Raw genomic sequence first — 71843 nt, forward strand, 5'->3', positions numbered from 1 at the left:
TTGTTCCTTTTGGTAGGTGAACTCTTCTATTCACGCCTTAGCGGCCCAGGTGGAGAGGAGCTCGAGGCAGGCGCAAGCTGCCGAAGAGGCCCTTCGAGCTGCTGAGGTGACTACCCGAGCTACTGAGGCGGCTGCTCGTGCTGCCATGGCCAGGCAGGCGAGGTCTCAGAGGGATGTCGAGGCCATGGGGGTGATTGTGAAGCATATGGCGGACCTGAGGCTGGATCTATAGTATCAGGTCAAATACCTTCAGGAGGACATAAGGGAGAAAACGCAGATCTTTTCCCAAGGCATCAAAGATGGCCAATGTTGCTGATGGCGGGCCGGATTCTGAGGGCGAGGCAGGGCCTTCGGGTGTCGTTGAAGTGCCTTCAAATGAGGAAGAAGTAGTTCCGGGCTTGTGAATTTTTTTTTCAAATGTACTCTTCCTTATCTTGCAATGGAATGGACTTTCTTTTGGTGAAGTGTTGGTTGTTCTTTTTCCCGAACTGGCATATTTTCCGAACTGACAATATGCCCGATCCATTTCTTGCCCGGGTTTTTGCACTCGCGTGACCTGTTTCAGAGTTTGATACTTAGTCTTCGCTTTGCCTGAGTCTTTTGGCTGACTTTTCTTTGCTTGCCTATGTCGAGGTTCCTCCGTTAGCTCGGCATCCTGGCCCTTACGCTCTTGTAGCGATTTCGTTCACTTTGCTTGGCGGACTATAGGTAGTATCGCCTTAAGTTGGCGATGTTCCACGCTCGGGGTACTTGTTTGCCCTCTAAGGTTTCGAGCTCGTATGCCCCATCGAGCACTCTTTTTACTCTGTAGGGCCCTTCCCAATTTGGTCCAAGTTTGCCCACACCGGGTTCGGGCACCATAATCTTACGGAGAACCAGGTCGCCGACTCGGAAGCTTCGCTTCTTTACTCTAGCGTTGTAGTACCGAGCTACTTGCTGCTGGTAGGCCACTATCCGGATGTGCGCGAGGTCTCTTACCTTGTCCAGTAGGTCGAGGTTGGTACGCAACTCGTCTCCGTTTGTCTGATCGTCATATGCTTATAGTCACAGTGTAGGTATTTCGATTTCCGCTGGGATTACCGCTTCAGTGCCGTAGGTGAGGTTAAAGAGGGTCTCTCCTGTGGCGGTTTTTTCTGTAGTCCGGTGAGCCCATAAAACACTTGGTAGCTCATCCGCCCACAACCCTTTAGCTCGGTCTAGTCGTGCTTTCAGTCCGCGCAGGATGGCTTTGTAAGTTACTTCTGTCTGACTGTTTGCCTGCGGGTGTGCGACTGATGTGAAGTTCTGACGAATTCCCATATTCTGACACCATTCTTGGAACTTGATATCCTTGAACTGTTTGCCGTTGTCGGAGATCAGTACCCGAAGTAGCCCGAAGCGACATACTATGCTCTTCCAAAAGAAGTTTTGTATGTTTTGGGCTGTAACTGTTGCCAGAGTTTCAGCTTCTATCCATTTTATGAAGTAATCTACTGCCACCACTAGGAACTTTCTCCCACCGGTTACTGGCAGGAATGGCCCCAGGAGGTCGATGCCCCATTGCGCGAAGGGCCATGGGCTGGTGAGGTATTTAAGGTCGAAAGCAGGTTGATGGTGGATGTTGGCATGCTTCTAACACTTGTCACATTTTCTGACGAACTCGATAGCTTCTGTCTTCATCGTTGGCCAGTAGTATCCTTGTCGAAGTGCTTTTTGGGCAAGGGCTCTGCCCCCCAGGTGTCCGCCGCACAGACCTTCATGAGTGTCGTGGAGTACAAGCTCGACTTCGGCAGGTCGCAATCAACGCAAGTAGGGGAGCGTGTAGGACCGTCGGTACAACCGTTCGTCTATTATGATGTATTTGGCAGCCTAGCGCTGCACCCTCTTGGCTGCATTGTGGTCCGCAGGGAGGGTTCCATCTAGCAAGAAGCTCACGAGTGGGTCGATCCAGCTTGGCTTTGCTTCAAGGACGGGAGCGACCTCCTCTGCCCCCCCGAGAATGCTAGGCCGAGGTAAGTCCTCTATGTACATGGTTCTCATAGTGTTGTGACTTGTGCTGGTTAACCGGGACAGGACGTCGGCCTCAGTGTTCTCTGACCTCGGGATTTGCATGATGAAGTGTGACTGGAAGCTAAGCAGAGCCTCTTTTACTTTCACCAAGTATGTGATCATAGAGAGCTCGCGTGCTTCGTACTCGCCCGTAACCTGGTAGACCACGAGTTGGGAATCATTGCAGATGACACGTACTCTACCTGGCTATCAGTGCCTCGTACTCTGTCTCGTTGTTGGATGCCGCGAACTCAAAGCGTAGTGCGTATTCCAATTTTGTGCCACCCGGGCCGCGTAGGACTATTCCAGCCATGCTACCCTGCTGGTTCGAGGAGCCATCTACGTGAAGGATCCATGGCTCTTCATCCCAGTTCACGCTTGGCCTAACCCGGAGAGATACCACACTGGCTATTACTTCACGGGGTTCAAACTCTATTAGTTTGGAAGCTTCGAGTTCACCCGAATTGGGGATCTCGAGCTCAACCGGACTAGGGGTTTCGAGATTGAATGTGCACTCGGCGATAAAATCTGACAAGGCTTGGGCCTTAATGGCAGTCCATGGCTTATACTATACTCGCTGAGCTCGATGACCCACTTTGTCAGCCGACCGAAAACCTCAGGCTTGAGTAAGATTTGTCTCAGAGGTTTGTCAGTCAAGACGATGACGGTGTGAGCCTAGAAATATGGGCGGAGTTTCCGAGCTGCAATTACCACTGCGTACACTAGCTTTTCTATCTACGGGTATCTCGCCTCTGCTCCCTATAGAATTTTACTAACATAATAGACGGGTCGTTGGACCCGATCTACTTCTTTTATTATTACCAAACTGACCACCTCGTCTCTCGCTGAGAGGTATGGTTCTAAGACCTCGCCCTCCTCGGGCATGACTAAGGTTGGCACAGTGGCGAAGTAGGTCTTTAGCTCATTGAACGTGATTTGGCAATCTCGGGTCCATTCGAACCCTTTGCCTTTGATTGCCTTAAAGAAAGGCAGACAGCGGTCTGCCGATTTGGACATGAAGCGGGTAAGGACGGCTATGCGGCTGTTTAGCCTTTGAACCTCTTTTACTTTTTGGGGTGGTCTCATATCTAGGATGGCCTTTATCTTGTCCGGGTTGGCCTCGATATCGCGCCGGTTGACAATGTACCCTAGGAACTTACCTGAGATGACACCGAAGACACACTTGCTTGGGTTCAGTTTCATGCTATATTGGCGCAGAATTTGGAAGACAGAATCTAAGTCTTTTATTAATTCCTGTGAAAACTGCATCTTGACGACCATGTCATCTACATAACATTCTATTTTCGTGCCAATTAAGGGCCGAAAAAGCTTATTTACAAGTCTTTGGAAGGTCGCCCCAACATTCTTTAGTCCGAAGGGCATGACCTTGTAATAGTACAGGCCGAACTCGGTTATGAAGCTGGTTTTTTCCTCATCAAACTGGTCCATCTTGATTTGGTTGTAGCCTGAGTAGGCGTCCAAGATGCTTAGCAGCTCATGTCCCGAGGTCACGTCCACTAGACAGTCAATTTGGGGGAGGGGGAAGCAATCTTTTGGGCAAGCTCGGTTCAGGTCGGTGTAGTCGACGCACATGCGCCACTTGCTGTTTGCTTTTTTCACCAGCACTGGGTTGGCTACCCAGCTCGAGTAATGAACTTCCTTTATGAAGCCCGCTACGAGGAGCTTTTCGACCTCCTCATCGACTGCCCTCCAGTGCTCCGAGGCTAAGTTGCGTTTCTTCTGTCTAATGGGTCTGACTACAAGGTCAGTGTTAAGTTTGTGAGTTATAAGGCCAGGGTCAATACCAGGCATATCGGCCGCGGACCATGCAAAAATATCTAAATTTTGAAGAAAGAAACTCACAAGTTCGGTTCGTAGAGGCTCTTTGACGGAGGTACTGATCTGTAACATTCGAGCCGGATCTGTAGTCGAGGTCGGGATCACGACCGTTTCCTCCGTGGGCGAAGCTCGTTCCTCGCCCTGCTCCGTAGGCCGCTACAGTTTGAGTTCATCGGCTGCCTTGGTTTTTCCCTTCAGGGCGACAACATAACATTTGGGGACTCAAGCTGGTCGCTCCGCGCTACCCCCACACCGAAGTCCGTGGGGAACTTCATTGCCAAATAGTAGGTGGAGACCACTGCCCGCAGAATATGCGTAATTGGCCGCCCTATTATGGCATTGTATGGGGAGGGGGTCGCGATCACCAAGAAATCGTGGTTGAGTCTGACCGTGCAAGGCCATGTGCCGACTTCCACAGGTACTGTAATCTTCCCCAGGGCCTGACTTCCTCTCCGTTGAAGCCCACCAGAGGAGTGTTTGCGGGCTTCAACTTGCTTCTCTGCAACTGTAGTTGGACAAACGCCGATTTGAAGAGGATGTCTGCCGAACTGCCTGAGTCCACAAGTATGCGCCGGACTTCGAAATCGTTGATCCTTAGTTTTATGACGAGCACGTCATCGTGGGGATAGTGGACACCTCGCACGTCGTCTTCCGTGAAAAAGACAGGTTCTTTCGTCTTCAGCCTCTTTGGAGGGTTCTGTTCTTCTCGGGCTGCCTCGTGAACTGACGTCCGTGCTGCTGCCGAAGTGCACCCTGCTACCACCGAACCACCCACTATCACATGGATGGTTCCCTGAACTGGCCTTTCTTCTGGAGGAGGTCACTACAAGGCTTCTGCCGGTTTGCTGCTGGATTCAGGGACATCCTTTCTGTGCTCCCCTTGCCGACTTGCCTTATTATTATTGTCATTATGTTGTACAAAATTTCTCAAGTATCCGCGACGGATGAGTCCCTCTATCTCGTCCCGGAGATTATTACATTGTTCGGTACTATGACCGTGATCTCTATGAAAACTACATTATAGATTTTTATTTCTCTCGTTTGGATTACTCTTTAGGCGAGGTGGCCACTTCACGTAGGGGGCGTTCTTGATCGTCATCAAGATCTCAGTCCGCCTTGTGTTCAACAGTGTGTAATTCGTCCGAACTGCTAAGGGAGCTCGGGACGGTTGGCTTGGCTTCGCCTCTCGGGCCTGGTTTCTTCTGTCGCCTGGATTGGAGGCTCACATTCCATTTTTCTTTTCTCGACCCCGCCTTCGGTTCTTTGGTTGATTTCTTTCTCTGTTCTCATGAACTTGTCCACGAGCTTGAGGAAATCGGCCACGGTCTCAGGCTGGTTAGCCACCATGTGCCATTTGAACTCCTTGTGCGTTACCCCTCTCTTGGCCGCCGCGAGCTGTACTACGGGGTCTAAACGCGGTATCTACAAGCATGCTTCATTGAACCACTTGATGTAGCCCCGGATGGATTCTCCTTCCCTCTAGACTACCCCGAAGATGCTTTCCTCAGTTCTAGGGCACCACTTGCTGGTAACGAAGTGTGCGGTGAAGATTTATACGAACTGGGCCCAACTTCTTATTGACTTGGGGGCTAGGTTCTGGTACCAGGTGAAGGCCACCCCCCTGAAGGTGGTGGTGAAGGCCACGCACATGCATGACTCGCTGGCCCTAGCGAGGTGCATTTGTGACTGGAAAGCATCGGCGTGGTCGTTGGGGTCAAAGGACCCATCATACTTGTCCAAAGATGGAAGCTTGAAGTCCCTGGGCATGGGGACTGCCAGGAGTTCTGATGCGAGGGGGAAAGGAACTGAGAGGATCGGGACAACTTTTACCTCGTCCGAGCTCGTCTCTTCCTTTCCTCTGAGCTCGGGCAGGACACGGGTGGTAGTTCGGCGACTTCGTCGGCGCCTTCATTGAGCGGGCCTGGTGCTGGCGCTGTTGGCCTCCGTGTTGCCGAGCTCGATGGGCCCGGAATGTTGGTCTACTGCTAGGGCACTGAACCGGTTCTCCGTGAGTGGGAACTCAACCTTGGAGCGCCGAGGTGCTGACTTTGTGGGTGAGGTTCCCGACCCACCTGCAAGTTGTGAGGCGGGGGTAATTTTTCTTTGCTTTCGGCTCGGGGATGAGGCTTGACTATTAGGGGGGTTCTGGAGTTGGGAAGCTTCTCCTCGGTGAGGGCATCCACCTTGAGGGGAGGCCTTAACCGGCTTTAGAACATGGTGCCGGGGGGGAAGCAGTGACTGATTTAGGGGTAGCTGAGGGAACTGTTGTTGATAATGGTGTTGGGAGAGGTGGTGTAGTACCTGGTGCTGCTAGAGTTGATGTTGCTGGAATTGTTGCATTTGGGCTTGCATTGCCCGCATGCATTGCATTAGGTCGTCCAGCTGGTTCTAGCGGGTCGCCATTGGGACAACAGTTGGTTCAGTGAAGGTTGTTTCGATAGGGAGTGGAAGAGGGGCGTTCAAGGCAGGAAGGTTCAGGGGCGCCACTGCTTGTGGCACATTCAAGCTAGGGATCCCATCCACTGAAAGAGGGATGGTAAACTACCCGATGCACACCACGGGAACTTGGAGTTGTTACTCGGTGGTGGTCGTTTCTGTGCCACGTCCGGCATTGTTGGAGGAAGCCATGGGTGTTGGAGTTTTTTGGAAGAAGAGTAGGTAAGAGAGGTAAGAGAGATTTAGAGGGAGGCTTTTAGAAGCGATCCCACAGACGGCGCCAATTGATGGTGCGCAATCCGGCCGGTCCTAGCTGTCAATGATCTTGCCTCTAACTGGAGCAACGAGGAGCCTGAAACGGAGAAGATGAGGGAACTCTGGGGGGAACCCGGTGAGATAACTCCGAAGCTCAAGTTAGTATTCTCTTAAAGGCAAGGTAAAGACCAGATGGCGCAAAGTTCACCTACCTTGTTGTTGGGGGTAGGGAGCCTTTTATAACCACTTCACGCACTCACTCCGAGGCCTCTGTCAAGTCGGGTATGATTCCTTCTGTGTTTCTGCCAATTCAGGTGTCATCCTTTCTGCTGGGATAGAACCGCCACTACTCCTTGTTGGAGCCGTCTCTGTAACTGGAGATGGCGGTGTCAGGTGGCGGTGGTAGGTGGCCGTTTGAAGTGCGGCTGTCAAGCGTAAGATCCCAAGTCAGTTAGGCGCGCCGCCCCTGGATACGAACTTCCTCGGTGTCAGGCATGGTACGGTTTGTTCAGTTTGGCGTCCTGGAGGCGAAGTGCTGGAGTGGCGAGCGAGGTGAAGTCTTGAGTTTGGAGGTATGTCCTGAACTGCCATAGGGCAGGCCAGTTCGGAGCGGCATGTCCCGAACTGCCATAGGGCAGACCAGTTCGGTGAGGTGCGTCTCGAATTACTATAAGGCAAGCCAGTTCGGAGGTGTGCTCCGAACTGCCATAGGGCAGGCCAGTTTGGGTTTGGCTCTGGGCCCAAGGGAGAGTTCGGGTTCCCAGTGGTGAATTTGGACTACTGGTAGGTAGTTCAGATCGATGGTTCCTTCGTGTCTTTGGCGCATTGTTGTGCCGAACTATTGCCTTTTCCACATATTGCGTAATTACAAGATCGGGCCAAATCTTCCTTCAAGCATACCCAAAGGTTCCTAAGCCCAACTCAGAACACAAAAAGCCTAAATTTTTAAACCCAATCTTAACGCAAATATAAAAATCCAAATGCAACCCACAACGATTCGCCAATTGCATTTTATAAGTAAAAGTGAATGAAATTTACATTATTCTCGTGCATATACGAGTGCAAATGGAATTGTATGCAAACAAACAACGGGGCCTTAATAAATGGACCTCTCACTGGGCCAATCACAGCCCAGATCCAAATGTTCTCAATTCCTCTGTTTTCATGGCTTCAATGACAACTGCATTTTGGATTCATTGCATTACTGGAATCCATTTGCAATAAATTTGCAGGTCCAGGTCCGTCAACAACCAACCAAACTGTCAGAAGGGCCAATAACACAGTGGTAATTCGACCCGTATCAGCCAGGATCCGACCCAGGCATGAGAACCCGAGGTACCCTAAACCCAAAGTACTAAATTGTGACCTTGCGTAACGCAAATTCCTATCATGCGAAAAAGATATGATACGAGAAGAGTTTTAACCAATCAAAACCCACCCATAAATTTTGATAAATAACACCCGCTTGCCTATTACGTTTAAGATTTGGTCGGGTATTTTTGACTCTTTCGGTACAGTGGATCCGGACATTTGCTTACAAATGAAGCGTTATCCAGACCGAATCCATATCCAAACTCATCTGCCTTTCGGTTTAAAGCTTTATCTTATTGCGGTGGTGGATCCGAACTTAAAAGTACACGTGGCATCTTGAGAATCGCCGGATTGCCGTTTCGATGAGGATGCCTCATCGTACTATCTCCCGGAGATAATCTGCATGAGGGAGTCGCGTGGAGTCTCCATCGATCTCAGGTGGGGGTCCAATCAGTCGCCCTCAACTGTATCGTGCCGACGTATCTATTTTCTCGGATTGTGGGTCCCACCTCAACATCATTACATCCCTTCTATCCGTAATCTCCCGCCACGTCGCACCATCCTCCCCACTTTCCCCACCCACTCTCTCTCTATAAAGCGCGAAGCAGAAAGCAACCGCTCCCACATTCCTCTGATCCTCTCTCTCTCTGGCGAGAAGACGCTGTGTTGACTCTCATGGACGCCAGATACTGACGAAATTCTTCGTCTCAGTAAACCCTATACAACATGGAAACTAACGGCGGCTCCGCTTTCCGTCACCGTAAGTCTCCCTCGTCGGAGCGGTTCCTCGGTATCTTCTCGCAGCCTCCGTCTACAGAAGCGAATGGCGGTAGTGGCGTAACCGGCGCGGGTGACGAGCTTAACGAAGATGAAGTGTTTTGGACCGGAGATTTCTCCGAATCGAAACGTCAGCCGAAGAGTTCACCCTCTACGGTTCGCCGGAATCACCAGTCGATGGGTTTCCCGCGACCGGATAGTTTTGGCATTCTCGCGGCATTGCCTGAAGACGAGACGAAGCCACCAGTAGGGGACCGGCCTGTCTTGTATCGGAAGGCTTCATTTTCTTCTTCATCTTCTTCGACTCCGTCGCCGTCCTCCTCGTCTTCGCGGATGATTCCGGCGATTCCGAAGCCTCCTCAAATTCCTCAGGAGAGAGAGTACTCTCAGTCGGTGCCTAACGGGAAGTACCACCAGTCGGCTCCAGTTAACGTGCCAGTGCTGCCGAAGGGGGCGGGGGGCTCAAGAATCCGGACTTTGTTCGAAGTTGAAGATGACGAGGGAGAGGATGAAATGCTGCCGCCGCATGAGATTGTCGCTAGGGGTTCTGCTCGTTCGCCGATGACTACATTTTCGGTTCTTGAAGGAGCTGGAAGAACATTGAAGGGAAGAGATCTGCGTCAGGTTCGAAATGCCGTGTGGCGGAAAACAGGTTTTCTTGATTGAAGATCCTGTTAGTTTCTTATTCTTTTACCTTGTTTCTAATTGAGAATTTTGTTTCTTCTTTCTCAATCTTGATTTTGGGGAACGAATATGCTTTCATCAGAGTTTATCCAGGTTCATTTTCCCTTTGTTACATATGAGCGAGCAGTGATATAGACATGCCATACAGATTTACAATCTTTTAATTTTTCTTAAGATTGATAAAATTCTTTTATTGGGTTGGATTGCAATCAAGTCTATGCAAGTTCCTTCATTTCTATTGTAAAAATCATTTCGCATTAGTTGAAGTAGTGAGGTCATTTATATAATTAAATTCGAGATTATATTTAATATGTCATGTTGTCTTTCTTCACTAATTCAATTTGTTCTAAGCTCCTCTTTTCGTTTACAAGTGTTGTTTAAATTAACAACAGACGTTTTAACAAGAAAGCATTTGGTGTCATGTTAAGCATGGAGGAGAGAATGGATACCTGCAGCCACCAAGGTAAAACCCAAAGTTTTGAATTGGGTAAAACATGCGGTGATAAAGATAAAGTGAAGCTCATATCTAATTCCCTAGCTTATTGCTTGATCAGGGAGGGTCATCATACTTTCTCTCTCGAATAAGCTGACAAGCATATGATTATATCCACATTGAGGTGCAAGAGATGGGCTCTCTTGTTACAACTTACAGCTGTTTTTCCCCCTTTTTTGAAGTAATTTCCTTTTCTTTCGGACCTGCTTTTTTGTCTTTCACATAATGGTTGGACAGTAAACGCAATATTGGTGGTATGATGCAATATACTTTCTCTGTGACATGAAATTGATATTATGCTTTTATTTTGTTTTTTGGTTTTTTTTTTGGGGGGGGGGTACATAATGGTGAAATATTGGTATCCATGCAATTTACCATTTCTCTTACCTTTTTATTGTGGATGATTTTATCTTGGTTTATTCTAGCACAGCTGCTGTGACTTAGAAATCAATTACCTGGAATTTGTAATGTGGATTAACCAAGATCATGTTACTGACCTCATCTCAAAAATGCCAACTTGTCATCGTGGAAAAATTTGGGGATGTCTCCATACAGAGGAATCTATTTTTTTTTCCTGGTGGATCCATGTGGACTAACCAAGCTCATGCTTTTTATGCATGCTTGCCTAACTTAATGAAGTGCAAAACTCAATATTTTCTTAATAAATAAATGATACCAAATATGCCTACTTTAAATGTGAAATCAAAATGGAAATGGTTATGACTTATGAAAACAAACAATGGCCATGGTGGGAAAAGCTCTAGCTCTGCCTAAGTTTTGGGATAGGTTTATAAGAGAACGAATAGAATAAAAGTAGAACTGAAAGGGAAGGGTGTCTGGGATCTAGGCTTTTATTTCTGTTGTTTTACCATGTTCGGGCTGGTTGTGAGCTGATCCTGACCCTATCCTTATAACCTCATTCAAACCATTTTAGGTGAGGCGGATTACCCAGCTTGAACTCATAGTTGTGCAAGGTGAGATGCTATTTGATTTTGGGTTGGATTCAGATTTAATCTAATCTAGGGTAGGCTGGATTATTTATTTGGTTGAATGCCCAGATGCTCAGCTTGATAATTCAATGGGTTGAATTAATTGTGATCTGTACACTGGGTTAGGTTGGCTGGGCTCTTTGGTATAATATGGTATCGGTTCTCGAGTTCAAATCAGCCCCCCACAACGTCCCATAGCACATCCCCGTCGTGTATTGGGAACATCTCCCGATGATGACATCATCATTTTTTATATTTATCATCGGGAGATATTCCCAATACACGGTGGGGATGTGCTGTGGGACAATGTGGGGGGCTGATTTGATCTCTCAGTTCTCAGCTTAATAGTACATGTCTAGTTGGCACCTATTCTGTAGGTGTGACATTTGGTTCCCATTTACTTGAGGTCCAGCATAGCCATCTTTGTTTACTAGGTTCTGGGTCCAAAATAGAGCTCTGCTTTTCAGGTTAAGTACAGAATTGTATTGAAGAGGCCTGACTAGACTCTGGTTTCTTTTGACTGGGTGCTGGAATTGTGAATAAGTTCAATTTCAGATTTAGTAACTAATGATTCTAAATCCATTTTTAATGGAACAACCAATTAATGTTAAGTTCTATTCCAACTTCCGAATACAGTAACTTTTATATATTTTAATTAAATAATTACTATTAGACAACAAACAATAAAAAATACTATTTAGAAAATAGAAACTCTGGCATTACTGTAACCCAAAGACATTATATATTTTCTGTTTTTGAGTTTTCTATTCAAAATCCCAACTCACTGGTTTAAACTAACATGGTTATTTATTTAAAAGGTAGTAAAGGAAAGTAAAGATAAAATAATACCTATATTAATAAGTCTTTTCTTAGCAGAGACACACACACACAGACATACACACACCCTCGTTAAGCTTTTTGCTTATCTTCTAGAATCTTACTCAGGTCCTCAACTGTGTGCACAATTAGGTACCTGGTAATTTAGAATCTCCTCTTATGTAGTTAGTTCTGTCTCTTGAGAACATGTTGATTTTGTATTTGGCCTGCTTCTTTGGGGTGTTGGGTAGTCTTACATTTTTATGGTTGCTGGTTTTTTGCTCTGCTGGGGTTTGTAGTTTATCTTTAACGATGCAAGTTGAATGTCTGCCTTATTTCCAAGGGTCTGATCCCTAATTCCCTATGTCCTCTTTCTAATTAAATTCATTGTTTAACCAAAAAAAAAAAAAACAAAAGAAATGCTTATTGAACTGAAGTTATTGTGGTTAAATATGGTGAAAACAATTGTTGATCCTGTTTTTCACTAATTTGAAATTTGAAAGTGCATATTTTGACTGACAGATGTTTTCTAATATATATTTTTAATACTATTAATGGGATCAAAAGAGCTTTATTATCTCAAGAATATAAATCATACAAGAGAACAATAATCTGTCCTCTGTTTTAGCAATATACAACGACTTCCTTAAAGGATAGATCACCTTTTTTTTTTCCTGATAAGGGATAGAGTAACAATACTTACACATTATAGAATAATTTAAAGAAGCTACCCTGGTAGGTGTGATCCCCAACATAAAATTTCCTTTACGATGCCATCTCTATCTAGTCCATCAGCAATGGAGTTATCCAATCTCTAGATTTACCAGCAAAGGGTAGAATTGTTACAACAGAAACAGCTACTAGAAGTAGGTCATTTTGGTCCATTCAGAGTTTTCTTTATGTATCTTTCTTTAATATTCTTATTACTGGCACCAAATTATTTCGTTCACTAATTCATTTTCATTTTTATTACGAATGACATGTTGACTTTAGTGTCATTGGTGGTATGGTGAATAGGGTAAAGTGGTAATTTTCTATACTTGATACCAAGGTGTAAAGGTGGTCTTGTTTTGTTTAGTATTCTTACCACCATACCCATAACCCTCCCCAAACCTGATGGCATCGGGATTTGATCCCAAGTCTTGGCTAAAATCAGCCAGAGAGCTCACCAACTGAGCTACCTTGCAATGTTTTCACTGTTTTATCCCGCATGTTCTTCATATTCCCTGACAAATTTCATTGTGAAATGGTAATTTAAAATTTGCTTAGGAAGTGGGTATCATCTTGCATATGATGTGTCTTGACTATGAATTATTTGCTCATAATTACTACTTTTACGCATCAATAGCTTATATTATTTTATGTAAGTTCTAGAGAAGCACATAGACAGCATGTTTTATAAGTATGCATTAACTGATTCCTGTGGATTCTTTGAAGTGTTGTGCAAATGGTCTTTGAAGGGTTTGGGAAAAGAGAGGAAATAAATTGGAGACGTAAAATGGTTGAGAGATAGATGAAAAATCTTATCGCTCTCTTCCCCTCTCTCTCACCCCCTGTTCTCAAATTGAACAGAAAATGGAATAAGAAGGAAAGATTCAATGACTGCATCTAGAGAATGGTATTAAAAGGCTAAGCCTTGAGGCATGAGATGTATGGCTCAAGGGTCTCAAGAATTAAGCCTCAAAGCCTTAGAATATTGATTTGAGGCTTATGCCTAATGCCTTAAGGCATGAGACTATGAAAGGCCTAAGCCTTAACGGTTAGCAACAGAAAACGGGTTTTAACATAAAACATATGTATTTCTTTTAGTATTTTAATGTTTTTAGAGCTTAAATGCTGTTGAAGCAGCATTAACCTTGATTGTTCTCTCTTGATTCTTAATCAAATCGAGCAGTTTATCTTATTTTCTTTTAAGCTCTTGGGTGACCAGAAATCTAGCATCCCAGGTATGCTTTTCTTCTTTTTTTTTTCTACAAAAGAAAAAAAATTTTGTCCTGTTTTTGGCTCCTTTTTTTATCCTTCTGACACATTTTTGTTGACAAATACCCATAAGTTATAGGAATGACTTCAACCCATCGAGTCCTGTTTTTGGTAATAAACCCTTCAAGCTATGTGAATGCTAATGTTCTCTACATTGTTGAAGCGGAGATTTTCCTGAGGTTCAGTTTGGAAGGAGTACAAATACAAATATGTACAGTACAAATACATACAAAATACAAGGTTTGTGCTCTACACATTTGTATTTGTACTCCTTCCAAATGGAGCCTAAATACACGAGTTTTTCTTTGTTTTCTCATTTCATTTTTTTCCTTTATAATGTTTATTCAATTTGTATGAGGCAGTTTGTGTGTCTATAGTATCTGAATGCTTTCACATCATTGTTTTAGTTTTACTCATTTGTATGGCGGTCTTGTTCAATGAATCGATGGTACCATGTGTTCTAAATTTGTATGGTTTTATTTTATGTATTTATTCTTTATTATTTATTTAAAATGTGCCAATCTGTATCATTATATTTACTGATTAAATTTTTAGTTTCTGATCTTTTATCAATTATTGTCTTTTTTGTATACATGTCTGATCATCATTCATGTGCATTATATATTCTTTTTGTCATATATAAATTTTAATTTAGTAACATTTTTAATAATTTAGAGGCTTACACCTCACTAGGCCTTGAGGCTTATGCCTAACCTCTTCGGGCTAGTACACCCTAATTATGCTTTTATCCTTTAAAACCTTAATCTTGAAGTGGATAAGCTTGGCTTGTTTACTGGTGGACAAAGAGAAAAGCAAGTGAAATGGGTGAAAGATTGCAGTCTTGTTCCCCAATACATAGTATAGCAAGTGGGTTAAGGAGGTCAGAATAAGATTTGATAGAATAGCCAAAAAAAGGATTTGATAGAATAGCAAAAGAGCAGGCAAAAAATGGGTGAAGGAGATCAATATGTTAGCCCCCACCACCACCACCACCACCACCACCACCACCACCACCACAAGAACGCAGAGACAATAATAAGGCAAAATTCTGTGGGTGCCTTTTGGAAGGGATAATATGGGGTTGCCTAGTAGTGGACAATGCCAAATAGAGGGAAGATCTATTTTTCTGAAAAGGAAATTAATGAAGTGTATTTTATTCTTTCAGGACATGGCTTCTGGCCTATATGGTTTATGGTGGCTTAGATGGTGTTATTTTGGTCCTCTGAAGATTCTAGGAATTGGTGATAGTGGACTGTGGACCATAGAAGCTTAATGAAGTACATGAAAAAGAAGAGTTTGAATGATATATGGTGCTTGATACCAAAAGGAATGGTTTATTAAGTTCACAGGATTTTGGATCAATTGATCTGCTTAGAAGCATTTGCAGGTTCATATAAAAAATGCTTAGCAGCATTTGCATTTCCTCTTTCTGATTCACATATTTTGGAGATATCCTTGATTGGTTGATGATGAAAGTAAAGCACTATATGATGTTGAGTTGCTTCCTGGTAGGAAGAGGAGTTGAAGTGATTCATCTCCACCTTGTGAACCGAAGAAATAATGGTGGCGGATCTATGAACTACAATGGGTTGGCCTGCATATTGGGATGTAAGAGTGGGGAGCATCTCCTGGTGGAATATGTTTGGGGACCCTTTGGGTAATAATATATCTAGGGCAGCAAGTTGTAGGACCTAAGCGTTGGAGAAATTTAATAAAACCCTGGCTACTTGTAATAAAGGATCTATATGCCCTTCTTTTTGTGTGTGAGTGGGGGTTATTCTAACCATATTGACATAAAAATTATCTCTTGGTATATTTCCTCATGGTCTTCAGTGTTTGTACCAATGTTGGATTCCCCTTTCCTTATTTTCACTTTATCTATTTATCCAAAAGTGAGCAAGTATGTGATGTTGTGATGCTCTGTCTCATGGTGTTTAGTCTTTGAACCACTCCATCTGATAACTAATTCAGATGGTACATGGTAGGGCATGGGTTCTGGAGTATAGAACCAATGTTCATGTTTCAAGCGTCTTTGCCATGCTGAAGGGGGTTTGTTTGGGGTTGGTTCTAATAAAAGGGTGAAAGAAGGCAAAGTGAATTTCCAAGAAAAGCCAAGAGGTTCCTGCTATGGTCGGTGGAGATGCTTAGTGTTGAATTCTGCCGTGCAGTCTTTATGTTAAGTTAGTGTGTGAACTTGGGTGTAGGGTTATGTCAGTGTTGGAAGTGAGGTTAAGCGGTGGGGAGGGCAGATCTGTTGGTCGTGGGAGCTATGAGATTTTGAAGACGTTCCATGTTGCAATTTTGGATCCGGGATAGGGTTAGGGATGGGAGTTATTTCTATGCCTATTCTGGTATTGATTTGGGGATGAGTTTGGATCCTCGGGCTTTACTGGGTGATCCTTTATCACATCTATTGTATTCTTCTCCTATTTCTGGATAAACTTTTTTCTTTATTTAACTATCACAGAAAAGTCTAGATGCATTTTCTCTTCGAAGCCTTTTCAGATGGTTGATTGTCATATGAATTCTCTCTCCCCAAGGACCCCGACTAGAACCATTTTCACATAAAACTACTTTAGGTCTGTGTGCCTATCATCTAATGGAAGAAAAATCTATTTTCTCTGTATCTCAGGTCATTTCGGGGATGGAACATGTTTATACAGATGACAATATTATCCCCAAAAGGCTACACAAGAGTTGATTAAAGTTGGATAGCATGTGTATCTACAGAAACAAAAAAAAAAGGGTAAATTACAAAAACCCCCACCGTACTATGGGGTCTGTGATAAAGACCACTCTGTACTTTGTTTTGTAACAAAAACCCTACTGTGCTATGACCGTGAGACAAAAGACCCCCTTCCATTAGCCTTCGGTTGAAGTCTGTCATTGCAATATTTTTTAATCCCCGTATTACTTTTGCAATAATTATTGGGAGAAACGATTCTTCATATTTCCCGACCTCACCATACACGAAGAGCAGCCGCGGCGATCTTCCAAAATCCTGCCTCTCTGTCTCTCTTCGATCTCTCTTCTTCCCCTTCCCCTTTCTTTTTCCGGATTTTCTCTGTTTTTCGTTCCTTGCAGATGAAGAGAGAGAGAGAACTAATAATCCATGGCCCGTTTCAATCTTTTGTGGAGAGAGATACGGCACTGCTGTTCTTGATTGTGCTATCGGAAGAAGCCGTAGCCAAGCGCTTGCCATAAATATCTTTCAAATCCCCAATATCTTTCTTAAAATACAAATCCACGATATAGTTTGCATTGTCCGTGACAAACGGCTTGCCGTTTTCCCCCCATGTCCTGAACTTGGCGATACAACCGGCCTACCTCTGCAACTGGTAGGCTTTGAATTTCCAGCAAAAGGGGACAATCTCAACCAGCGGCAAGACCGCTACCTGTTCAAAGGAATAACAGAATGGATATTGCTAATCATAATTCCCCAACCAAACAAAAAGGTAAAAAAAAAGAAATCGCACAAAAATTACAACATCTACGAAGGTTAGAAAATTAAGTAACATGGCCAACATCTGAACCAGATTAGACAACGTCCCAAAGGGCCCAAACCAACAAGATCATCAAAGTCCAAAGCGCCGGAATGCAAGCAAAAAGGGGAAAACAGATCAGAAGGAAAAGAATGTGAAATTATGCAATAACAAAGAAAATAAATGAAATCGTTAGATAGTATTACTGTAGTAGGAAGTATTTAAAGCAGGGTAGAGGATTATGAGTTATGACACGGTCAATTCGAGCCAAAAAGATCCCAAGAGCCTCGAGACTCCAACATCTTAAGCAATGAAGGAGAAACCGAAAAGCCAAAAGGAGAAATATGTTACCGCTAAACGCCATGCCATAGCAAGCAACAACGCAAGTCTAAATAACAGTATTCTCCTGTCGAGTAAAGGGAGCAATGAAGAACCCTAATTTGGAGAGAAAACCGGTCCAGGACTTTACAAAGAAGAAACCGAGCAACCCAGCAGCGACATTGAGGAAGGTATTATACCAACTGTTTGGTTGAGTTTATGCATGATGATACAGAACAGAGTCCCTAGGAACATGCTTACTACAAAGTCCTCTGATCATGATCTGATCTTTCCATGGGGCGAAGGAGATAGAGAGATAAACACAGATAAATGGAAGGAAGAGATTGAAGCTTGAAACCCTAGATCTCACAAAAAAAGATAACAATATGAAATGAAAACACTACCTCCCAAACTGACCACAATTGAAGACAGAAGAGAAGAAAGGGAAGATGAGAAATGGGTTTCCTCTGTCCTTTCATTTTGGAGAGTTGGGAGAGAGAATGAGAGAGGACGGTGAGGAGGGGAAAAGAAGAGAAGGGAAAATAACAGGTTAAATAGGTTTTAAGAAAAAAAGAGCAAAAAAAGAAAATAGAAAAAATTAAGTGGGATATTTTGATAATTTAACGCATTCAAGGGAGGTCTTTGTCGTAAAACGGTCTTTCTAATTTACTCAAAAAAAGAGAAACGAAGGAAGGAATTCCAAAACGTGGCTGTGAAGCTGTGAAGGTAGCATATGAGAGAGAGAAGGAAGAGTGCCTATAATTTTTGATTGAAATATTGAATCTTTTGAGGGATGTTAGTAAGAAGTTGATAGACTGTTAATGACAGGTTTTCTGCAATTGAAATCTTATGTGATCATCCACTGGATTCTCCCCCAGACCATGAATTCCAAAACGTGGCTTTAGCCTCTACTGCTCCCCTCCCTTGAGATTCTATCTCCAATCTCCATGGGTATGAGCCTTACCAATACAAAGTCCTTGATGCTCTGACCCTATTAGTTGGAACGGGTTACTGACCCTGAGCCGCTGAGCGTGAGAGTAACGACAACATTAACACCACCATCAAAGCTGAAAATCAAGAAAAAAAATTGCAGGCATATGAAGCTCTGATGGACATAAAGCATTTCGTAATCCCCGAAGCCCTCTCGTATGCGGTCAGCTTCTGTTGTTTCGCGGTTTCTGATCTCTTTCATGCTTCTCATTTTATGTTGGTTCTAATTTTTTAAGCGTTTCTGCAATTTGAATAATTTATTCTCCAAATATCTATAGTCATGAGACAAAGTTTGAAGATAGACATTTCATATTTAATTTCCTTCTATTCCACCTCCGTATGGTTTTGGTTTTGGGCTGCAAATGGTATCTATTTATCCGAATTCAAAGAATTTCAATCCGGTGAAGGGTGATCTGAATTCTATCCTTCTATAACTGGATCAAATATGGATCCACTCTATCTAATTTGATATAATCCATTTTAATTCAATTTAGAGGTATACTAGAAGTCTAGAAGTGACCCATAATGATTCACGGACTAGTGTTAAAAAGATGTATTAAGATCAATTTTCCAATAAAAAGGAAATTAAATAGGTTGTGGCCTTGTGGGTGAGTTTAAATAGTACATTGTTTGATTTTTTTAATATTTTAGAACGTTTAAAAATACCACAAAATTCTTAGGGTTGGGAAATAATAGGAAGAGGAGGGAGAATAAACTGAAATGGACTTAATAGATGCTTACATATATTAGCAAAATTGGTTGCGTCGTGTTTTTGAAAAAAAAAACCATCGGTTTAAGTTTTATAAAATTAGTTTTAATATATTCTGTTCATGATATACAATGCCAAAGTCAATTTAATTCATTTTAATTTATTAATACTATTCAATATCTTATATCTAATTGCAAATTCAATTTTTATCCGAATATAAATAAAATTTGGACCTACCTTGTATTGGTTTGTAGACCTATTTTGGGTGGTGACGGTCTGTGGTATAGGACTGTGATAGATGATAAAGCAGCACAGAGTGAACGTTAGCAGGGAGGTTGTTATCATTAAAAAGTACATAAGAAAAAGTTAGGCTTTTTACTACTATATGTAAAATTAGAGCTGGATTTCAAAGTTGGAAATGACACTTTTTAGGTTGGAGATTGGATTCAAAGTCATCTTTGGTTGTTTTCATCAGCATGAAAGACTTCGGATTGGAATTCCCCAAAATAGGAAATCATCATCACCGTATACTCCTTGTCCCAACTATGTAGGTGTGATCTTGTACCGTCCATTGCCATTATCCATTGTTAAATTATAATCCTTCACCTCATTTTTGACTTTGTGAAACATGGCATCTCAGAACAAATAGCTAAAAATCCTCTGTCATTGGGGTTAGTGCCTTTATATAGGCCTTGCTCACATACCGCCCCCAAGATCTCCGGGAGGTCATGTCTAACTGGTCTGAGATTCTGAGGTGCCATATTAGGTGTTTTTGGAAGGCGATTTTTGCTCACGTACCTCCCCCAATGAGGGGATTTCTAGCTCTCAGTTTAGCTCGTAGTCTACTATGAGAGTATTGACTTAAGCATCGGAGCGACCTCACCGGGTTAGCCACCCCAAGTCCTCTGCCATTTGGTTCCTTGCAGGTCTCTAAAGGGCAACGAAGCTCATCAATTCAGCTCGCCACCAGGCAGCTCGACACCTGGTCAGCTCGGCACCTCACAGGTAGTTCGCCACTTGGTCAGCTCAACACCTCATTGGCAGCTCGACACTATAGTAAGCTCGCCACCTATCCTGCCTAGTTAGACTCAGCTCGGCAGCCAAAGTTCTCTACTTTGGCCTGCGTCATCAACCACTTTGAAGCAGACCAAATGACGAGGTATTTAGCACAAAAAATTGATACATCACTCAAAAGTCGATCCATCAATTGGCATCGTCTGTGGGAAACGCTACAAAAAGTTTTCTCATCCTATAAAAGGCTAATAAGTCATTTTCTTTTAGAAAGCTAAGTCCTCACTTTTTAGAAACTAAAGCTCTCACTTTATAGTTTCCATTTTTTATGAACTCAAAGATTATGTAGGAATTCGATAGCTAACAGACTAAGCAACTTTACCAACTTTATTTCAACTCGGTTAAAGCCTCATCAGTCATCTTCGCGAGGTCCCTTATACAAAGATGAGCTCTTTGTGGCTTCCGTAGGAGTTGGCCACCAACAAACTACATGGACGCTCTTGCTGGTCGAGCCTTCCAAGGCTCCCGTGCAAGTTGGCAACCTAAAGTTAGTAGTGCTGCCCCCATAGGTCGATCTCTTAGTAGCTTCTTGTAGGAGTGGGTGATCGTCGTCTGATGCAGTGCAGCCATAGCACTAAAGTACCAAACTGGCGAAGACCTTGATACCACATAAGACCCAGTCGCCTCTTCGGCATGGGCAAGATCAAAGAAAGTGGACTACGAGTCGTTCCTAGAGCCTAAGAGCCAAAATATCGAACTAGCGAAGACCTCCTCACCACATAAGACCCAATCGCATCTTTGGCATGGAAAAAATCAAGGAGCGGATTGTAAGTCGTTCCCAGAGCCTAAGGAATTGAATTGACGCTTACGAGTTCATCGAATTATTCATCCCGGGCCAAAAGGAGAAATTTACTCCCTTCGTTGAGTTACTTTTAGCTCAGGAGTGGGGGGCAATTGGTGAGGGCGGATTTGGCCCTCCAATGACATTGTGACACATGACACCTCAGAACAACTAGGTGACACCCGGAACCACTCAGGCAACAACTTGCCAAGTTGATGGTATCCAACCTGGTGGCCTGGCCTTATCGCGAGCTGGCAGCCTGGCCTAGGCACGACCTGGCAACCTGGGAGACGTGCTCGGCGACAAATTTGGCATGTGTATCCAAACACTCCCACGATCCTTGAAAGTTGGCCCACGTGTCGAACGGCCCGGAGGGTGGTCAATGTGCATGGCGGTTACCTCCAAGAATCTCAGACCAGTTAGACACAACCTCCTGGAGATCTCGGGGGCGGTACGTGAGCAAGGCCTATATAAAGGCATCGACCCCAACGACCTGGGAAAAAAACAAGCAAGTAAGCAAGTTCTAGATCTTAGACTTTGTGATTTTTAGCTCGCAGTCTACTATGAGAGTACTGACTTAAACATCAAAGCGACCTCACCGGGTTAGCCACCCCGGGTCCTCTGACATTTGGTTTCTTGCAAGTCTCTAAAGAGCAATGAAGCTCATCAATTTAGCTCGCCACCAGGCAGCTCGACACCTGGTCAGCCCGACACCTTACAGGCAGCTCGCCACCTAGCCTACCTAGCTCGAATCAGCTCGACAATCAAAGTTCTCTACTTTGGATTGAGTCATCGGCCACTTGAAAGCAGACCAAATGACGAGGTACTTAGCACAAAAAATTGATACATCACTCAAAAATCGATCCATCACATTATTAAATCATAAACCTTCACCTCATTTTTGACCTTTTTTTTAAGTTTTGGGTGAAACATCTCGTATTCTCATACTACAATCCAAATCTTTTTTTTTTCTCTTAGCCATAGTTTTTAAAACCGACCTGGAGACCTAACCGATCAAGGGTCTGATTACTGGGTTCGAATGATTAGCCTGTTCTAACAAAAAAATAAAAATAAAAAAATGAAAACTAGTCAAAACTGTTCAAACCACCTGAGTTAACAATTTTCTGACCAAAATCAACGGTTTTTATGAAAAATCCAGTTTTGGGAATAACCAAAATCGGTCACCTGACCAGTTTCCGATTTCTCCAATCCGACCGTCCGGTCTAGTCCAGTTTTGAAAACCATGCTCTTAGCTCTTCCAACCCCTTTTAAGGCTTTAAAAACAACTTGTGCTTTTAAATAGGGCTGCCAAATACAGTTTTCAATTTGAGATTCAAGATACTAAAATCAAATTCAAATGCTTGAAATATTATAATAGGTAAAATTCTTCTTTATATGATTAATTAATTGAATTGAGTTCGAATATATGATTTGATAAATACCCGAATTCGACCTTCCGCTGACTTGGGGCTCCAGTCCAAGTAAGGTGATAATTTTTTTCCATGAAACCAGAGTCATGCTTCTACGTGCAAGTGGGACAGGTTTTCTACCATCTTAAACGGGGATGAAAAAATTATTTTTATCATGAACCAGGAACAGCACAATAATGAGATTTGCATATAATTTCCCAAACCTGTCCCAGACCGAATAAAGTAATGATAAATTACTAAAATTCCCCTAAATTTAATATTAATTTTTTAAAATATCTCTGAATTTCTTCCAAATTCCTAAAACCTCTATAATACCATAATCCCATTTCCAAATTACCCATCCCATAATCCAATTTCTATAATACCAAAATTTTAATAATTCTATTTCTAAATCACCCCAAATTTAGAGATGGATCGTCTTGGTGAAAACCCAAAATTAGAAGAATGTGGGAGTGCCAACTTCAAAAAAGTAAAAGATGAGCTTGTCATCCGACTGAAAAACAAAACGAAATGGGCATCGTCCTAAGTTCCTGCCTTGACAAATGGCAACCACCCACTTTTTCTAATCAGAACTACAAGTACATTACAAGTACTTAGGCAATGAATGATCATCATTGCACCTTCAATTTCTTTGCTTCTTAGGTTCTTGCCTTTGGTGGTGGTATTGGTAGAATAAAGAGCAAACACAACTTCATTAATTTCACCCAAACCATTTGGTCCTTGCCCATTCATTATACATGGCAACTATCAAGGAATTGTCGAGACATGGGAAGGGTATCAGGGCCACTGATGATCCAACAGGTCTAACACAACACCACATTCATATAGACTCGTAGGTGGGAAATATCTTACACTGAAGAGCTTGGGATTACTCATATTGTCTGTAGGGTGATATTAGGTATATGAAAGATCGTTTCTTCCACTTCTATTAAACATACCCATTTTATCCTAGAAATCCTCACAGATAGATTCATCACCTAGTCAGGTAATATACTATTAGGAAGACTGCTACGAATGATGCCACAAGTGTAAACATTCTCCGGCTCGATTTAGTCTCGAAGACCTACAGTAGTAACAATTAGGTTGTATTAGCAATGGCGGTTGAATTCGCAGTAAGAAATGTGACAAAACAGGCCAACATGCTTTACTTACCATCTTGAACCGATCCATGGTTCCAGATAGGATTCCCCTTGATGAATCCATGTCATTCCCCTGGTTGATGCATACAAACCATGTGAAAACAATGTTTTGAAGGAATGAAAGAGAATGCTTTCAATTTCAGAAATCTTAAATTTCTGAATGACTGCTACATTACCATCCGGTCCAATAAACGGTTATGATTTTCAACCTCCTCATGTATGCCCCCCGACAACTGTTGATCATGAAATTACAAGAATGTCAAAATTCAATTCAATGATTTTTTTTTTACTATGAAACGAATCATCCATTAATGATGATTAAGATCTACTACAATGAGGTCATATCTCATTCAAAGAAGTTCAATATTAGGATGGAATAACTGGCTCAGTTCAGGGTAGTTTAAAAGGAGAACTAAATTCTTCAGTCACCGTAACTGGCTCAGCAGTAATATAGAAGATACTTCTGATACCACAGAGAAGTAACATGCAGAAAAAATACAGAGTGAAATTCATCAGAAACTTGGGAGAAAGGCAGCAGGTTTCTAAAACCATAAACCAAAGCCTGAAAAACACCCTATCCCTACTTTGTACTGCATATAAATTGTTTAATGCAAAAGATTTTACCACATAAAAATAATAGAAGACCAAATGATGTGTACGCCAAGAACAAAGAAAAATAAGGAAAAAGACGCATAGACGTCCTGAACCGTGTAATTCTCTGTAACTTGTATTGTCATATTGAATATCTGTAAGGCTATCACATCATAATAGAAAATTGACGTAATACAACAGAAAGCCATCTAACAAAATGAAACTTACACTTTTCAGTAGATTGACTCTGTCTTGCAATCCATCAAGAGCCCTATCATTTTCATTCTCGTCTATTTCATGGGAGGAGTAGGATGAGGTAGCTCTAATGGCACCCTCCTCAATGCCATCAAAAAGAGCAGCTCTATTGTTACGAAACTCCCTGCATACCGGGACACCTCACATTAAGTTATGATAGCCATGGCTAAGAAACCATGAACAATAAACTTTCCTTATATATATAGCCATATTGGTGAGAATGCAGGGATATAAACAAGTTATGCAATATATGTTTTTTTTTTATGATAAATAAATAGCAAAATGGATAAGTTACTGCTAGTTTACTAATTAAAAATTCATCAGACCTATACAACCAAGTATCGAGTTTAACAGTAGCATAACTAAGCCTGCACAACCATTAAGGAAGATGGTTCATCCTGAAATCCGTCTAAATAAGTACACACTAGATGGACGAATCTAGCCCCCTGATGTAATGATATAGTGACCAGGAGCCTTAAGCTTCATCTCTAACCTACTAATGACAACTCGTGAGTCTGTCTCCACTTCAAATTGATGAAAACAAAATGAATGCATCAATTTGAGCCTATGCTCTAGAGGGCAGTATATTAGCGATAATTAAGTTTCCTGGATATGGGACTTGAGTAGACTATGGTAATCTCTTAAACCCTCTCTTTGTCATTTAAAAGCTCCTTTGACCCTTGAGGCCTTGAGGGCCTCGGGTTACCAAAGGAAATATCCATCAAAGTTAGGCTAGACCACTTCCTGGAATGAAACCTATCTCCATGCATAGTCTGTATATGGTCAATGTCAATGATCTACTATCAATGTTCTGACGATCGTAATCATATCATAAATCATAGAAAAATTGAATCAAATCGAATCGTGAATCATATTGTAAATCGTGAGATTATTTCTATTTTTTTACAAATTTGTCAAAAAACCAAGGTTCAAAATATCAACCGGGTTAAACCTAGTTCAGAGGGGTCGGTTTAAGGCCTATCTACCCCCTGAACCGGGTTAAACCCCGAAACACCTCCTGTAGGGGTGTATCGGGAAGCCCCCAATACGATACATATCGGCTGATACGGCCCAATACGTATCAAAATTTCGAACCTTGCAAAAAATTAAATACACATATGCTAAAAGGATAAATATATATAGAAAAGTGTTCTATCTTATTTTTAAGCCATATCTACCATATATGTACCTAAAACAATAGGATTTACCACTTATACACTAGAAGTCTAAGCTGATATAATCAAGTTTAACTTGAAAGTCAAATAATCCACATACAATGGCTCCTTATTCAACATATGATAGAAAATTAACTCAATATATGAACTTAAATAACATAAATAAATCAATTTCTAGTATAGTCTTTAAAACAAGTCACCCTTTACAAAACTAAATATAATCAAAACAAAATGACAAAGTAGAAAACCAATTCTTAATTGAATTGATTTGAATCACAATGAATTGTACAAATCATAAGATTTTTGCAGAAAAGGATTCAGAAATAAGATTTGAATCAAAACCCTAGGGATTCATGTTTCAAATTGTAAATTGTAAGATTTTAACAATTTCGCTCACTATATCATGCCACCATCTAACACCATCACCTATCAATGGGAAAATCTAACAGTATACCAACACGTCATAGGTTTTTTTTGATCAATAACAGAAAACTTTATTAATGAATAACATTTGTGAAACTTTAATTACAGAAAAGGGGAGGTAAACTGTCTTAACACCCCAGCAACAAAAGGACAAAGAAAAAAACTAAAAATTAGCCCAAAACAAAGATTCCTTAGCCACCCCTTGCTTAGCTGACCTATCAACCATTGAGTTAGCACTTCTCTTCACCCAACTGTACTTCACCTTTATATCCTTACTCAGCCATTTAAATTTTTTCTTTTCATTGCTGTAGCTCCACAAACCACTGTTATCTCCTTTCAGCCACCTAATCACCTGCTCCGAGTCCCCCTCAATAACTAAGCATCTGATGCTTAATTCTCTTGCTCTTTGGATTCCTTCAAGAACTGCTAGAATCTCGGCCCTAAGATAGTCACTCTCTCCAATTGGCCCAGAGAACATGGCAATAATAAACCCCTCCTCATTCCTGAACACACCCCCAATCCCAGAAGGCCCTGGATTCCTTAAGCTACTTCCATCAAAATTCAATTTTATGAATCCAGCAGGAGAGGGGGGGGGGTCCAAGAGGGTCTATAGGTCCTCTTACAAAGAGCAGTGGTAGCTACCTCTTTCCACTTTCTCAACAAGTCAGCCATAGAAAATTCAGAGAATATCTCCATAGATTTATTTCTTCCCCAATGTTCCGCAAGATAGCTATTTCCTTCAAATAGCTGATAATTTATTAATCTGCATGTGTCCTCTCAAGTACTTTGTGTAGGATTACTATTTGGATTAAACTTCTATAAGGCCATTTTTTACTAGAACAAGGACAAAACCTTGTAAATATTGCTAGTTGTTAAAACAACAGCAATGTGCTATGAATTTCTCTTCTACACAAATTCTGCTAAACAAAAAAAGACACTAAAATGTTGAAAACTAAGATTCAAGGCACTTTCCCAGATATCCAACATTACCCTCCCTTTATGCCAGTGACATGAAAGACACCAGCTAAAAGAATTACTACTTACCTACCTATTAAAAAATGATAAGAATTACTACTTATGTCATGCTCATATTCTAAATATTGAGGATAAATTTAGAGAAGCCAGAGGCAGAAGAAAGGAGTCTAAATAAGAGAAAAGAGTTACAAATTCTAACTAGGATAAATCAAGCATCAGACAGGCTAGAAGGCGAAATGAGATTATGATTTTTTTATTCAAAATCAAATCAGCCTTTATTAAGGAAATTGTGAGGGTAATAGAAAAAACCTGTAATGGAAGCAAGGCACTGGGCAATTGTGAAAAATCAACGTGGAAGTAAAAGTCCATGACTTGTGTGCAATTAGGGATGCAGACCAAGAGATTGAATATCATAGTTAATTGAACTCTACTTGCTAAACTTTGCATGTCAAGAAAATTTTGGTACCTTGAGGAAGTTCTAACTACATCTCCAAGAGGCCCATTCAGATGGGGATTTAAGAGAATTTATAGAAAAGAAACAGCATATGGGTTTGTTTATACAACTATTAGTTTAGTGTTTTTTTTTTAATTTTTTTATCTTCCTTTTCTGGATATTAGAGCCATTTTCTTATAGAGTCTATTTTCATAAGTTTCTTCTTTTTCTTTTTAAACTATATTTTCATTAGACAATCTATATTAACATGTACCATAATTACAAGCTAAATTTGTCCTATTAAGTACCTTCTGGATAACAAATGTAGTATGCTACATTTATTTAGGGCTCTCAATTAACCAAGATAATTGGGGTTGAAGGGGTAAGTTTAGTGTGACCTAATTAGGTAAGAATGGGGTTTGAATTGCACAACATGAACACACCAAGTTATGGTTAAACTATCCCCAGTCCATTGCTTGATACATTTTCTTTTATGTTTTAAATATTTTATGGGATCTCCGTATCTCTACTTTATCTTTTTTTATTGGTATGTCTCTGCATTATCTTTCTAAAGGCCTTCTTGTCCAGTTCTACAATGGCTATCCCCATCCTGTTAACGAAACAAACTGGGTTAGGGCTTGGTCTTGTTAAACTGGACCTTATTCAAGTTGATCCCAATCCTACAAACATGGTGCTCAATTTCCACATTCGTTCTATATTTGTGCTAATGCAATGAAAGTTATTGCTTTGTCTGGATGATAAAATAAAGTTTTCAATATCTTTTTCATCCTTCTTGAATAACAAAAACTGCAGTCAGCACCTTGCTTGCCCTCAAGCACTAAAAACCAATCTCTGAGGTTTGCTCATGGTTAAAGGCTGAAGGGCTGGCATTGATTGTTGGGTTAGGTGGTATGGAATTTGGAATTCTAGTGATGATAGGTAGAGAAATACTTTGACAAGTCAATGATGGCTACAGTTAATCAGCCAAACAATGGGAATCAAACAGAACATTTGGATACAAACAAATAAAGGAGGATTTTCTATTACAGCTCTACCAAATACTTCCATCGAATTATACAGGGAAATGCATATTAAAAACAAGGAGAATTCCTCTACAATGTGGACATTCACAGAATCCTGACAGTGTGTAAATCCACACTATTTACAAGCAACCAAAAAAGGGAAAGTATGCAAGAGATAACTTTTTTTTTTTTTAAATAACTGCAAGTGATAACTGTTCATTAATCCTTTTTTCTTGAACATAGCATTCATGGATGCAAGGCTCAAAATATTGTCATTATATGCCCAATACCGGGTGTATCATATTGATATTCTATATCTTAAGGGATGGATGGAATGGAACAATGCTGTTGAGGACCTATCACCACTAAAAGTTTGAAAATTATAAAAAAATAAATTTTTATGTTATATACGAGTTTCATTGCAGGAAAGAACCATAATATGGATCCATTAATGGCCTATTAAACTCACTGATCTAAGAACAATTTATGTCAAAAATGATGTTTTCTTAATCATTTAGGAAAAAAAACCAAAAAGTAGAAAAACAATTTATTTTCATGGTAAGATGAATTGTAAGATGGATCTGAAAATGATCTATCAAAGTTATTGATCTAAGATCAACTTGATGTGTCTTGTAATGAATTTTTAGTAGATTGGAAGCTCAAACATTATTCCTAGTAAAGTTACTGTACGGTATCTACAGTTTTAGATTCCTGGTTGTACCGTTGATTGCAACATATCTCTTCATACAAGCTCTTAAAATGTGCATTTCTCATGTGTTTATACCTTATATATAGTTATTTCAACCTTAAATTTAGTGTTATTGATGTATTTGTAGGATTTGTAAGACTTTCCCTAATGTATCCAAGTGTATCCATATCTTTCCACCATACCCATACATATCCAAAATGTATCCATGTCTGTATCCAAGCTTTCTAATAGGATATATGATACCAACATTATGAACCTTGCATGGATGACTATGATAACGAGTTATTTTCAATACTTATTCAGGTATTTCCTTGATCACTAAGTCCTCTAAGTGATTAATTTTAACACCCACTCTTGCTAAATGAAATATGCTTCAGATTTATCTACATATTTATATTCTGGAATTATTCAGCACTGTCATTGTAGCCATTTCCTTTATTTCTCCAAGTAGTATTTTGATCAGAAACTGTAATCGGGTTTCATTTATATAAGGAAAAAAACTCTATTGTTACCTTTTCTTTTGAAAAATGAGACCGATAGGAAAGAGAGAAACAGCCAAAAGCTGTTATGCAAATGCTTTTCAAATTTCTCCAAGTAGTTATTTCTGATAGCACTACTCTATTATGGTATTTGTGCTCAAAGGTTACCTCCCCAGGCATATTTTGCACCATGAAATAAATAAAGAAAATCAGCATCCATAACAAGTATAAGCAATCACAACAGAAAATATATTACTCCACAGACTTGCAGGAGTAAAAGATTTTATCAAAGTAAGGCAAACATACTATATAAATACCACCACACCATTTCCACAAGGAAATTTATTTCTATATAACAATTTTCCTTGTGGAAATAGTGTGGTGATTACTGTTACTCATTAGCATCATCATCATCATTGTCCCCATCCCATTCCCACCACCTGTTCATACATTCTGCTGTATAGAAAAATGGTGATTACTACTACAAATGAAATCGCAGAATGTCTCCTTAAATTTTAAATGAAATTCAGAGTTCTCAAAATTTCCAGAGATCAAGATATAATCTCACCAAATTGATAATATTATTTATCCTCTTATACTGTAAGGTGAGGTGAGATGCAATGATATTTCGATTGGTAGACATATGGGGAGACAGGCATGTTACCTGCATACTTATTTTTAAATGATAGTCATTGAAAGAATAACAATTCATTGCCAAATATAATTAGTTTTTGGCAAGAACATGAAACCACAGGATTAAACGGAGATAAAGGAAGGAAACCACTTTACCACTCCCCTCAATGGGAGTCATAGCCTCATAGGTGGACAAGCATAAGACATAAATGAAAGTTCTACTAACAACAGTGTTAAGAATTGCGTCCTAGCTGATTCTGTTCACTGTATGTTTTGTAAATTGGTACTGGAAGATGCATTATATCTGATTATCCACGCTCCAATACCATTTGAGTTTCATATAAAATTTTAGTTTTCCAATATAGAATAAATCAAAACCAGGCAATAATCTGAATATCTGATTGCAAAGAAATTCTAGAACGTTTCATGCTAAAAAGGTGGAAACATAAGTCATCACAGTTGATCAAAGTAAAAGTTTCTGGTTGAATATATACAAGGGAAGAGTTTAGAAAGGTTTTGACTTTGATTGGCTTGTTTGTAAGGGGTTGTCAAAATACAACCACATTCCCCCTTTTAATCCATGTGCATTGGATAGTAACATATAAATGGGTTCCCACTCCACTTCCCAAGGCGAAAAAGTGAAGCTTCAATGGGCGGTCTATAGGAAATCCAGATTCACCAGACCTAAGGGGTGCCTTCAAGGACCCAATGGGGCAGCTGAGATGGTACTCAGTCAGGTCAAATTGCTAAACATGGCAATAAGAACTGAGATTGTATCCTTACTAAAACTAGAAGGATTAAGAATGAATTACTCATAAGGTCTAGAGGGATTGCTTGTTAGTGATTGGTTGAATGAGGTTACAGGCTGATGGTCCACGGGCCCTAAGATATTACACAAGGGAAGCAAGATCATTTGAAGCCAGTGTGGGTGAACAGCTAATTGAGATCAGTTAGAAGGTTGGCCGGCACAATTAGATCATAGTTAGCTAGAGATGGAATAGTAAGAAATTCTTGTATTGGCCGTTGGGTACAAGGGGATAAATATTGTACTCTGATCTCTATAAAAGCATATAATCAGCCTTGAAGGCTGTTGATCCCTCTACCCATATGGGACATTCACAAATAATGAAAACTTGAAACGCATCCTACAAAGTGGCAGACTAAAATAAAAGAGGAATTATCAGAGAAAACAATTAAACTTCAGAACTTGTCCCATAACATGAAATCTACAAATATGAAATAGATATTTCATGTGGATTGCAATCACCAATCAAAAGGCCCAAAAAAATTAGAGGGGAAAAACAATAGAGCAAACCTTCTGGAATTCATTGCTTGCGGGATTCAGTAATTTCTGTTTTCTTTTCCACTTCCTGAAAAGCGCAGCCTTCAATTTTCTGCTCTCACTGTTAAGAGATTTCACACAAATTACAGCAGAACCGACGCGAGAGATAAGAGAGATGACAAATAAGAAACCGAAAAATAAACTAAATTTGAAATAAATCTACAAATTAAATAAATTTGATCCAATCCCAATAAATCTGTTCAAAGAGCAGGAAATATAAATAAAAATATAAAGGGGCTAGAAACTAGAAATATTTCCAAACCAAACTAAGAAAACAGATTGCCAGTACTTAGATACAAGAAAGCTTTCGCTGATTACAAAAGGAGAAAAACTAAACAAGAAAATTAGGGAAATCGTGACTGATTCGAATTGCAGAAAACAAAGGAGTGGCGGCAGCTCGTCGATAAAGAATTCTTCCGAATAGATCCAAGGGAAACGAATTCAGATCTGGTGATAACCAATTTTCAAGTATTATTTTAGAAGAAAAAAATCAATTAAAAAAGGCGAGAGAGAGAGAGAGAGAGAGAGAGTACCTTCGGAAGGAAGCTGACGGAAATCCTCGTAAGGCAGTTCGAGAGAACGGACACGGCCTCTTACTTTTGATTTTAATAGACTGGACTTGATCCAACCAGGTTAATTTTTTAATCCCTCGTTTAGTGCGGCCCGGTGCATGGTCAATCGATTTGTTGGCAGTGCGAATCTCCACCGTAAAGTCTTTTTCACTGGCGAGATCTAATCCGTTGATTTCTAAAAACAGCGGGTCCCCCTCTCATCTCATTAGGAGCACCATCCATTCTTCTATTGAGCAGAAACCAGAGAGATGAAAATTGGCGCCAACGGCTATACTTTTTATCGCTTTCCCGGGGCATCTATCTGATTTGATTCTTCAGCTGTTCAGCCTCTTCGAAGTTTGGCAAGCGAGCTAGGGTTCCTTGCCTGGGCTCTCTGTGGATCCATGGCTTACGGGAGTTCCTTCCACCCCCTCCTCCGAAAACCGAGACAAACTCACTGCTTGATCGAGAGACCAACCAATTTCCGAGAGTTTCAGCGGCTCCGGTCCTCTCTCGTCCGTCGTAAGTCTCCTTGAAGACTGATGAATGTCTCTAATTGAACTTTGATTCCATTTTAACACCCAGAAATTCATTAAAGTTATTTATGAGTTAGCAACCACCCGGAACTGACCTTTTGTTTGAATGACAGCAGTGAGGAACTCTGTAGGGATGAAAGACAGAGAGAGGACAGAGTAGCTCTCTCTTTCATCTCCTCCTCTGTGGACTTGTTATAGTCTCCAATGAGCGCACGCATAAGGGGCCATTGCTTGGTGTAATGGTAAAATCTTGCACTGAGAAGCGTAAGAACGCTGGTTCGAGTAAAAGTGGTCACATCGTGCAAGAAAATGCCAAAGAATGGGTCTGTATCCAGTCCACCACCCTTCCTAAGACCCAGGAAAGTCGAGATCGAGAGCAACATGGGTAATGGCCCTTATGAGCATTACATATTCTTGCAGGCAGCAGAATCTCTTGGGGCAATTGGTTTAGAGAATAACACTCCTATTTTAAGCAAGGATTTAGTGTAAGATAATCCTGCCAAAGCAGTTATAGAAACACTACAAATTGGTTTTTAGATGGATTGTAGACTAGAAGGATATTAACGATAATAATCAAACAAATGCAGTATCTGCTTTACTCTTTTCTGTCGGTTGACCTGACCGCGCTTGCTTCTTCTAGTTTTTTGTAGATCGGCTAGGGCTTTCCTGGGACTGGTAATAGATGTGATCTTTCTACTGGTCATGAATTATCAAGTTATACTTCTTTAATTAGTTTGTATTGGTCAACAAACTAATCTCTTATTTCTTCTTTCATATTAGTTTTGTTGACTGTTTCTACCTTTTTGATTTAAGGGAGTTTCTTCTGGGGAAAGGGACATTTATGAGTGGTAATTATGCAGCTCCTTTTGCACTTTGAAACCATGGAGGTTGGGGAACTATGAGTGCTATAATTGATCCTTTAGGTGTTAGAAGTGCTCTCCTGTGGTATGAGGTATCTTAATTCCCTTTGTAATCATTCCGCAGGAAGCCTTTTAATTGCCTGTGAAGCCAATAATCCTTTGACTAGATAATTGATGATAACCTATGTGGTTTTTCTGTAGGTTTAGATATGAATCTCACTATATCATCTTCTGGCTAGTAATTCATACCATGCTCTGATACCACCTATCATGCAGAAAGATTCATGTAACCTTGTCTTATTACTTGTGTTATATCTGCTGATAAGTTGAGAATATGCCATTACGTTTTCCACAGCTCTTGATTGTGGTATCAACTAAAAGGAAGGAAACTTGTTTACTTGTCTAGTGATCTGGAATACCATTTTCATCCTTTCCATTTTCCTGTCAAGTTTGCTTAGCAAAAAAGAAATTGTAGACCCTGTTACGGGGAGGATGTGTGAGTACTGAATGGTGTGTGCTCATAAGATTTCTTTGTTGTTACTTGGTAGAACGTTGTAGTCAAGCCTTTAAACCTACCAGTTGTTTAGATTCAATATGACTCAATATATGTTTACAGGGGTGGTTTTGATGGAGCTGCAATGATGTAGGACTCTTGGAGTTATATTAGGGAACCATAATTATACTATTCTTGCTGATGGAGATATTTTTTAGGCTTTCTGATGGAGATTGTGAATCAGAATATAAATATTAGAGGAACCATCTTAACTTACACAGAATATCAGTTATCCTTGAACTATTATTGGAAAACAAAGGAATTGATAAAAAAAAAAGTCATGTCTAATTTCTTGTGTTTGGAAGATTTTTTTTTTTTTTTGGGGGGGGGGGGGGGGTGAGGGAATAGGTACAGAATAGTGGGAACAAGTGAAAAGTAATGTCTTGTTTATACTTAGAATAGTTGTTTGTTTCCTGATAACTTTCGATTATGAAATATTTATCTGGAAGTTCTCTATGGTGTACCTCTTATCTCATGGGCCAAGGATGTGTTGCAATTTAAAAATAAACACCGGTGAGCTTAAAACCTGAGGTTGCTGAAGCACATTTACCTTCAGAATAATTACATAGGAGCTTGTGAACACTTTAGCAAGTAAGATCTTAAGACTTGACCTTCGTATCCTGATAGGTGTATGGGATGTTGCAAAAACAGTGAATGATGCAACCATATTTTTCTATTCAATGCTCTGTGGCATCAATGATTTGGACTTATTTCTTCTCTTTATGTGGAGTTGGCTAGGTCTCTCCTGATATACAGGACGTCATGTTGAGTCGGTAATGCATGAGTCCGTAATGCATGAAGGAGTTGGCTAGGTCTCTCCTGATATATCTAACTGGCAGATATAATAGTCCATCCTTTGTAATCATCTATTTAGTCCATATCAATGTGGGTCATTAGGGTTTGGTTTCTGATAGTCTTGGGTTTTCTTTTTCTTTTCCCTCTCTTCTCTATTGATCCAATTGTTAGACTTTGCTCTGTAATCTTGCTTATCATGTTCTGGAGATAGTGATTGATCCAATTGTTAGACTTTGTTCTGTAATCCTGCTTATCATGTTTTGGAGATTGTGACGTTTTTTGTTCACTATACTGCTAAGTTTAACATTGATGGTTCTTTAGGTTATCAAAGCTATCTAGAATTAGTGGTGTGGGGACAATGAAGATAATTTGGAAGCCTTGGACTTCTGGGGCAATGGGGATCATGTTGGCCCAAGTAATTGGCTCTAGTCCAGGGGCTTAGGTTGACTTATTCTCATGACAGGGATGAAATAGTGGTCCAAGGGTTCAAATACACTCTACCTCTACTTGAGCTAGCCTCAATTAGGAAATCAAGAATGACTGCCTCACAATTAAGTCAAAATAAATGCCTTGCAAATTATCGATGAATCACCCTGGTAATGATCAACTCATTAGTGCAACTAAACAGTGGAACACTTGATGTATTTGATACATATAATATGTTTGTTATGAGGGAAATCAAAAGAAATGAAAAAAAGAGAACACAAGATTTAATGTGGTTCAGCATTTTGTGCCGATGTCCATAGGAGATCTTTGCAAAACTAAGTGACTAAATTCAACAGCATATAACCTTAGAAAGCTAACTAGCTTTTATAATACTGAATTAGGTTTCTCAAGGTTTATCTTTGCAAAACTAAGTGACTAAATTCAACAGCATATAACCTTAGAAAGCTAACTAGCTTTTATAATACTGAATTAGGTTTCTCAAGGTTTCCTAATTGGGTTACAAATTTTGCATGCCTCCCAGAACCCCTCCCCCCTCCTAATGTCTTTTCATTGCAACTGCTAGATATTGCACCTTTGCACGTTTTGGGTGTATTAGGTGAGAGATTTCTTGCCACTTTTGGCTTTGCAGAAATTTCCCCTGTTCTCAAGGTTACTATTGAGGTGTCACAGGATGTAGAGGGATTGAGTCCTGAAGATGGATCTTTGATTAGCTTCATTATTCTTACTGTTTCATTAGATTTCATTGCATGACATCAAATTTTTAATTCTTTTCTATTATCATTTTTATTTTTTATTCCATATCACAGACAAGACTGTTAATAGGAGTTGGTTCACCTTCCAAATACGTAAAGCTCAAAGAGGATAAATTTGACAAGTACTTAAAAGATCTCCAAGATAACAGGAAATGAATGGTTTGCTTGGAAGACGATATTCAATGGGAATTGGTTGCCTGCAGAGTTTTCAAGCTTAGGTATTGGAACTTGTAAAGTGGACTTTTTGTTGAAGGAAATTTGTCTTTAGGGCTTAAAAAGCCCATGGACATTCATATGAATCTCAAACTTAATGTATAGAGTCCTAATTCATTGTCTATGCGCATTAGTGACCAAGATTTCAGTTGAAAGTTGAAACCTTTATTATTAACAGATCCACAAAAAAAGCTAAGAAAATAGAAGAAAAACTAATAATCTCCAAGTGTAGTGTTACTGTGTTATAGTGTGACAATTACAAAACCAATTGAAAATGAAAAGAAAAATGAACTGATTAAAAGAATGGCAAGTCAGTATGATTAGTATGCCTCAAAGGTTGAGTTCACGAGAGAGTTCATCCTTTCACACATCTAATTGATTCATCATTCTTGCCAAAAAGTAATTGAATCGAGAAGAGAGATTGCAAACCCAAATTTAAAAATGCTTCATCTGAGAAGACCCAACACAAAAATCGATCTAAAGGGCAACCGAAATGGAAGAAAGACAATTCTGAAACAATTATTCTCCCACCATTGAAAGTGAAGCATCTCACCATGGAGCGGTCTTGAAACCCCATAATAGAAACAAGCTAAAGAAAAATGGCAGAGCCCATTGATCTTTAGGGTTTTACAATGGGGAAACAGAGCCAGAAGAGAGGTGCCCACATCAAGAAAAAAATGATAAGCGGCTGGGAGAAGGGTCTCAAAGAGAAACCCCTATGAAACCCTAATTTGCTATTGCACAGCTATGACTCAAAACGCTTCCATGGAGCAAGAAAGGGAAGGCGATCCTAAGGGCTGTGCTCAGTATCAGCATCCATGTTGATTCGAAAATAGCGAACCCACTTCACAAAACCATAAATCGAAGAAGAAAGAATTTGAAGTATAAAAAATGAAGAGATGACTTGCGTATCAAAACCAGAAATGAAAGCAAGAAAACGAAGACCAGAAAGCCAGGAGAAATCAATCGATTCAATCCATGCCTTCCTCTGTGGCTTGACTGAAGGTGAGGGTGTCCCTAAGCGTTTCTCTGCTTCGGAACTCAACCTTTTATGGGCCTAGGGTTTTAGAAAGGGTCGCCTGGCATTGTGATCTGAACCATCAGATTAGGCTTAATCCAACGGTTTACATTAAATATTCGAACAGAATATAGGGATGGGGTTATCATTTTGGGGAAATTACGGATGGTCACGTTTTAAGATGGACGGTAGCGGATGGAAAAGAAGATCTAGGCTACGTTCCATTGGGGGTAGGGGATGCAAGTCAGCAATCATACCAGACCCGAGCCCGAGGTCACGCCGCCCAATCCGTGTTCAAAGTTCAAACATTCAATTCAGGTTAAAATTCGAAAAGGCCCTTATTTGAGGTTTTGAAAACCTGATGACTATAAAATGAATTTAAGTTTTAGGGTTAGGGTTTAAAGGTTTAGGGATTTAGGATTTAAGGTTGAAGGGTTTAGAATTTAGATTTTGGGGTTTAAGGTTTAGGAGTTAAGGGATTTAGGTTTGAGGGTTTAAGGGTTATGACTTTAGATTAAATAGGATTTAAGGTTTAGGGTTAGGATTTTTTTAAGGGTTATAAACTTTATATTATAGAGTTTATATATGAAAATCAAGAGGTAATAGAATGCATGCCCTCCAATAGGGTAGGAGCCAAGTATAAACTGTATATGTATGATTTATCAAAAACAAAAGCATCTATACATGCATATATGTGTGCATATAGTTGGATTGGGCTTGGGTTTAGGAAGGTCGGACTAGGTTAAGGCTACCTAATAGTAGCATGGAAAATTAAAAAAAAAAGGGAAATTGTCTAAAACTCACAATGAATTTTCAACATTTCGCTTAAACTCAACTTTTCAAAATGTCTAAAAATCACCATGTTAGTAAGTTTTTATTTTCCAAAACTCATATTTGGTTAGTGCATCGGTAATGCTTCTTAATAGAGGTGTCCATGTCAACATAAATAACAATTTTCATGACCAAATTACCCTTGAATGGTGAGTTAGAAGAAAAATGGTATTTTTCAATTTTCAATTTTCTTGTTTTTTTTGCATTGTTAGTGTTTTGTTATAATTTCCAATGCTTTTTTTTTTTATAATTTCTGTTTTTTTTTATATTTTTCTATTTTCTACATTCTATAATTTGTCCTGTATTTTTGTTATTTATTTACAATTTCTGTGTTTTTCTATAATTTTTGGTGTTTTTTCTATAATTTTGTATTTTTTGATTTTATTTTTCAATTTCCATAGTTTCTATAATTTGAAAATAAATTTTTATTTTGTTTGCAATTTCTATATTTTTTTATAATTTTTATGTTTTTATGTATTTTATATTTGAAAACATTTTTTTAAAATTTTTCCTTTTTTTCATGTCTAAATATTAAAATGGTAATATATTAACACCTGCAAGTTTAGTTTTTATATATTCTATATTTTTTTATGAAGGTTAAAATGGTAATATATTAACACCCATTAGTCTATTTAACGTCAAGTTAGTGACATTGTGAGTTTTAGATATTTTGAAAAGTTGTGATGAGTTTAAGAGAAATGTTGAAAACTCATGGTAAGTTTTAATAATTTCCCCCCCCCCCCCCCCCAAAAAAAAAAAAAACTAAGCCTAATCCGAAGACCAAAAATCCATGCCTAGCACGTGCAAAATTGCATGTTTTGGAGCCAAGCCTCACCCAAGTTGCACTCCTATTAAGGGCACCTTTATCTTCATTGGTTTCTAGGTTGACAATCCAAATGTCCAGTTCAAATGGATAGTTCATTTTGATAAAAAAATATTTTAAAAATAATAATTAAAATAAAAAACGGTCAAAAACCATTGAACGTGTCGAATGGGTCAACGGTTTGACTGTTTAGGTCAATGGATTGTTGACCAATTCAACGGTTTTTGGCCAAAGATCAGGTTTGGGGTAAAACGGAACTGGTTGCTTAGACAGTTCCCGGGCTGAATGGTCTGACTGTCCGAATCAATGACAGTTCAAAAACCATGGCATTGACTTCTTTTTCCAAATTATTCTTTAGGGTTAAATGCTTAAAAGTACCTCTAAATTTTGCAAAATGGACTTAGTGTACCCCTCGATGTTTAATAAACACCTTAAAGTATCCTTAGGCTTTTTAACAATCACTCTTCCATTAGCTTGCCATTGCATTCCGTTCACATGTGATAGCACGTGACAATTATTATATTTTAAAAGCTCAATTTTCCCTCCAACTCTTCTCTAGCGTATCCCTCCCAGACGACTCCAGATCTCCTGAGATGTTCTCCATGTGTGGCTGTGATAGACATGGGCAGAATTCTCATGGGCAGGAGATCTGGACTCCTCTCAGACTTAATACACAAAATTGATGTTTTCCCTTTTCTTTCAAAGTGTTCGGACAAAAAAAAAAAAAAAAAAGAGAATAAGCATAAGCCTGTCCATAATGATTTACATTTACTTGTTTAACTTGGGCCCGCAATGGAAAACCTATGTTACCAAAGAATCTGCTAAGATTTAACTATTCAGTTAGTTAAGTTGGAATTTTGTTTCGGTTTAATGAAATGGAATTTTTCTAAATTTCAAAAATTTTGCTGAAGTTTATTGCATTACTGTTTACATATAAATATTTATTATAATGTACACCCATATATTATTTCCATATATTTATTCTATATATTTACGTTGCCATAACTTACTTTTTTATTTTTATTACAACTCTTATGTTAAAATTTTTCATATGAAATTCAAAATATATAATTTAATATATATAATATAATTATTATCTCACTATTACTCATTAGGGGTGGATTTGAGTTGAGATGAGTCGAATATTTGGCTATTCGAGCTCGACTCACAGGAATAGTATCCAGCTCGAGCTTGATTCAAGTTAAATACTTGATCTCGAGCTCGGCTCGGTCCATAGCTCGCAAATTCGAGCTCGACTATAAGCCAAGTTTTTTTTTGAAAAATAAAAATTATATGTATAACATTATATATATTTTTATTTTTTAGACAAAATTAAGAGTTATAAAAAGTATTTACTATTATGCATAAAAAATAAAAATATTATTATTATATATAATAAAATTATTTATTATATGTATGTATGTATGTATATAATAAAAATTATTTATTTAATATCAGGCTTACGAGTCTCACGAGCCAAGCTTCACTGGGATTGAACTCAACTCGATTAACGAACGGGCCAAGCCAAGCTTTTTATGAGCTGAGCTCCAATAGCTCGTGAAAGGCTCAGCTCGTGGCCACCCCTATTAGTCATATTGCATGAAGGAATGCTCTCACTTATGCTTCTCAAAGTTGGCTGTTGTAAAGGTAGACTTTTCTTCTAGCTTCAAGACAATAACCTTTTTATTCTCTAATTGTAAGTCCCATAGCAAACAAGAACCACATATTACTATTAATTTCAAATAAATGCTATTTCTCGTAGTGGGTGCCATTTAAGAGTTGAGAATTTTGAAAAGAGGATGTAATAACAAATTAAAGAAAAAATCAAGAAGATAAAAATAAAAGATTATGGAGGCTTTTAGGACTTAGCCAGCACCTTATGATTTATGAGAGGAAGATAAAAGATAAAAGATTAAAGAAAGTAAAAAACAGGAATTCAAGTAGAAGCAAAGCTGCAAAAGTGATAAAATAAAAATAGGTTTTTTCAATTATTCTTATTTTCAAGGCCCAATCCAATTGAGCCCATCCAGGCCCATAATCACCTTACTCACCAGGGACTTGAAGTCAACAAATGGGAGTTCGCACTTTGCAGTCTTCCTTACAATTCTAAGGTTTGGATGATGAATATGGGCTGGGTCGGGCAAATTTGAAGACAGGTCCACCCTCTTCTACGCAGTTGGCCTAGTGCCAATCTGGGTTCGGATTCAATATAAACATGGGCTATGCCCCAAAAACTTTGGGGTCCGTTTGGTTTGTAGGAATAGGGGTCTAGAATTGGAATCAGAATGGCCAATTGTTTGGTTGGACAGAATCGGAATCCCATTTTCATTCCTGTTGGAATGGCATTCCCCCATTTGAGGGAATGGTCATTCCCTACCCCTCCCTTAAGAATAAAATTCCATTCCTACTGATTTTAATTTCCATTCCTATTCTTGTCTGAACCAAACAGACTATGGGAATGAATCGTTCCAATTCCGATTCTGAATCTAACTACCAACCAAACAGACCCTTGGAGTTTGATGGATAGGCTGATTCTTATGACTCCTATATCCACGGATAGGGCCTACTAAGGTAGGGCTGCAAATATATGAAATTTAAAACAGAGAGAGAGAGAGAAGCCAATCACGGTTCAATTTGATAACAAATATAAGAAAAATAGGGAAAACACAGAAATGACCTTGTTTGGGTTCCTAGTAAACTGTATAACCTATTTGTGGAAAGAAACGTAAGGTTTTATTTGGTATTATTGCTGTTTCCACCTGAAACATTTTAGGCGGGTCAAATATAAATTGGTGAGAATCTGTACTGTTACATCACGAGAGTCATTTCAACTAGAAAAATTGTATATGGGAAACTGATGAGTATTGTTGGGCAGAGACAGTAATTTGTATAGATCAACTCAGAATGTTTGATAAAGAAACAATAGAGTACCGAATACAACCATATGTATTAGATAAATAGAATTCATCAACTACGGTGTATTTATTAATATTAGCTGCACATTAAGTCTAAATATCAATCAATCATATTAAGTATACTTGTTTTTCATTAATTCTCATTTTACAAAATATTTAATAAAGTGTACTTAGCATTACATTCAATCAATCACGTCTTTTGCTGCATTGGCTACAGATATTGTAAAGAGAAACAAAGTGTAAAATTTTAAGAATTTTCTTTCAAATATCTTTCTCTTATTTTCTATCAAACCAAACATTCAATGTCAAAGAGGGGAGTGGTTAAACTTAACACGGGTATGATTGATACATAAACCTGAAATATAGTCTTAGGGTTGACTCTAAGGGGGTGTTCTTTTTTTTTGGATTTTGGGAGGGGGGAAAGTTGGTCAATGGGATTTTGGTTCCCATTGACTAAGAATCCCATGTTCATTTTTCAGATTTATGTGGGGACCAAGAAAAGTTTATTTTTCTGGGTACAATTTACCCGGCTAACACTTGAATGGGACAAAAATACCCCTTTTAATAATGGATTTTTATGGCTAAAATGGCCATTACCTTATTTACTTAGAAAATAAAAGAACATGGGTAAATGCACTTACATGGTTCCCAGGAAAAACTTACCCAATTAATTGTATTTACTCGGGTAAGTAACTTACTAAAAAGCGAACAAGGCCTAATGGGCTTGGGCCGGGTTTCCAAACACGCAATCCATATATCTTGCTCACATATCTTAGTTAACTATTTAACTTAATTGTGTCTTTTCGTTAGAAGAATTTAAATTTGAAGCCTCTCTTGTTTGATAATTTGGTTGGAGAGACGCCTATAGAAACTTATATTGTTTCCAAACACAGCCTAAGTAATTATTAGGGTAAATTATAAAGAACCCCTTACTATAGTGTTAGTGACAAATACCCCTGTAATTTCATTTACGATAAAAATACCCCTAAACTTTTACATTGCCACAAAACCCCCCTCCATTAGGGTTTTGTCAATTAATTTCGGAAAAGATTCTCATTTGACTATTTAAAACTTTTTAAATTCCAAAGCCACCATTTTATCACTTTCTTAGACAATTTTACCCTTTCACTTATTCTTTGATAATCCAACAATTTCTGAAAATATTGATTCTCATATGTGGCATGTACATAGATTCTTCTTCTCTAATGACAACGGTGAAAATACTTTCTTCTCCGACAATGGCATAAAAGATCTGAATGATATTTGTTTGGTATTACTAGAGATTCTTCTGTATCCGACGACAACATTCTGGACAATCCTTTGCTAGTGAGATATTGGCAACAACTTCTGAGAAAGAGCGATGTAGGGTTTTCATCAAATGGTTCTTTGATGGTATATTAGTGTAGGTTAGGGTTTAGGAAAAAATCGGAAAATGGGCAAGGAATTGGCAAAAAGGGGAATGACTTTGCCATTTTCGTCATTTTGAAAATTTCATTTGATGCCCCTTGAATTACAGTACAGAGGGCATTTTAGCAAATTAGTGCATTCTGTCAACTGACTTAAATTGTCGGGGGGTCTTTATCACAACTCACAACATAAAAGTTTGAAGAAGTACTTGCTATTGATATTTTATCTAGCGGAAGCAAATACATGATATGGCCTAAAAAATTCTATTTAATGTTCGTGGTCTTGTTCAAGAGATAAAGCAGGTCTAGGGATTATAATTTCTGATCATAGAGGTTGTCACATTGCTTCCTTCTCAAATCACTTCCCCCTTTTTCACCCATTGAAGCATAAGCTTGTGCTTTTCTTGAAGGTAGGGGTGTCAATTGGACTGGATTTGGTCAAATTCGATCCAATCCAATATGAATCCATTAATCCATGGAATATTTTGGATTGATCAAATTTAATGAATGGACCATCCAATTTGTTCAAATTCATTTTAATTTAGATTGGTTCCACCCCAAACCTGGTCCATTGACACCTATATTCTTATCTGATATCAATGGACGGGATACTGGCTCAATCCAATGCAATTCAATATAAATTCATTACGGATGGACCAGGTCCAATCCAATCCAATCCAATCCATACTTTGAACCATTAAGTCTGGATTGGTCCAATTCAATATGTCTTGTTGGTCTATCCAATCCATCCAATTTGATTCTGATTTGGATGGATTCCCATAACTGGTCCATTGAAACCCCTACTTGAAGGTGTGAGACTAGCATCCACTCTGAATCTGGAGCGCATTATCATCGAAGGGGATTTTCTTATTGTGGTTAAGTCCCTGCACGAAGCTCCTTCATCATTTTCAATCAGTCTCTATCTCACATGTTTGCAGGGAATTAAGCAAAAAGTGTTCACTCTTGCAAAATTTTATCTCCATAATCCCCCTTGTACGAGCTGGCTTTTGTTTCCTTTCATTTGTAGAGTTTGGTTTTGAACAGTGCAACGCTTGTTCAAATAGCTTTTACAGTGTTGCATTGGGAATATCTCTATACTTATGTGCTTTATTTCATGGGAAGATATTCCCAATATAAGATTGCAAAAGGTTGTTGGCAGGGTGATGAAGAGCGATTTGGCCTGACCTCGTAACACAGGTACACGTGGGCATGATCTTGCTCACGCGATGACTCAGCGTGACAGCACAGCAAGCGCAACCGCAACTTGGTGGGGAGGGCTCACCGAGTTCAGTCTGGCAACTCGGCGAGTTAGGATACTCGTCGAAGAGCTGCCTGGCCAGCACCTCCTCCCCGAGGCTGGGGCTCTCTGAGCTACCTCCGAGCTCGGGGCCCTCTGACTTTTCCTAATGCCTGAGCTCCTCCCAGTGGATTTTAGGCCACTCCCAAACAGGAACACCCTGATCCTCCTCTAGATACCCTGAGATAAAGACACCTCAAGCCAGACAACTCGGTGTAGCTTGCCATGGGCAACTCGCCACTTGTAGGGTAGCTCAGTACAAGGTAGCTCGCAGAAGGGCAGTTCGGCATATCGTAGGAAGGACTCCTTCCCGACTGCCGTACCAGAAAAACCTGGAGACTGCCACCATGTCTCTTGTCAGGCAGTGTTGTGCCCACCACCTTTGGAACGTGTACTACATCTGACAGGTACATACCCTACAGCGACAGCCCCGCGCGTGCCACCTCAGCCCTGGCTATAATGGCTGCATCAGGGTGACAGTGACGGTTATACTTGCCCTGTCAGAGGCAGGTGGGCCTGATTCGACAGAGTTCCATTATAAGTAGCCCAATCACAAGAGACAAAGGTAACTTCCTAATACTTGCGCTATCTGCACTCTTAGTTTTCTTCCTCTCTTCACATCTTTCACAAAACTCTAACTTAAGTGTCGGAGTGTTCCTGCCAGGCAAGCCCCCGGGGATTCCTCATCTTTTCCATCTCAGGTACCTCTCAGGAGCCATGCGAGTGCCAGGTAGGAGTGACCGGATTGCGCACCATCACAGGGTATGAACATGGGCTTGCCCTGTCTGAAGCTGATCTCCCATATATATGGTGTAATTCCCTATAATTCTTGTTGATGAACCTGCGGACCTTTTCCTAATAAAAATGACATCGTCTATGAAGTGCTTTTAGCAATATCACTTCTCTTGATCTTCTCATTTCGTACAACTTTCCATCTCTCACATCTCTTAATTTTCTCATTTATCTACTCTCAACGCTATTTACATATTCTATACACAAGACATTTCTACTGTGCATTGAGATGCGATGTTTCTGATGCATGGCTGTAGTGTCTTGTGGGTAGCAGCATTGTGGGAAGCAGATCTGAACGCAACAGATATAGGTCCTTGGCTTTAAACCCTATCTATTTTCTAAGATGACTAGAACTGTTAAGAAAAAAAATAAAAGGGAAAATGAGAGTCCCTTATTGTAGGTGATAAAGCCCTATGATGCATTTAATGAACCATCCAACCTAAAAGCATAAAGTGTTAGATGGGGTCCTTGAATAAATTTTTATTCTCTAACAACCCCCTCACATGAAAGCCGATAGGCCCACTTCTTCTCTTGTTTTGTGCTATTTGCCTGAGGATCCCTTGTGTAGAGAGAGACCTTTTTTGGTTTCGCTCTTTTGGACCGGGCTTATTTTTTATTGGTCTTGCCGGGTGTAAAGTTGTTTGGGCTGATTGTTTTAGTTTTGTTTTTGTGCCCTTTTTGTATCTTCTTCTCTTTTTAATGAAATTTTATTTTATAATAAAAAAGATACCTTATGCTGAAATTTAATTAATTATGGTGGAAACCAAAGGAATCGAATAATAATAAAAGCTTAATTAAGCTCTTTAAGTGAGGTAAGTTTTGGATCCAAACTTGTAGAGATGGCATAGTCGGAGATAAGCTTCAATACGAGTGGTTCTGAACTTCTGACGCGACTGCAATGTAGTTCTTAACTTGTTTAGGTCAGACAACAGATGTCTCATTAACAGGCGACTACTCAGAGAAAATTAACAAATAACATAACGCCATGAATAATACTGACCAGAAAGTAGAAAGGTAGAACCCATGAAATGACCACATGTCCAACTTTGTTTTATTAGCATATATAGGGAAAGAAGCAGATAATTGCATAAGATGTTGTCTGTATGCTCATGACCGTCACTTTTCACAGATTTGTGGAATTTGACTACTGTACAAAAGCTATCAAACAAAACCACGGTGCATGCTCATCCTCTCCAAAAATCATCTGGATTTTGAATTATTAGTAGGAAGTAAGAAAGGTGAAAGTGAAATAAATGAAAAATATACTTGTCCAACTTTTGTCATTTTTCTTTTGGTATATATAGGCAAAATATCACATAGTTGCATTGAGCGTTGCTTATTGTTTAGTTGAAATCTTAGGTTACATGAACTGTTTTGGGAAAAATATGGGGACTGATTATTGATGCTTATAATTTTGATGATTCGGGTGGAAATAATAATTTGTATTGATATCACAAATTTCAATGGTATCAAATTTAATCTTAGGTAATGCTTGGCATTGATGATGATTTCTTGAAAATCACTGTCATGTCGTAGTTGCATTAGTGTTAGAGGAATCAGCATTGAAAATTTTTGTTTGGTTGGCCAATTTTGGTGATTTGCCGGTAATTTGGCCAAAAATTGATTCTTGAAATTAGCCATTTTCAGGGATCACCTTTTTTTTTTGTTATTTCCTAATTTTTAATTAATTGATTCCCTTATTTTGAGGATGACATGGCATTGAACAATAACTCTAATACAAAAATAATTGGCGCTTGACTCTTTAGGAATGAAATCAGTACCAAATAGACTCAAAAATCAATTTTACATGGAAGAAATGATACCATTTAACAAAATTTACCGATTTTTGATAAAAAAATACTTAAAAAATCATCAATTTTTGAAAAATCGACAAGGAATAATCACACATTCAGACCCATGAAAAGAGACGATTAATTTTAAACACAAGACAAATAAGAATCAAATTCAATGACTGGTAAGCTATTCAAATACTGACTCAAATCTCTAATCCAGCTTGTTTGTCGGGTTTTTATTACGATAGTGTCGTAGCGCAGGGCTAAAACCAAAATTTATGACCTTAGATGTAATGCAATGGCTCCACCAAGAAGTCACTTCGTCTCATCCTAAGTTCTTTACGTCAATATAATACATAAAAAGGTTTTGATTTAGTATGTGTTTGATTCCGTTTATGTTTATTGAATAAATGTTTATTTTTTATTTGCAGGTAAAATCAAGAAAAACAATAATTGTAATCGTTTATGACAATTAGGCGCCATTAAATGCTACATCAGCATAACAGTGAATAAACATGTAGCCGTGAAAGCTTTAAAAAATAACTTTCACAAACGCCTGACATGCATGAAAACCAAAATTCATTTTTTACATTTTCGATGCATGAAGAGTAAGAGAGAGAAAATGATGAGATGATGCCTATGTGACACCACCAATAAATATTTACTGAATAAATATAAATGAAACCAAAAACCCTCTTAATTGTTCCAGCTAACAGAGTACAAGATCAATTGATGGGACCATTTTGTTCATTCAGGGTGGATACGTTAAGAGAGACAAATGAATGACCTGAAAAGTGTCTTCATTTCGGAATAAACTGATATTTTCTTTAGTTATTCCTTTGAATTTCTTCTACAACGAGCAGGTTGTGTTTGGCATTGTTGGGTTTCAAATTGAAGGATTTTGGGTTAAAATATTGTTTATACATGGAACAGAAGAATCACCATTCATATTCAATTCTTGTTTGGTGGGTAACGTATGAAAATGCACTACAACCCCCACATTATTTGGGTATGGAAATTTTGTCTCCCAAGAGCAACAAACACCCCCGACACGGATTTCCATGCAAAGTGTTTTGCTAGTATTTTAGCTAAAAAACCTCCAACTAAACAGAAAATTGACAGTTGAAGTTGAAAAACCTAAGTGATACAGATGTGATAATGTTTCTACTCAAAAAAGCTATGCTGCTATATGGTTGTGTTTGGTATATATCATTATCATTACTGTTCATACTCTAAACTTCTTGGGTTGATCGATATAAATTTGTGTGTTGCTGCTTGGAATGGGCCAAGGGTAACAATGTCAATTTACTTTCAAGATGAGGGCTAACTGAAGAGTCCAAGGGCTTTTAGAGTTGAGGGCCTGTAAGTCTGACCTGTGAAAAAAAGAAATACGTCAGAGGTCCCGGGTGTTATCCTAGGGGCGAAGAATCTGATGGTCAAGTTAGCAATTACGTAACGAAGAGGGCGGATGAAGCCTGAGTAAGATAGCTTAGACGAGGTCACCAAGAAGCGTGAGAGCTGAGAGCAATAAAGGCCAAGATAGCTTACCTAGGGAGTAATGCCACTTATTTATACTTGAACCTGCTTGGAGTTAGTTACGAGTGAAAGGCTAGGATGAAATCTTCCTTGAGCCGTGCATCACTATCTGGGGATGCCACGTGTCCGAGCGCCATTGGGCCTGCCATGTGTGCCTACACCTGTGTGAGAGATATTTTTTCTACCCAAATTGTTTGGTTTGGTTAATAAAAATTTGATTCAATATGAGATTTGCCTCAACTAAATAAATATTATTATGTTAGCTTTCGACAATCCATCTTAGTTCATATTTACCAAGATTGTATCATTGCAAGATTTCTAAATTAAATACGTCTATCTTGATTAATTTATATTTATCAAGTCTCTATCATAACTGGATTTCTGAAATTGTCTTCTTTAATTAGGATTTTTTTTTGAAGAGATTTAGTAGGTTTTTATTAAAGCGTGTCCACTAAATTAGGAAACTATTTTGTAGGGAGCAAAAAGATGTAAAGAAGTTTATATAAAGAATAGTTAGGCCAAATCCAGAAAACTAGTCCTGTTGATTTCTTTTAATTATTTAATGCAAAGTCTTATTATATTTTTGTTTTAATGTTTGAAGGGGCCTAGTGTTTGTCATTGGTAGAAACAGAAAAAGTACCAAATACAACTAGTGCAATCATATAATTTCTTGTTTTTCAATGATACCCGCAAAGAGACAAACAAAAACTCTCATATATGGGGTAAAAATGAATATTTGATAATTTTAAGAATTCAAAATTAAGAATAACATTCTCTATTTAAGAGGAAAGAAAAATTTACGAATATCAATATACCTTTTAATATAATTATTACATTTTCAGATGTCAAACTAACAAATGAACAGAGGCCTTGACGCCTTGTCGACAGTCCCAAAGTGTGTGGAAAAACCCAACCATTAACTTTCTTTCTACAATTAATGGATCAAGGTGTAAGCCAAAATAGTTCATGCACCTTATATCTTCAAAATCCAAATCCTCCACCTTCCCAAAAGGAGTGAGTAATAGAAATAAATCAATTAAGATTTTTGGTGGACTCTACAACTTCTGTCTTTAATGCTTACAATTTCCTCTCTCTCCACCCCAAAGGAAAGAAAAGGGATGTCAACAGTACGTTGATCTTTTACTGAACGGACCCAGACTAAATGCCATATTTCATTTTGGAATTATTTTAGCAAAAAAATGTTGTAATTCTTGATATAATATTCTCAACGTTGTTGTTAAGGTCCCAAGAAAAAGGACTACTCCTGCTTAATAGACATGATATGGAATTCTTTTATTTACCAGATCATCAGTAAAGGCTGCGTTTTTTTTTTTTTTTGAATAAAAGTTTCCACAGCTTCACATTGAATACAAAACAATTCATAATTTTATATTGAATTTCACGTTGGTTTTCTTGATGAACATGTCAGCAATTTCCAACATTGTCAATGATAAACTGTGATGATACCAAACAAACCCTTCGTCTAGCCAAAAATCAGTAGGACAACATCTAAGAACTTACTTGATACTGGATCGCAAGAAAAGCCCTAGAGACTGAGATGAAAAACTTTAGGCCAAAGAAGAGTCCGGAATTGCTGAACTATTGGTGGCTGTGGGCCGTGTAATTAATCAATCATAGCGCCCCACATTAGCCATGAAATGTATATGTCCCACAACCACTCAATCTCTTTCTTGGCATTCATGACTGGTGGGGGCCTTATTATTCGTTACATAGCCCCTAACACAATTATCAAGTTCAACTAATAATCCGTTCTACAAAAAAGAGAGAGGAGTCTAAGATGATATGACCAACAACATTCTAGTTCTTGGAAACCATAATTAAATTAGAACTCTTCCTTCCATACAATAATCCGTTTTACAACTTGCATGCATCGTAGTCCATTCTTATTCCATTCTGAGTGGTCCTTCTTTGCACTGTGACCCATAGAAAATTACCCGTCTAATTAAGGAGGAGGAAGTGGAAGGTTTGTTTGGATCAGGGGAAACTTTTCTTGTTCATCCATCACTAATTGGAAATATGCATTCATCCCCAGCAGGTGTCACACTCGAAAAAACCCGTTTGCTTTTATTAGGGGACATGGCGGCTACCCTGTTGATTTCATTGTTTTGTACTAAAAACGAAAAGTAACTGATTGATCGGTTGGATGATTGAACCATTAATTGAACCATCAATGGTTGCCCAAAACATTTTAACCTGGGCCAACCAAACAGCAGACTTCCGTTGAGTGAAGTAGGTATCATAATTTTGGTTTGGAAAGGGTTCAAGGAATGCCGTCAACTTGCTGAGCCCTATTATATAAGATGGCGTTTGGGAGGAGAACTTCTGCGTTGATTGAGTCTCACTGGAGAAGCTAATGTGAAATAGCTTCATCGAAAAGTGGATTTTGTGGCTTCTGTAATATAATTCTATTTTGATATACATTGCTTTTGATTAGTGCTTTTTTGCTGTAACTTTTGATTAATTTGTGCTTGAGCATATTTATTTTGAAAAGTCAAAAAAGAAACTTGATACCTTCTTTTATAAGCAAGAAAGTTTAAGAGAAAGACTTCAAATATGTGTTTGGAAATGTGGACGTTTTTAAACTAAATGTGTTGTAATTGATTTGTTTGAAAAACTGAGAAAAACAACAATAAACCCATTTATTGATACTTAAGCACCACATCAGCAAAACAGCGAATAAACGCTTATCCCTTGGGGGAAGTGACACCTATATGACAACATTTATTCAATAGCACCACTGATTTTTAGTTTTGCAAGTCCATATATATACAAATTCACATAATGAGGAAAATGCTAAAGTAACGTCTAATGACAACGTTTATTCAATAAATTCCTACAGTTTTAAACACACGCCAAAACACAAGGAATTGTTTAATGGTTCCTATTGCATTAATCACATCTACATTCATTAAAACAACTAGAGATAAAACTCATTTTGAAATATAATTTAAAGAAAACAAAACAGTGTTGGAATGTTGTGCTACCGTTGGTCTGAGGCAAAGAAGTTAGACTCTTGAGTCTAGTTAGTACTCTGGGCCAAGTTAATTTATTGTCTAATATTCAGAAGATCGGTGCCCATGAAGTTCCATCCCGAAGCCTTACCGCGCTGAAAATTGGCTTCAAAATGGTGGTAGACATAGGTTTTTCTTTTCTTTTTCTTGTTACTGCAGAGAACTTAAGCCAGATTTTTGAAATCATCAGAACATAATAATTTTGATGTGGACCCTAAAATGCATCTGTGGGTTTCATAGCCCAAAAATCAAATCAGTCCCTTTCAGTACTCTTAATTTAGCCTTTCTCCAGTATCCTCTTCCTCACCCTTAACCATCAACCCTCGTGAGCAATGGGTCCAACTTGTCCGTCAGTCATTATATGAAAAAGAAAAAAAAAAAAAAAGATAGAAATTCACAGTCACAATTAAGCTCAGAAGACCGAATTTCTATATGTAAGGTATTTCTTAGAATAAGACGAAAACTTTTTCATGGTCTGGGGAAGATTATCTAGAAGTTTGAGCTAAGTAAATGGGAAGTATCTTCTCGGTAAAGCCAAACGAAGCTTCTCTTTCGTTAAGGCTGCAAACGAATTATCGAATGTCCATGAGAAGTTGAGGTAATGTTCTTAATGAATTCCGTGAAATTTCTTTTTGTTTTCTCTCATTTTCTATCAAATCAGATAGTCTTAATGAATAGACTACGTTCCAAACAACTGACATGTCTATATATATAGCTAACTATCTATATGCATATATATTATTAATCGAGTCATATCAGATTAAATCAGATGGGGATCTGGATTAATTTGATCCAACTATAGATGTATTTAAGTCTGGATCGGGTCTGAATTCAAATTTGGACAAAGAGATACAGTAGTTTGCAGCCCTACGGATGAATTTCATTTTTTTTGTTCTAATACATCTTTTTCTTATCCTTTTTTTTTTATTTGATAGAAAAATGAGGAGGAACACAAGCCTGCGGTAGCTCTTCCCAATAGTTCGAAAATTAAATTTGATTAAACTCCAACAGAAAACAATCTTACTAGAAAAATGCGTTATGAACGAACCAATCCACCGCTTGATTAGCCTCACGAAATGCATGCCAGAAGGTGACTTTAGATCTGAAGCACGATGAAACGCTGAGACACTCATTGATGATGGTGATCAAAATCTACGAAGCCTTCTTTTTTTCTTTTGAGACAATTGACCACGAACTTAGAATCGTCCTCAATAATGACTGGGGAGTCCTTAGGGACAAGTTAAGGGCTTCCCAAACAGCCCAAGCCTCAGCCAGATACATCTTCACCAACAGTGAAAACAATATCAAAACATTAATGAAAATAAAGATAATTGGACATGGTTCTTGGGTATAGGAAGGGTGCATAAGGAGCATGCAAGCAATTCTTCTCCTATTAAAATAAAAATAAAAATAAAAAAGGAGGCTCTCCCATGGAAAATGAAAAAAAAATTACATGAGTGTAACAATTGATAGAGGTATCTGGGTTCTTGAAGTGCTACCCTCATAGATCTGTTTAAAATTTGAATTTATTGTCTAACAAATGATAATTAAACACTTGAAAGTGTAAATCCAATTAGGGCTGTTTATGGGTGGGTTGGGTCGGTTTATTGATATTTTTCCAATCGATTCGATTTGGTCGGGTTACCTGAAATTGAAATAAAAACCGACCCTGTGTTAAGTAAAACCGACCTGATTAGTTTGAGTCGGTTTGGGTTGATTTCAGCTCTACTTAGTGGTGACTTAGTTGCTGTACAACCTAACTTTAACTAGGATAGAGACGACTTAGTTAAGTAGGAACTAAGTAGGTTGTAACTACTAACTAGGAACTTACTATTAAGTCGGTTCTGTTCGAGTTGGTTTCAATCGAACCGAATCATCAGTTTATAATTTTTTATAATCCGAAATAGACCGATGCTAAAGAAAATCCGACCGACTTGGATTGGTCGATTTGGTCGAGTTGGGCCTTCTTATCAACTACCCTAAACCCAATAACCTAATCAGATTAATTTATTATTTTCTAAGTTCTTTTCTAAAATCATCTTCCTTTTCAGTATTAATATTTAAGAGGAAGAAGATGAAGAGGAGGGGTAAGAGCCCAAAGATCCACTGGAGAAGCTTTTTATCTTTTTTCCTACACTTTATTTGGTTAGAATGGTAGGTTTGGTTCATCACTCAGAAGTACTCTGCCATTTCCAATGTGGGGTATCCAGCATACCTGGTTCTCTTCAAGCACAAACCTACAAAATCCTAGAAACTTTGCTGTCTGTAGGTGCAGACCCCATTCCATTTCATTGAAAGAAGCGGGTGGAATGTTTTGTTTTTTTGTAGAGAAAAAGCGAGGTGGACCTTTTTACCATTTTCTGGGAAAATAAGAGGAAAAGAGGAAGGAGAAGAGCATCGTGCCAGTAAGAGGGGAAGATACAAGGGAAAGACCAGGAGAACATTTGATACTGTGGTGTTGCATTCCTGTTTTAGTGCCACATCCGAGATTCTCATTTTGATAGTAGAAAATTTGTGTTTGGTATCTGACACAATTTTTGTAGGAATGCTTTTGAGTACAAATACAAATATGTATTGAGCGCAAAGTCTTGTCTTTTATATTATTTTGTATGTATTTCTATTTATATATATATATCTATATATATTTGTATTTATATTTCTTCTAATCTGTTTCAGGTATTAATTCTTGCTTGGTTGTTTTAATTTGCTGCCTGGTGGTGTTCATGGTTTTAAGAAGTGACCCGGAAATGGAATAGTTTTGGCCACTGGTTTCTGGGTCAACGGTTCAATCGTCCGGTTTGAACGGATGGTTCATTTTGACAAAAAATTGAAAAAAAAAAGACCAAAAGCCGTTGAATGAATCGATTGATTGATGGTTCAACTGTCAGGGTCAATAAATTATTAACTGATTCAACGGTTTTTGGCCAAGAACTATACTTGAGATAAAACGGAACTAATTGCTTGAATGATTCCTAGGCCGAATGGTACGAGCATCTAAATTAACAATGGTTCAAAAGCCATAGTGGTGTCAATATGTCAAAAATATCCCAATTGGGTTTCATGCTTAAATGTTTTTGATCAAACATTTATGCCTTAAATGCAACACCATGGTTACAAACACTGCGTAAACAAAATTAAGAACAGATCAGATTGCGTGGCAGAAATGAAGAAACTCATCAAATACAAGGAAGAACATATTGAGCTTCCACTACAAATCGACCCTTCTCGAAATTCAACCCATAAAAATAATCTGTACTTCATAGACAAATCATAAACTTGAAGCAGGTAATTTAATTAGGGCTAACGACATGTAAGAATATTAAAGTCCTTGGATACTAACTTCAAATGATATATATCAACATAGAAGGGACACATGAAGACTGCAGACGAGAGTTAGAGTTGGTTCGGAGAGGGAGAGATGTGGTGCAGGGAGTTATAGATTGATTGATTGTTGTTGGAGTACAATCTACAACTCTGGTCTGGCTTCATAGACATCAACCAAGATAATCTGTACTTCAAAGTGTGAGAAGATGTCATGACTCAAGAAATTTCACTTCACTGATAGCCATACATTCCTCACCAGCCAGTCAACAGCCTAATTGCCTTCAGAAAAATCCTTAGACCCCGTTTGGGAGGCTGGGCTGAAGATTCAGCTGTTATGTAAGTACTCCAGATCTTAATCTATTCAAAGAGGATGAAGCAAATGGCCGGCCCTTCAAATGACTGACTGAGCCGATTTGGGTTTTCCAAAAATTTCACCAAACATATCATATAGGCTGTTCATGTGAAACCCACCACAGAATTAAAGTAAGCCACCATGTTGCAGCCCTCCCAAACAGGCACTCACGAGTAGGTCTGAATTTAGGGTTCCACTATGATACCAGAAAAACTTAGGTCCAGTCAACCAGTATAATAAAAAAAGAGGTGACCAATCAAATGATATTCATCACATTAATTGACGGAGGTGCTTTGATTAGTAAAAGGCAAAAGCTCTTTTGGCCATGTCTTTTCCCGTATCATAGAATTTCCACTGAATTCAATGCTGGAATTCTATCTGTACTAGTATATCCATTCTCGATGATTTAGAGAAAATTCTCTTTCAGCTGTTATTTTGACATCAGTTTCTAAACCTAATTGTTCTTAATTCAGTTCTTTTGCCATTTTACAGTTGTCTCTGCTCCATAAATCTTTCTTTGTTAATATCTTGCAATCACTACTCCAATATAATTGTCTGTGTCTCCATTATCACCAATTGAAAGCATCCTCATGTCTGAGTTTTCCAGGAAGCAGCCGCTTGATTTCTCTCACACCTCATTAAGGGGAATAAATGGGTAGGATTCGGAACTGGGTACTCTGTGGCAGTTCAGTTCAGCAGTGGGACTGAACTTGTTTGAAAAGCAAACTAAAGCGTCAAACTGGTTGGTTCAAGCATATAAATGGAAATTAATAGCATGAACAGCTTTGGTTGACATCTAGATTCAGACTTGTTTTTTTGAAAGCAATGGTATTTGGCTTCAACACCCACTTTAATAAAAAAGACTGATGATGGTTCAACCAAAATCTATGGTGCATGATACGTTAAAGTTAGAACATGTGGCTTGTCACATGGCCATTGGATATTCCAACATATTGAGGATCAAAACGAGGGTCTATGGCCACTCTACCAACACATATTAGGGTAGATGACCAATTTACCGCCTGTTCAGTCCAATATTCCCTAAACGGGTTTGACTATGATATAAAAAAGATATGATATCGGAAAAAAAATTAACCAATGAATTGAAATCATAAATGTGATAACGAATCTTATTTATCAAAATTTATGGGTGGACTTTGATGGTCAAAACTCTTTCCATATTGTATCTTTCCCGTATCATAGATTTTCCCTAAACCCTAAGCTTAAGAGTAGAAGACCAAGCTACATTTCTGTAGCATAAGGCTTTGCATCATCAGGGCACAAATTCCGTCAAACACTTTAAGAAAGCTCCCAATTGGATGGTTAATATTTTCTGAAAATGGTGTAGTATTTAGCTATGTGGTTTGATGGCAGTGACAACCCAACGACCTAACGGTCAAGATTGATGAGGGCTGTCCTTACAAGCAAAGCTTCCTGTATGGGTTAGCAGCAGATCTAGGGATATGGGGTTCGTACGTGCATTGAGTGTTGACTGGTTCAGAGGATTTCAAAATTTAATCGGATGATGATGTTGGACAAGCCAAACACTAGCTAGTTTATTTTCATCAATTAATTTCTTTCCTCTTAAATGCGTAGAAATTTCCACGCAGTGATTACTGCTGAGGACCCCCTCTATACATCTCCTTTCACTCGCAAATCTTAGGCTTCTATTGCACTTCGGCCTAACCTTCTTCTTCTTCTTCTTAAAGGAAACCACCTAGCCATGGAGGGTCTGCCACCAGGCTATCGTTTCTACCCAACAGAGGAAGAGCTGATTACGTTCTATCTTTATAACAAGCTTGAAGGAAAGAGAGAGGATTTGGAGCGCGTCATACCAGTCGTGGACATTTACAAGCTCGATCCATGGCAACTCCCAAGTTAGAATCTTCACTTCCTGTTCCTCTTTTCACCTGCTTTTCCTTAAAAATGGTACTTGAAAATTGAAATAATCTTCTAGCTAGACTTCAGCATTTTCAGGTTATTCTGACTTGAATTGCCTCCATCTCTTTTCCTCATTTCTTCTTTTTTCTTCGGCCCCTCCCCTCAAATCAGAGCTTCATCATCAGCTCTTCACCTTTTCTTTTTCTTGGGTTTCAGAGCTTGCAGGAGCATTGTGCCTTGGAGATCCAGAGCAGTGGTTTTTCTTCATTCCTAGACAAGATCGAGAAGCCCGTGGAGGGAGACCAACTCGAACAACGAGTTCTGGATACTGGAAAGCCACCGGCTCTCCTGGTTACGTCTACTCTTCCAATTATCAGGTTATCGGCGTCAAGAAAACCATGGTTTTCTACAGAGGCAAAGCACCTTCTGGAAGCAAAACCAAATGGAAGATGAACGAGTACAGAGCCATCCATGGAGAAGCTACCTCATCCAACAGTGCAACTCCAGTGGTAAGAATTCAATACTCTCTCTCTCTCTCTCTCTCTTGAAGATTACAAATTAAAAGAGTTGTATACGTCGCCAGGGTCCTGTTGCAGTAAATTAAGTACTACATCTAGTTCAAAAGGTTTCTGAATTGAATATGGTTCAACTTTTGTAGTTAAGGAACGAATTCAGTCTGTGCCGAGTTTACGTGAAATCAGGTTGCTTGAGATCTTTCGATCGACGTCCTTTGGAAGGTACGACAAGCAACAACCAGATGCAGCAATCTCATGCGGATAGGGAGACAACATCCCATCAGACACCTCCAAATGTGGAGAAAAACAGCTCCCATGAGATCTTGCCCTCAGGCGACCATGCTCATACCTCCATACTCGGAGAAGCTATAAACTGGGTGATGTTTGACGGTTCCACCCATCTGTGGGAATGGGATCAATTGTTCTTGGACTTGGGAAAATGAAAAAGAAAAAGGTCTGTATCCTTAGAAGTGAAATTGACAGACTACTGGAGTTAGTTATATTGGCAGAAATATGTAGGCCTTATTGGCCTTATTAGCTAAACAATTTAGCAGCGTCTATAAGAAAGAAAAGAGGGTGTTTTTATATTATTTATATAAGTTTTTATTTTATCTGGTGGAAGGGGAAATGGAATTAAATTGCAAGAAATTTAGATTCTTGTGTATGTAGCCAACATTGAATGAATTTTTGTTCTAGAATTTTCATAACGTGAACATATATAGTTTAACTCATTTTCAATCAAATTAATTTTAAAATCACTTTTGAAAAGCTAGTCTCAGCACATAATACAAATTCCAAATTTAATTTCAAGAAAGCCTAGATAGCTAGGGGTGTTCTCCGATGTGAATTTGCTGTTCTTGTTGCATAAATTTTAAAAAGAAATCAAAACCACCTAGTTTAAAAAGATATTGGTTCTATAAACAAAAATACAGGAAATATGTTCTTAGTTTTCTGTGTTTCTTTGTCAAAATTAAAACCAAAAAAGCGTTTAGAAACCACGTGTTTTTATTTTTTAAAAACCGCCAATATATTTTCTCCAATAGGAATTTTTTTTTCTTGTTTCGAGATCCAAATATAAATCAAACAAACCATGAATCTGGTTTGAAAATAATCTAGTTTTTAAAATAAAAACATAGAAAACATCTTCTTGGTTATATATGTATTTTTCTTTTGTTTTCAAAACTAAAACAAAAAACATGTTCTTGAATTTGTGGTTAAAGAACAAATTTTCATTTGGTTATCAATACCATGTTCCCTGAATAATATCAATTGATCTCTGCTACTAGAAATTAAGTTTGTTTTTGTTTAAAAACCATCATTGATGGTTTTTGTTTATGTTTAAAACCAACATTTTACCAACTTTTCATGTTCCTGGGAGCTGCTTGTATTGTTTTGAGGGTTAAGCTACTCGCCGCCCCCTCCCTCTTACTTTTTGACCTTGACAATTCAATAAAGTTTTTTTTTTTAAAAAAAGCACAATTTTTTTCCTGAAATAAGACAACTTGTTTACGCTTCTCAAAATAAAACCTCAGTTAAAGAAAAAGTTTTTTATTTTTTGGAAATGTGATAATTTGAAAAACAAAGGAAAACAAAAATTCTTGTTGTACAAGTCCCCCTAATTAATAGTGACTCTTCAATTTAATTTGATTTAGAATTGTCTATAGATGCTTATCTTTAGTTGCTTGCTGTTAGTTTGTCATAACACTTAAAAGTTGGTGGTTTGCTAGTCGGGTTCTTTTATTGAAGAGTATATATGAATGATCTAGGAAGCTACCATGGAAAATCAGTTTGGATCTCAAATAGGGTCCTACAGTTCCTGTCCACATATCCTTATCCAAAGCTACCATGGAAAATCAGTTTGATGGCTTTTCTATAAAAATAGAAGTTCATAGAGCTTATCTTGAGTGGAGGAGCAAAAACAATACAGATTCAGATATCATCAATTAGATGAATGGTCTGGATTAGCCACAGGGTTATTTCACAATGTATCAAAAAAAAAAAAAAAACAAATGTTTGGGTTCATCTTGGGAGGCTCCCTATTTGACCCAATTAGGGAACCTTTCACAAACCAATGTCCCACACGTTCCCATCCCTTTCTACCATCAACACAATATTTATTCATGATGCAAATCCCCATTTAGATTCAATATTAGTATTTTAGAAGTAAATCGAGATTCATCGTGGGGAAGCAAACCTAACTTTTAGGCTACATATGTTTGGTTTGAAGGAAAAGGTAGGCAAAGCTGAGATCCAATCAGCCCCCCACAAAGTCCCACAGTACATTTCCGCCATGTATTGGGAATATTTTCCGATAATGTATGACATTATTATTTCTAGTATTATCATCGGGAGATGTTCCCAATACACGGTGGAGATGTGCTGCAGGACGTTGTGGGGGGCTGATTTGAACTCGGGAAACCTATGCAAAGTTTGTAAAGGTTTTCCTACCTTTTCCTTCAAACCAATCGTAACCTTAAATGATCAAACCCTCAAACATGTATACTCGTAATGAAAACGTTATAGTTGCAAAAATAACAGTAGGAGAGATGGAATTTTACATTACAGATTCTCCATATAATCAAATACAGTATAGTTATTTTGGTTAGAAAATTGGTTTTGTTTTTAGAGAATCAAAACCTAACTCCATTTGAAAACAACTTTTCTCTCTCTCTCATGGGAAGAAAGAACGTCCAAAGGATAATAAGAATATGGATTTGGGTTCAGTAACTCTATAGACATACTAGTTCTAATGATACAATTAGAATGAAAAATTAATATTTTATCAATAAATAGCTCATATGATCTAAGAAAATATTGAGAAACCAACATGGTTTCACAGTAAATAAATAAGATTCTCTAATATCTATTAATTAGTAATTAAAAAAATCAATGTATAATTAGATATTAGAATCTAACATTTTTTGTTCCTAACTATTTACATAAAATGCCATATTAGCCTTGATTTTCCTAAAAATTGATAACATAAACTTATAAAAAAAGGTTTGAAGGGACAACCCATATCTTTCACCCATACTTTCCTACTTCCAAAACCTACAAATTGAACTACTATTTGACTTCCATATTTAAACACAAAGATATATAGGATTTGACTTTTGATTTTATCCATAGGAGCTAAGACAAATTATTCACTATTCAGACCGAATGCCTTCATATTACCATCATATAGCATTTGGGTTCGGGATACCGAAAAAACTTATGCAACCAGTATCATAAAAGTGGTAATCAATCAGATGATATTCGTTGAAATTCATGAAAGTATTTCGATTGATCAAAACTCTTTCGATATCATACCTTTTTACATATAGATTTACCCTTAAGTTCTGCAAAACAATTGTTTTCTCCTTCTACATATAAAACATTGCAATTCCATGCATTCTAATTATAATAAGAAATAATGCCATAAAAAACCACCATAGGACCACAACTATTCCTTTCGAAAGATGTATAAAGCAAGATAAACTCTAACAATGTTCACATTTGGTTTATTTTATGGTGGCCTTAATTGAAAATATTCTTTTTGTCATCTCCATTTGTTGGCTAACACTATAAATAGTTCTGATGGAGCGCGATCCGGCCGGTCTTAGCTGTCCGCGGCCTTGCTTCCGAACAGGGTAGCAGGGAACCTGAAACGGAGGAAAAGAGGAAGCTCCGGGGGGAACCCGGTGTAGAGGCTCCGAAGCTCAAGTTAGAATCCTTCAAAAGCAAGGTAATACCAGATAGCGCAAAGTTTGCATACCTCTGTTGTCGGGGGGCAGGGGGCTCTTATAATCACTTCGTGCCTAACCGTCTATCTAACTGGAGATGGCGGTGTCAGTGGCGGTGGCAGGTGGCCGTTTAGAGTGCTGCCGCCAAACGTCAGATCCCAAGTGAGTCAGGCGCGACGCCCTCGGGCACGAACTTCCTTAGTGTCAGGCATGGTACGACTTGTTTGGTTTTGGTGCCAGGTGATGCGAAGTGCTGAGCGAGGCGGTCTTGAGCTCGGAGGTATCTATAGGGCAGGTCAGTTCGGCGAGGTGTATCCCGAGCTGTTACAAAGTGGGTCAGTTCGGCGAAATGTATCCCGAGCTGTTACAAGGTGGGTCAGTTCGGCGAAGTGTATCCCGAGCTGTTACAAGGTGGGTCAGTTCGGCGAAGTGTATCCCGAGCTGTTACAAGGTGGGTCAGTTCGATGAGGTGTATCCCGAGCTGTTACAAGGTGGGTTAGTTCGGCGAGGTGTATCCCGAGCTGTTACAAAGTGGGTCAGTTCGGCGAGGTGTATCCCGACCTGTTACAAGGTGGGTCAGTTCGGCGATGTGTATCCCGAGCTGTTACAAGGTGGGTCAGTTTGGCGAAGTGTATCCCGAGCTGTTACAAAGAGGGTCAGTTCGGCGAAGTGTATCCCGAGCTGTTACAAAGGGTGAGTTCGGGCCCCCGGTAGGGAGTTCAGTCCGCTCGTGTCCCCTTGTTCCCGCCTAGGCTTGGCCCCTTTTGCCGAGCTCTTGTTTCTGCCACGTGTCACGTAATAGAGAGGTCGGGCCAAATCTTCCTTCATCAATTGCCCTCCACTCCTTGCGCCGGGGGTCTTGCCATGGTGCGAGGAGTTTCGCGAGGTAGTAGATGGATTTGTCCTGTCCTTCGAACCTTCACTGTGCGAGTTGCTTTTGCTAGGGTTCTTTCAGTTTTCGAGAAGGCTGGAAACGTGCTTACTCAAGAACGCTGGTGGTTGTGACAGCGCACGTTTTAAATTTCAAACCAATTCGCGCCGATGGGACGTGACAGCGGGTCATTTCAAAAAGGCGCGCCACTGCTGTACGTGCGCGGGCGACTGTCAGGGAGACGTGTGGCGCGTCAATTTCCGAAAGACGCGTGTCGAAGTGACGTCGGTTTCAAAAAGACGTGCGCTGACGTTTCGCTTTTTTCGGAAAGACGTGCGCCAATCACATCTCGACCTTAAGGGTTGTGCGGTCAGTAAGAACGTGGGCCGTCGGATCGTCTTCGGTCTGCACGGTCGATTCTTGGTTACTGTAGCTATAAATAGTGGGGGACCCCGGTCGATTTGTCACTTCTGCGGTTTGTCTACTGAGTTTGCGTCCAACCTTTCAGCTCGCGTCCAAGTCTTTTCCAACTCGCGTCAAGGCTGGTTATACAGTCTTCACGGTTCTTTGGCTTGTTCTTCAAACTTTTCGGTGAATACTTTCCTGAATCCATCTTTTCCTCAATGTCTAGCTTTGATAGCTCAGACGATTCTTCGAGTAGGGCTGACGTAGGTTCCACCAACCAAGCCGTGTCCCCCGACTGCCTCAGTGATCCTGAGGTGGAGCTTGAGGACTATGAACCAGTAGGCCGAGTCGCTTCGGGCAGTTTGGCGTCTACCTCCCGCCGAGGTCGGATGCTAGACAGGTTTGGTCCTTCGACCATGACGCCTGAGGGGCTTCAATCCATACTTCTGTCTTACAATCTTCCTGGGGGTACACATATTTTATTCCTTCGGGTAGCTTTCCTTGGGAACACGGTCCTGACGAGATCGTGATTTTTCGAGAGCAGCTCACTGCGGGGTTGCGACTTCCTTTCCATCCCCTTCTCGTCGAAGTCATAAACCACTTCGGTGTCACCATTGACCAGCTTCTCCTCTATCTTGATGCTCAAGAGACAGGCGGGTTCTCTTCCTAGGGGGAGACGGGCGTATTACCTTTCTCCTCGCCAGGGTTTTAAGCTTCTGCACGATCTTCCTAATAAGGTCCCGGCATGGAAGCGGGACTACTTCGGCGTGCGAAGTGCACAAGGATGGCCCTTTCAGACCAGGTGGGGTGAGGCCACTCCCGATTTAGGCGTGACTCTCGATAAAGAGACGGTGAAGGGCCTCCGGCAATGGGCACGACAAGGTTTAAAGTGCCACCACTACTTAACGGAGGCCAAGCTTATTGCAGCCGGCCTGAGTTCGGGTAGGTTTCTAGCTATGCGGTTTTCTTGCTTGCTCTGTTCTTTTCATTTTTTCTGATGTCGAACTCGTTTCTGCAGGTGTCATGGACGCGGAGAGAACTCGTGGGGGGCGTTTGTTCCAAAGTATGAAGAGGAGGAAGCAGGTCGCCAAGCGAACTTGTACTGAGCTGCCCCTGGATGAGGAGCCCCAAGTTCCAGACCATACGCCGGAGGATCTGCCCAGGGAGCCCGAAGTGACTCCACCGGTGCACGAAACTGTCGGGGCGCCTTACGCTGAGACCACTCATACGGGCGCTCTTGCATACTCAAGTGCTCCTGCTCACTCCGGGTCTGCTCATACGCAGGATGGGCCCTCAGGCTCGGGAGCTCAAGGGGAGTTTAGGAGCGTGTTGACGCCGAACTACGCTCTTCAGAAGAGTAGGGACACTACTTTCCCTGAGGAGGTCGTGGCGTGGACCGATCTTCCCTTGAATCAGGTTGCTTGCCGCACCGTAACACATGCCATGGTGGTAAGTTAGATTCCGTCTTCCTTTTTTATTCTATTGCTTCTGCTGTTATTTGCTCACTTGTTTCTTTTGGTAGGTGAATTCTTCAATTCATGCCTTGGCGGCCCAAGTGGAGTGGAGCTCTCGACAGGCGCCAGCTACTGAGGCCACCGCTCATGCTGCTGAATAGCTTTCCGTGCTGTAGAGGCAAATACCCGGGTTGCTGAGACGGTTGCTTACGCTGCTGAAGAGGCTGCTCGCGTCGTGATGGCCAGGTAGGCGAGGTCTCAGCGTGACGCCGAGGCCATGGGGGTAGTTGTCAAGCATATGGCGGACTTGAAGTTGGATTTGCAGCATCAAGTCAAATATCTTCAAGAGGACATCAGGGAGAGAACACAGATTTTTTCCCAAGGCATTGAAGACGCCAAGAAGAAGGTAGTTGAAGACTATATTGCCTCTTCACGTTTTGACGATTTGATGGTGGATTCTTACAGGAGGGGGTTCAAGTTGAGCCGGTGGATGATCTGAAATATGTACCCCGACCTCGATGTAAGTGCCATATCCACTTCGCGTATAACTCAGGAGATGGCCAATGCTGCCGATGGCGAACTGGACTCTGAAGGAGAGGCAGGGCCTTCGGGTGTTGTTGAAGTGCCTTCCGATGGCGAAGAAGTGGCTCCGGGCATGTAATTTTTTTTTTGTAGTCCTTTTTGATGGCCAATGTACTGTTTCTTGAAATGGAATATATATGTCTTTTTCCCCGTGTTCTTCTTCCCCGAACTGATTCTTTGTCTGCCACTTTGTCCGGGTTATTAAATTTCCGCGATCTGTTCTGCCGCGAACTGGTTTTTTGCCGAGCAGATAATATGCTCTTCTTTGCTTGTCTACGCCGAAGTTCCTCTTGGCTTGCATCGTGGCACATAGGACCTGATTTCGTCCACTTCGCTTGGTGGTTTATAGGTAGTATCGCCTTAAGTTCACGATGTTCCACGCTCGAGGTACTCGTTTGCCTTCCAAGGTTTCGATTTAGTGTGCCCCTCCCCCCGAGCGCTCTTTTTACTTTATAGGGCCCTTCCCAATTAGGTCCAAGCTTGCCCACGCCGGGTTCGGGCACCATAATCTTACGAAGGACCAGGTCGCCGACTTGGAAGCTTCGTTGCTTTACTCTGCTATTGTAGTAGTGAGCTACCTGCTGCTGGTATGCCGCTGTTCGGATGTGCGCGAGGTCCCTTACCTCGTCCAGTAGGTCAAGGTTGGTACGTAACTCGTCTCCGTTCGTCCGATCGTCGTATGTTTCTAATCGCAATGTTGGTATTTCGATTTCCGCCGGGATCACTGCTTCAGTGCCGTAGGTGAGGTTGAAGGGGGTTTCTCCCGTGGCTGTTTTTTCGGTAGTTCGGTGAGCCCATAAGACACTTGGTAGCTCTTCGGCCCACAATACCTTAGCTCGATTCAGACGTGCTTTCAGTCCGCGCAGGATGGCTCTATTCATTACTTTCGTCTGATTGTTTGCCTGCGGCTGCGCGACTGACGTGAAATTTTGCCGAATCCCCGTGTTCTGGCACCACTCTTGGAACTTGATATCCTCGAACTGTTTGCCGTTGTCAGAGATTAGTACCCGAGGTAACCCGAACCGACATACTATGTTCTTCCAAGAGAAGTTCTGTATGTTTCGAGCCGTAATAGTTGCCAGAGGTTCAGCTTCTATCCACTTCGTAAAATAATCTACTGCAACAACTAGGAATTTTCTTCCACCTGTTGCTGGTGGGAATGGCCCCAGGAGGTCGATGCCCCATTGTGCAAAGGGCCACGGGCTGGCGAGGTATTTGAGGTCGGAGGCAGGTTGATGGTGGATATTGGCGTGCTTCTGACACTTATCGCATTTTCTAACGAGCTCGACAGCTTCTGCCTTCATCGTTGGCCAATAGTATCCTTGTCGAAGTGCTTTTTGGGCGAGTGCTCTGCCCCCCAAGTGTCCGCCGCACAGGCCTTCATGAGTGTCGTGGAGTACGAACTCGGCTTTGGCAGGTCGCAGGCAACGCGAGTAGGGGAGCGTGTACGACCGTCGGTATAATCGTTCGTCTATTATGACGTATTTGGCTGCCTGGCGCTGCACCCTCTTGGCCGCATTGCTTTCTGTAGGGAGGGTTCCGTCTATCAAGAAGCTCGCGAGTGGGTCGATCCATCTCGGCTCTGCGTCCAAGACGGGAGCGACCTCCTCTGTCCCCCCGAGAATACTAGGCCGAGGTAAGTCCTCTATGTACACAGTTCTCATATTGTTGTGACTTGTACTAGCTAACCGGGAGAGGGCGTCAACCTCAGTGTTTTCTGACCTCGGGATTTGCCTGATGATGTGTGACTGGAAGTTGAGCAGGGCTTCTTTTACTTTGGCCAAATATGCGATCATGGAGAGATCGCGTGCTTCGTACTCGCCGGTAACTTGGTTCACCACGAGCTGAGAATCGCTGCAGATGACCAAGTGTTTTGCCTTTACCTTTCGCGCTAGGTCCAGCCCGACGATCAGTGCTTCGTACTCTGCCTCATTGTTGGATGCCGTGAACTCAAAGCGTAGTGCGTATTCTAATTTTGTGCCGCCCGGGCCGCACAAGACTATTCCAGCTCCGCTGCCTTGCCGGTTCGAGGAACCATCCACATAAAGGATCCAGGGCTCCTCATCCCAGTTCGCGCTTTGCCTGACCAGGAGAGATGCCACACTGGCTGCTACTTCACAGGGTTCGGACTCTATGGCCTCGGGATCTCCGGGTCCGCCCGAACTGGGGGCCTCGGGCTCGACCTGTGGGGCTTCGTGGCTGAAAGTGCACTCGGCGATAAAATCTGCCAAAGCTTGGGCCTTAATAGCGGTTCTCGGTTTGTACTGGAGGTCGTACTCGCTGAGTTCGATGGCCCATTTCGTCAGTCAACCGAAAACCTCGGGTTTGAGTAAAACTTATCTAAGAGGTTTGTCAGTCAGGACGATGACGGTGTGAGCCTAGAAGTATGGGCGGAGTTTCCGAGCTGCTATTACAAGGGCGTATGCTAGTTTTTCTATCTCTGGGTACCTTGCCTTTGCTCCCTGCAAAATTTTACTAACATAATAGATGGGTCGCTGGACCCGGTCTGTTTCTTTTATTAGTACCGAACTGACCACCTCGTCGCTTGCCGAGAGGTATAGTTCTAAGACCTCGCCCACTTCGGGCCGGGCTAAGGTTGGCACACTAGCGAGGTAACCTTTTAGTTCGTCGAACGCGAGCTGGCAGTCCTGGGTCCATTCGAACCCTTTGCCTTTGATTGCCTTGAAGAAGGGTAGGCAGCGGTCTGCTGATTTGGACAAGAAGCGGCTTAGAGCGGCTATGCGGCCGTTTAGCCTCTGAACCTCTTTTACTTTCCGAGGTGGTCTCATATCTTGAATGGCTTTTATTTTGTCCGGGTTGGCCTCAATACCGCGCTGATTGACAATGTACCCTAGGAACTTGCCCGAGGTGACGCCGAAGACACATTTGTTGGGGTTCAACCTCATGGTAAACTGACGCAGGATTTGGAAAACAGAATCTAAGTCTTGTATTAATTCTTGTGGAAACTGAGTTTTGACGACCATGTCGTCTACATAGCACTCTATCTTCGTACCAATCAGGGGCTGAAATAGCCTATTTACAAGTCTTTGGAAAGTCGCCCTGACATTTTTTAGTCCGAAGGGCATGACCTTGTAGCAATATAGGCCGAACTAGGCAGTCAATTCTGGGGAGGGGGAAGCAATCTTTTGGGCAAGCTCAGTTCAGGTCGGTATAGTCAACGCACATGTGCCACTTGCCGCTTGCCTTTTTTACCAACACCGGGTTGGCCACCCAGCTCGGGTAATGGACTTCCCTTATGAAGTTTGCTGCGAGGAGCTTCTCGACCTCCTCATCGACCGCTCTCCAGCGTTCTGAGGCTAAGTTGCGTTTCTTCTGTCTAACGGGTCTGACTACAGGGTCAATATTAAGTTTGTGAGTTATCAGTCTGGGGCTAATGCCGGGCATGTCGGTCGTGGACTAGACAAAAATATCTAAATTTTGAAGTAAAAAACTCACCAGTTCGGTTCGTAGGGGATCATCGATGGAAGCTCCGATGCTTAGTGTGCGAGTTGGGTCCGTTGCTGATGTCGGGATTGCGACAGTTTCCTCCGTGGGCGAAGCTCGTTCCTCACCTTGCTTCGCAGGCCGCTCCAGTTCGATGTTGTCGGTCGCCTTGGTTTTTCCCTTCAGGGCGGCAACATAACACTTGCGGGACTCGAGCTGGTCGCCCCGCACTACCCCTACACTGAAGTTCGTAGGGAACTTCATGGCCAAATAGTAGGTGGAGACCGCCGCCTGTAGGATATGCGTGATCGGCCGCCCTATTAAGGCATTGTATGGGGAGGGGGTTGCGACTACCAGGAAATCATGGTTGAGTCTGACTGCACAAGGCCATGTGCCGACTTCCACAGGGACGATTACTTTTCCGAGGGGCCTGACTTCCTCTCCGTTGAAACCCACCAGGGGAGTGTTTGCGGGTTTCAGCTCGCTCCTCTGTAACTACAGCTGATCAAATGCTGATTTGAAGAGGATGTCCGCTGAGCTGCCCGAATCTACGAGTACGCGCCTGACCTCGAAGTCGTTGATCCTTAGTTTAATGACAAGCGCGTCATCATGGGGGTAGTGGACCCCTCGCGCGTCGTCTTCCGTGAAGAAGATTGGTTCTTCGGTCTTTGGTATCTTTGGGGGGTTCCGTTCTTCGAGGGCCGCTTCGCGAACTAAAGTCCGGGCTGCTGCCGAGGTACACCCCGCTACCACCGAACCTCCCACTATTACATGGATGGTTCCCCGAACTGGCCTCTCTTCCAGAGGCTGCTTCTGCAACGGTTCGGCAGGTCTGTTGCTAGACTCGGGGCATCCTTTTCGTGCTCCCCTTGCCGACCTCCCTTATTGTTATTATTGTTGTGCTGTACAAAGTTTCTCAAGTATCCGCGACGGATGAGCCCCTCTATCTTGTCCCGGAGGTTATTACACTGTTCGGTGCTATGACCATGGTCTCTATGGAAACTACAATACAAATTCTTATTTCTCTTGTTTGGATTTTCCTTTAGGCGAGGTGGCCACTTAACGTACGGGGTGTCTTTGATCGTCATTAAGATCTCCGTCCGCCTCATGTTTAACGGCGTGTAGTCCGTCTGAACTGCTAGGGGGGCCCAGAACGACTGGTTCGGCTTCGACTCCTGAGTCGGGTTTTTTCTATTCACCGGGTTGGAGAGCTCGCCTTCTCTCTTTCTTTTCTTGTTCCCGCCTTCGGTTCGTTGGTTGATTTCTTCCTCTGTCCTCATGAACTTATCCGCGAGTTTGAGGAATTCGGCCACGGTTGCGGGCTGGTTGGCCACCATGTACCATTTGAATTCTTTGTGCGTCACCCCTCTTTTGGCCGCCGCGAGCTGCACTGCGGGGTCCAACCGCGATATCTGCAAGCATGCTTCGTTAAATCGCTTGATGTAGCCCCGAATGGATTCTCCTTCTCTTTGGACTACTCCGAAGATGCTTTTCTCTGTTCTGGGGCACCGTTGGCTGGTGACGAAGTGTGTGGTGAAGACCTGCACGAACTGGGCCCAACACTTTATTGACCCGGGGGCTAGGTTCCTGTACCAAGTGCGGGCTACCCCATGAGGGTGGTGGTAAAGGCCACGCACATGCACGATTCGCTGGCCCTGGCGAGGTGCATTTGGGGTTGAAAGGCGTCAACGTGGTCGTTGGGGTCGAAGGACCCGTCGTACTTGTCCAGAGGTGGGAGCTTGAAGTCTCTGGGTAAGGGGACTGCCAGGAGTTCCGATGCGAGGGGGGAAGGAACCGAGAGAACCGGGGCAGCCCCTACCTCGTCCGAGCTCGTGTCTTTGCCTCTGAATTCCGACAAGGCATGGGTGGCGGTTCGGCGACTTCGCCGGCGCCTTCGCTGTTGAGCGGGCCTTGTACTGGCGCTGTTGGCCTCTGTGTTACCGAGCTCGATGGGCCCGGAATGCTGGTAGTCTGCCGCCAGGGCACTGAATTGGTTTTCGGTGAGCGGGAGCTCGGGCTTGGAGCGCCGGGATGCCGACCTCACGGGCGAGGTTCCTGACCCGCCTGCGGGTTGCGAGGCGGGGATGACATTTTTCTCTCTTCGGTCTGGGGACGAGGCCTGACTGTTAGGGTGGTTCTGGGGTTGGGAGGCCTTCGCTTGGTGGGGGCGTCCATCCTGCGGGGAGGCCTTGACCGGCCTCGGAGCGGGGTGGCGAGGTGGAAGTAGTGGTTGGTTCAGTGGCAGTTGGGGGAACTGCTGTTGATAGAGATACTGGGAGATGTTGTACAGTACTTGGTGCTGGTGAAGCTGGTGCTGCTGAAACTGTTGCATTTGGGCTTGCATTGTCCACATGCACTGCATCAGGTCCTCCAACCGGTTTTGGCTGGCTGCCAGGGGGATGGCAGTCGGTTCAGTGAAGGTTGTCTCAATGGGGAGAGGAAAGGGGATGCTTGTGGTAGGAGGGTTTACGGGTGCCATTGCTTGTGGCGCGTTCAAGCTGGGGGTCCCATCCGCCGAAAGGAGGATGGTGAACTGTCCAACGCACACCACGGGGACTTGAAGTTATTCCCCGGTGGCGTTTTTCTCCATGCCACGTCCGGTGTTGCTGGAGGAGGCCATGAGTGTTGGGTTTTTTTGAAGAAAAGGGGTTATCGAAGTTTGGAGGGAGGCTTTTTGAAGCATGTTCCCACAGACGACGCCAATTGATGGAGCGCGATCCGGCCGGTCTTAGCTGTCCGTGGCCTTGCTTCCGAACGGGGTAGCAGGGAACCTGAAACGGAGGAGATGGGGAAGCTCCGGGGGGAACCCGGTGTAGAGGCTCCGAAGCTCAAGTTAGAATCCTTCAAAAGCATGGTAATACCAGATAGCGCAAAGTTTGCATACCTCTGTTGTCAGAGGGCAGGGGGCTCTTATAATCACTTCGTGCACTCGTCCCGAGGCCCTTGTCAGGTCAGGTATGATTACCCTTGTGCTTGTCAATTCGGCTGTCGTCCTTTCTGCTGAGACAGAACCGTCATTGCCTAACCGTCTATCTAACTAGAGATGGCGGTGTCAGTGGCGGTGGCAGGTGGCCGTTTAGAGTGCTGCCGCCAAACGTCAGATCCCAAGTGAGTCAGGCGCGGCGCCCTCGGGCACGAACTTCCTTAGTGTCAGGCATGGTACGACTTGTTTGGTTTTGGTGCCAGGTGATGCGAAGTGCTGAGCGAGGCGGTCTTGAGCTCGGAGGTATCTATAGGGCAGGTCAGTTCGGTGAGGTGTATCCCGAGCTGTTACAAAGTGGGTCAGTTCTGTGAAGTGTATCCCGAGTTGTTACAAGGTGGGTCAGTTCGGCGAGGTGTATCCCGAGCTGTTACAAGGTGGGTCAGTTCGGCGAAGTGTATCCCGAACTGTTACAAGGTGGGTCAGTTCTGTGAAGTGTATCCCGAGTTGTTACAAGGTGGGTCAGTTCGGCGAGGTGTATCCCGAGCTGTTACAAGGTGGGTTAGTTCGGCGAGGTATATCCCGAGCTGTTACAAAGTGGGTCAGTTCGGTGAGGTGTATCCCGAGCTGTTACAAGGTGGGTCAGTTCGGCGAA

General features: G+C 40.8%; 2 protein-coding genes, 3 long non-coding RNA genes and 1 other non-coding gene across 10 annotated transcripts; 3 read left to right on the forward strand and 3 right to left on the reverse strand.

Moving 5' to 3' along the window:
- The first annotated feature begins 8492 nt into the window (after nt 1-8492).
- Nucleotides 8493-10126, forward strand: LOC148847492 (uncharacterized). The gene is made up of 3 exons (XR_016101499.1): nt 8493-9319; nt 9723-9793; nt 9885-10126. It is a non-coding gene; the product is annotated as an uncharacterized LOC148847492 (long non-coding RNA).
- Nucleotides 10127-16205: 6079 nt separating this feature from the next.
- On the reverse strand, nt 16206-17945 carry LOC148847493 (uncharacterized). Its single transcript, XR_016101498.1, has 2 exons — nt 17442-17945; nt 16206-17003 (listed from the first exon to the last, which is right to left on the reverse strand). It is a non-coding gene; the product is annotated as an uncharacterized LOC148847493 (long non-coding RNA).
- A 5108-nt stretch (nt 17946-23053) lies between these two features.
- On the reverse strand, nt 23054-32143 carry LOC148847494 (bet1-like SNARE 1-1). Of its 5 annotated transcripts, none has more exons than XM_088948710.1 (7): nt 32099-32143; nt 31926-32012; nt 31539-31626; nt 24348-24498; nt 23705-23761; nt 23542-23601; nt 23054-23452 (listed from the first exon to the last, which is right to left on the reverse strand). In XM_088948710.1, the coding sequence occupies exons 3-7, from the start codon at nt 31550-31552 to the stop codon at nt 23363-23365; spliced, it is 372 nt and encodes a 123-aa protein (XP_088804836.1). In that variant the 5' UTR covers nt 31553-31626; nt 31926-32012; nt 32099-32143; the 3' UTR covers nt 23054-23362. The 5 variants fall into 5 exon arrangements, with proteins under 5 accessions (XP_088804836.1, XP_088804834.1, XP_088804837.1 ...); XM_088948708.1 differs by having other exon boundaries at nt 31903-32012; XM_088948711.1 differs by having other exon boundaries at nt 31884-32012.
- Nucleotides 32144-32368: 225 nt separating this feature from the next.
- LOC148847495 (uncharacterized) lies at nt 32369-33258 on the forward strand. Its single transcript, XR_016100438.1, has 2 exons — nt 32369-32638; nt 32766-33258. It is a non-coding gene; the product is annotated as an uncharacterized LOC148847495 (long non-coding RNA).
- A 3315-nt stretch (nt 33259-36573) lies between these two features.
- Nucleotides 36574-36670, reverse strand: LOC148847496 (small nucleolar RNA Z266). The gene has a single exon (XR_016101623.1). It is a non-coding gene; the product is annotated as a small nucleolar RNA Z266 (small nucleolar RNA).
- Nucleotides 36671-56940: 20270 nt separating this feature from the next.
- On the forward strand, nt 56941-58439 carry LOC148847497 (NAC domain-containing protein 90-like). The gene is made up of 3 exons (XM_088951709.1): nt 56941-57268; nt 57489-57781; nt 57931-58439. The coding sequence occupies exons 1-3, from the start codon at nt 57115-57117 to the stop codon at nt 58228-58230; spliced, it is 747 nt and encodes a 248-aa protein (XP_088807835.1). The 5' UTR covers nt 56941-57114; the 3' UTR covers nt 58231-58439.
- Nucleotides 58440-71843: the final 13404 nt, after the last annotated feature.

This window comes from Nelumbo lutea, chromosome 6, assembly GCF_056320005.1.
Source record: "Nelumbo lutea isolate HS-2025 chromosome 6, American lotus-T2T, whole genome shotgun sequence".
NCBI lineage: Eukaryota > Viridiplantae > Streptophyta > Magnoliopsida > Proteales > Nelumbonaceae > Nelumbo > Nelumbo lutea.

Coding starts and splice junctions, on each gene's coding strand:
- LOC148847497 (XM_088951709.1), top strand. CDS start 57,115: ATGGAGGGTCTGCCACCAGGCTATCGTTTCTACCCAACAGAGGAAGAG. Junction 57,269..57,488: donor CGATCCATGGCAACTCCCAA/GTTAGAATCTTC, acceptor CTTGGGTTTCAG/AGCTTGCAGGAGCATTGTGC. Junction 57,782..57,930: donor CCAACAGTGCAACTCCAGTG/GTAAGAATTCAA, acceptor CAACTTTTGTAG/TTAAGGAACGAATTCAGTCT.
- LOC148847494 (XM_088948707.1), bottom strand. Junction 23,762..24,347: donor GAGTCAATCTACTGAAAAGT/GTAAGTTTCATT, acceptor CATGATCAACAG/TTGTCGGGGGGCATACATGA. Junction 23,602..23,704: donor ACCGTTTATTGGACCGGATG/GTAATGTAGCAG, acceptor TGCATCAACCAG/GGGAATGACATGGATTCATC.